General features: G+C 39.2%; 2 protein-coding genes across 5 annotated transcripts; one reads left to right on the forward strand and one right to left on the reverse strand.

The window, feature by feature from the left end:
• Positions 1-4863: 4863 nt before the first annotated feature.
• Positions 4864-28109, forward strand: BTBD10 (BTB (POZ) domain containing 10). Of its 2 annotated transcripts, none has more exons than XM_010073368.1 (8): positions 4864-5022; positions 17941-18134; positions 18819-19104; positions 21775-21877; positions 22605-22725; positions 23832-24029; positions 25388-25498; positions 26970-28109. In XM_010073368.1, exons 1-8 carry the CDS (start codon positions 4922-4924, stop codon positions 27278-27280), a joined length of 1425 nt encoding a protein of 474 aa, XP_010071670.1. In that variant the 5' UTR covers positions 4864-4921; the 3' UTR covers positions 27281-28109. The 2 variants fall into 2 exon arrangements, with proteins under 2 accessions (XP_010071670.1, XP_010071669.1); XM_010073367.1 differs by lacking the exon at positions 4864-5022 and adding an exon at positions 11788-12098.
• A 280-nt stretch (positions 28110-28389) lies between these two features.
• On the reverse strand, positions 28390-55079 carry ARNTL (aryl hydrocarbon receptor nuclear translocator-like). 3 transcript variants are annotated; one of them, XM_010073369.1, is made up of 18 exons: positions 54956-55079; positions 53972-54119; positions 50945-50965; positions 49883-49921; positions 49499-49540; positions 48382-48539; positions 46864-46943; positions 45756-45848; positions 44729-44846; positions 42448-42597; positions 40864-41110; positions 36511-36617; positions 36014-36164; positions 35313-35401; positions 33321-33429; positions 31480-31573; positions 29718-29820; positions 28390-29099 (listed from the first exon to the last, which is right to left on the reverse strand). In XM_010073369.1, exons 2-18 carry the CDS (start codon positions 54109-54111, stop codon positions 28939-28941), a joined length of 1902 nt encoding a protein of 633 aa, XP_010071671.1. In that variant the 5' UTR covers positions 54112-54119; positions 54956-55079; the 3' UTR covers positions 28390-28938. The 3 variants fall into 3 exon arrangements, with proteins under 3 accessions (XP_010071671.1, XP_010071674.1, XP_010071672.1); XM_010073372.1 differs by lacking the exons at positions 50945-50965; positions 54956-55079 and having other exon boundaries at positions 40864-41107; positions 53972-54111; XM_010073370.1 differs by lacking the exons at positions 50945-50965; positions 54956-55079 and having other exon boundaries at positions 53972-54111.
• Positions 55080-72089: the final 17010 nt, after the last annotated feature.

Consider the following 72089-nt stretch of genomic DNA (forward strand, 5'->3'; position numbering starts at 1 on the left):
CTGCTGTTGTGTGGGAGAGGTTGCTCAATCCACTGAGCTTTTTACAGGTAGACGTAGGCTGATTTTACACAATGAATCCTAATACAGAGGGGGAGTTCGGAATCATCTGCCTCTTGCTTTTTAGGCTTCCAGTATCAGACAGGTGTTTTATCATCATGTTCCTTTTAGGAAATATAAAGTTAAAGCTTGCAATGTAGTCACTGTATCTCTGTTGCTCGCGGTGCTGTAGAAATAGGAATGGGCTTCATGTGACCCGACTGCTTTTTTTGGTTTTTTTTGTTTTTTTGTTTTAATTCTTACTCATTAAAAGAAGCTTCAATCCTGGCCTACTATGTTAATGTTGAGACTGTATCACAATGGATGCTTCTTAGCTATGCTTTAATCAGTGTCAGTTTGATAACATTTCAATGATGATAATTTATAAAGCTACTTTATGTGGCTGAATTGTGCCTGATGTCTGCACTAGTGTGCAAGAAACTCACTTGGCAGGTATGGATTTCCATGATATATGGTGTTTGCATGATGAGCATGTGTACTTTGAACTGTATTTCTTAATTAGGATGTAATGTCACTGTGCTTGCATTCCCAGTAAATCTTATTTGTGAGTTAGGCTTTTTTGTTGCTGCTTTTCTGCTTTTATGATTAGAGGCAGTGAACAGCAAACTGTCACCCCTTACAGAAAGTCTGAATAATCTGAATCTTGCAATTTCTCTGTTACAACTAATGTAATGTTTTGTCTTATCTGGTTACTCATCTGTTGGATCTTTCTGATCATCCTGGTTCACCCTTACAGTGTAGTTCACTGATGGAGCAGGTTAGAGCGGATGAGCTTCTGAAACCTGTCCTACTTTAGGAAATGCTTCTGACCAAGACTTAAAGCTTAATAGCTGCCTGAAGTGTTATGTGTTAGTTATTGGAATGTTGTCTTCTGTACTGACAGCTGGAGCAATCAGTTCTTTGTTCCACCTGATGAACTGGTGTCCAGAAGATGACATCTTGGGCCTCTGCCTCAAAACTTCAGGCTATTTTAAAGATCTTTAGGAAGACTCCAGAGCTTTGCAGCCTTACAAGTGTTCTTAATAAATGTAGTGTGGCTGTCTGGCTTGAAATGTGTTGATATTGGTTGAGATTAGCTTTACTTCTTTCCTGAAAGATTTCCAAATAACTTTTTCTTTCCTCACCTGCAGTACCTTGAAGAGAGCAAGTCCTGCATCTCACAAAAGTATCTGTCCACTTCTGTCCAGCATCTGAAGTTGTCTAAATCTTGCTTAATCTGCTGTGCATCTTTTGTGCATTGTATTTTGACATGGCACAGAACTGGATCTGCGTTAAGTATTATTTCACATAATCTGTTCTGCAGCTATCACACGTTAGTGTATGATACATCCTTTCATGAGCTCTTTGAGTAGTGGTGTAAACACGTTAATGACTGCATTTTGCAATGCCTGAAGTGGCTCTACCACATGGACTAGTAGCTTCCCAAACCTACTGGGTGTCTGTCCTTACAATTCCCTTGTATTTCAGTAGCCTGCAACTTTCAGGAATGAGGGATGATTTTGGCTTCAAGTTGTTGATAGCAGTTCTGAAGTATGCGTGTTGAACACTTTGAAAACTAAGGTCTGCTTCCTGATTTTGTATTTTACATGATTATTCCCTGTGCTACTTCTCTGGGGCATTAGCTTTCTGCAGAGGGTAAGAAATCATTCTTTACACCTGGAGAGTTGCTTATTAGCTAATTAGAATGTCAGTCAGCGTGGCCAATGTGACAGTGTTTTGTGATTGACAAAGGATATTTGTTTTTCTTTATTTCAGGTACTCCCAAGGCCTTTTCACCTTTACCAACATTTCAGATCCAGTTCCTTGATTTCATTGGAGGCACTGGATAGTATTTGGGGCATGTACTCTTGTGCTTTTTTTGTTTTATGGACAAGGCCAGAATATTCTACAAAAATGCTTTCTTAATTTCCCGCAGTGTGAATCCATGCAAAAGAAAAAAAAAAAATCATTTGAACCACAGTTCTTTTCTATTGCAGAAAAAAGTGGATTTGCAGAAGCATTTAAAAATTAATCAGGAGGACTAGTTAGCTACTTTGCAGCATTTATACAGCATTTGCTAATTGAAAATTTCTATTTTCAATTGAGAAAAACGTCAAAAAATATTCCTTATGGTCTTATGGGGTTTTTAAAACCTGAAATAAAATTAATACATTTATTTATGATCAGTACAAAAGCGCTATGAACAATGATCAAGAAGAAAAAAAAATCAGCTGCATTACAGCAAATTGTTTCTTAGGGAAGTGTTATTTGTTCACATACTGCTGAGTGGAGGATGGGGGGAAGACTGTGTCTTGTTCACAAGTTCATAGTGTGACATGCTTGGAACTGCTTTAGAAGTTTCACAGGGTGTGGCTTTGGACACTTCCATAACTGCGCTCTAGTTCTGAGTTGTGTATACCTGTCTGGTGCTCCGTCAGTGACACGATGGGGTTCCTCATGTGCTTTGGGCTGGGAAAAGGGAAAACTGTTGTTCATGAGGAGCAGTCCCATTTGTTTTTCTGTGCCGTGTCGTCTGTTGTTTGTAATGGCTTAAGCATGTAGCTGCATAGCAAAGCAGATTGAGGAACTGATCGCAGTAGATTGAGGAACTGATCCTACTTAAAACAATCTTTTTCTTTGAAGTGTATTTGAACCTATACCCTACTGCTGAATCTGTCACTTTAGTTAAATGAAATATGGGGAGAAAGCAGGAAGTGTGAGACAATTTAAGAAAATGTCTTTAAATTGTCCTTTCAGTTGCAGTTCAAATCAGCTGGTTTTACATGTCTTTTCAGTGCAAAAGCTCAACTCAAATACTGATGTCTTAATTGAAATGAGTAAGAACTAGCTGCTGAATGACAACCTTTTCTGATAAGGCACCTGCATTGGTCCATACCTGAAAGGATGAGGTCTTTGTAAGTCTTTCAGATGATTTTAAAGGGAAGAGAGAGTTTGTGGAAAAAACCAAAAGCTTGACAAGAAATGTGTGGTGCGTCAGCAAATACAGGAGTTGAAGTAGGACCCTGCGTTAGTCAGTAGCTGGGGGGGATTGCTGAATGGGAGGTCCTTTGGGAGATTGCTGGTCTTTGCTTTTTGTTCTAAACCGTGTTGTTGCCATGTATCTTGCTCAAGTGACTCAGTCTAATGAGCACAATTTGTTCCAATTCAGGATAAAAGGTGTCTTTATTTTTGTATTGCTTGTGCATGAAAATGGTATGTTGTATGGCACCTAAGGTTGGAATGACTGCTGCTGAATTTATAAACCAGCCTTCCTTCCCCTTGCCTCCTTAATAATATTTTTTCTGTTTTGAAATAGGTTGTAGGTTTCTCCTTGTTAAGCATCTAAACACACCTAATAAATGCATGTAAGTCCTATAACCTTCTGTGTTTGTGTAGCATCATCACACATTGATCATGCTTTGATAACCTGAATTTCCAGATATTACACAATGAAATGCTACTCAGGGCTTTTTTTTTTTTTTTAATGAGAAAATTGTGTATTTCCTGTAATTTTAAATAAAATGTTTTTTCCTTTCCTGACTCTATATGGACACCTGACCATAATAGTCTTCCAATCAAAAGATGTTTAATTTTAGAAGCCGTAACAGGAAAAAACCCCAACCCTATGGTGGAGATTGTATGCTTGGTATAAAATCAGTTTTCATTGTTAGAACTGAACATGAAAGAAAAATTCATATGCAACTAATGTTTTTAAAAAGTTTGTTCTCTACCATTCCCGTGTAATAAAAATTTTTAATTCTAAATTTAGTTAAGAGAATAAAAATTTTTAAGAAGAACTTTTCTATTTGTTATGACTAGAGGTATTTTTTTATTTGTTAAGCTACCTTGTTTTAAAGAAGTCTCAATTTCTTTGGGACTTACCTCCAAAAAAGGATAAGTTTCATTGAATGTAATGGAAGTATAATAAAGGGGAGGGGAAGATACAATGTTTCTAAAATATTTAGCTTAATATTTTAGAGAACATAGTAGCTTTATCTTTCCATTACTTAGTAGACTTATCTATCTGTAACTGGATATTTTCCAGATGCTGTATAATCATCAGCTGTTCACTTGTGGTTACTTATTCGTTTTTGTAACCAGGTCATTCTGAACTGTACAACTGTAGTGACACAAGTGTCACTTACAGGTATGACTTGAACACCAGTCATTTAAGATTGGCTATCTTTATTGACATTCACCAGGTTGTTTTATCTATAAGTGAATTTTATGGGAGTTGAACATAATATTTGATCCCAGTGAAGGAAGGGTAGGCTTATAATGTCTACTTTTCTGTTAAATTTTTGGGACTTTTCTGCAAAAGTAAATGGAAGTGGAGTACACTGACTGTTTCTAAGGATTCCCGTTGATTCCATTTTGGAGTAAGGACTCTGATATAACTGTGTGTTAATCATAATTCTGTTTTCCTCTTGGGCAGCCATTCAAATTAGTAAAACTGTTGGTCTCTTGTACAGTTGGGATCTTTCTTTGGATTAACTTTATCCATTTAAGAGAAAATTATATTGTGTTTGCCTTGTGTTTTATAACCAGTGACTTTTCTGTTTGGACACAGTGAAATTGATTGTGGCAAAACTGAAGTTGTCTCCCAACATTTGTAGAACTGTATTTTCTATAACAAAATAATTTTTTTAGTGCAAGTGTCAGCAAAATGCATAGATTATTGTCATGCAATTTAGAAGTTGTGCTTCAGTATATCCTATTTTCTGTAATCTTTATTTAGAAAGCCAAAACCTAACAACACTAAATTCTACATGTCTAATTTTTTCTGTGTGGCATTATTTAAAGGTGAACACTGCTCTCTTAATGTAGGTTGTGAGTGCTGCATGTGTGCTTTTCAGAGCAGTAGTGTGAGGAAGCTGGCAGTGGAATGGCAGGACGGCCTCATCCTTATGACAGTAACTCCAGTGATCCAGAGAATTGGGATCGGAAATTGCATAATAGACCTCGTAAACTTTGTAGACATTCAAGGTAGGTGCTGTGTACCATCTATTGCATCTCAAAAACTATAATAAAAGTGCATTCTAAAGGCTACTGTATCTGGTTGTGGCAAGTCCTGTCATAAATTTTTGTAGTTCTTTTTAAGAGAAGTGCTGCATAATTATTTTAAAAGATATTTTATAATCTAACTGATTTGTCAGCTTCCCTAATATGTGTTTGGATTTGTTTTGCCATGGGTGGGATTTTAGTCTGTTTTTAAAAACTAAATGCCTTGTATTCATATCAAAGACACCAGCTGAGTGGCTAAATATATGAATTTTTTGGGGGTGCTTACTAGAAGTTACTTCCTGTTCATCACTTTTTAGTTATTGGTCTCTTTAATTGGCATACTTAAAATAGGTGCAACTTGTTCACAGCGATAACTAACAGTTGCTTGCATGCAAGTATCATGCTCTGCAGTACTTTCTTTGTAAAGCTGTGTGTCAGATCTTGCTTTCACCTGCATCCCTCACTTTAAGAATGTTTTTTAAATGCTTCTTGATTTGAAGACATTATGAGGTTAATTAGTGTTTTTCCAGCATATAGCATTCAAAAATGATCTAAGCAAAGCAGTTACCTAGCAAATGTATGTGAAGAAGCATGTTTCTGGAAATATAAGCGTCCAAATAAGTGTGTGTCTTCCAAGTACTTTGCCCTTTTAGAAGTGCTAAATATAACTAAAACATCTCTGTTAGCTAGCTAAAATTGCTAGTGATTTAAGCTTTCCCTCTTGCAAGATGATGGGAAAAGAGCTAAGGAGCACATTCAGTAACAGCAATTTAATTCACACTTTTATTGCATAGATTCAGATAAACTGGACATAAGTGTTGCCCAAAGTATTTCATGGGCAATTAATATTGCGGGTTATTCTCCTGTCATTAATTCTTGGATAATTGCGAGACATCCAAGAGGGCAGAAAAAAAGAATGCACCGATAATTAAAAGGCTCACAGGGAGACCCACGTAATTATAGGCCTGTCTGCAATGTGAATAATGGAACAGTTAACACAGAACCAAAGAGGGTGGCTGGTGCTACTGGTCAGTATAGGCTTATGGAATATAGCTTTGTACAGTTGATGTTTTTATTAAGATGATGGTGTGTGATAAGTGTTTGATCTGTGCTCCTTATTTAGGATCAAACTGTGGTGCAGTATCAGTAAATGAACAGTATAGATATAATAGGGCTTTGTGTGCGAGTTGGGGACTGTTCGCTGCCAGGTCTCGGAGTGTAATTGTAAATGGGTGATTCATTGCTGTGTCCAGTTCGTGTAGTTCGTCTCTGATCCCATGCTACCTCCCATGACTGATGATGTGGAATAAAACCTAAAACTGATTATGATGCAGATGACCCATGATGGGGAGTGTTAAATAATTAAAAGGACTTGTTAATAGCATGTGATCTGAGTGGTTTGATAAACTGGGTGCAAATAACCATGCATTCTTCATATGACTAAATACAAAGTGAAACATTTAGGATCAAAATAATGTATGCCGTTTTTTGTAGGCTACATCAACTGAATTGTTGGTGGTACTGGCACTGTAAAGAGCACTGTCCTGATGGGTGGGCAGTTGAACATCAAGCTTCCAGTAACATCATATGGTTAAAAGGGCTGATGCAGCTGTTGGATATATAGTGAAGTTGTTGGAAGTCTGGTATCAGCAGTTCAGCCCCTTGACTAAAAGGGATTCTGAAGTCATAAATATCTTTTGAGGCAGGGAAAACTCAAAGGTTAGATAATGACATGTTCATCAGTCTCTAAAGACCTTTGCAGAAACAGCACTATGATGAAGAGCTTTAGTCAGTAGGCAAATTTGTAATAAAATGTAGTGTCTGGAAGCTGAAGCTAGGTAAATCCAGTTAAGAGAAACAGTGCACATGTCTTACCATGTGTGGTCTGTTGTGGATTATCTGTTGGGGAAATGTTTAAATAAAAAGCTGTGCAGCTTTCTAAAAGATGTGGACAAGCCTTAACACATGGAAGTCTATTGCCTGTGCTTTTCAGAAAGGCTGCTGTTGATCACTTCCTAAGATCTGAATTCAAGGTTCACATATCAGAAGGTATGAAATCTATACCTCTAAAATGATTGCAGCTAAGGTGGACATATTTCTGGCAAAACACAATTTGTGTTTCCATTAAAATTCTGAACAACCAGTGTTTTCTGGAAGTTTTAAATGTGTATGGTAGGCATATCGTATTCAACCTAATGTCTGACTTTTTTTCACAAATAATCTAGGCTCATTTTGGAAGACTTTGTGAATGAAAACCTAATAATTTGAGGTTGTAATAGAATAAGGGATAAATTAAGGAGAAATATTTTGTTACCTTGTTCCTTTGAGATACTTGATTACGTCAGAGAATCTAATTATTGGGAAATAGCGTACTTTATTCAAAAGCCTAAACAAAATAATTTGGTTTTGGGTTGCTGAATATAGACATACTACTATAATTTCTGACTTAGTTGACACTTTTTCTCCAGACAAGTGAAAGTCTTGGGGGAAAAATGCAGTGTGAGGGGAAAAATGCTTTTGGAGACCAAGTTTTAATCATATAACTTGAACAGAACTGCTTTGTTAAAGGTTTTGAGTACTGTAGTCTTACCTCTCTTGCACTTTCAAAATATGCCTTGTTATCATAAGGAAAAAAATACTTCAGGTTTGAAAATTGTAATGGTGAAATAAGAACTTTTATTATAAATCTCAACAAGGGAGCAATATTGAAGAGAGATGCTTATTTGGCATTTCTTGGAGCTTTGCGGTGTTTAATCCTCCACCCTTACATTCTTAAAATAGCTTAGATAATTTTCTAGACTCATAGAAAACATAATCTAGGACTGAGCTGTCCTTCTGCGTGTAAGGCTTATGTGGCAGCAAGGATAGCCACGGGACTGGGTTCCCTTCACTGTGCCATCTGTTTGAGGCAAGGGATGTGTGGCAAAAACTGTCTAAGGGGGTGTATATATTAAACAGTTCCACAGGTTAGCATTATGTGTTCTTCTAGTTTGGTGAGTATCCAATTTTTCAAACCTATGGCAAGTTGTACTGTTGTTTTCTCTCCTTTTTCTTACTTGTTCTGAGATGGGCAATGTAATGGAAGACTCAGAAGGGAGAGATTGAGAAAATAAGGACTAAAAACAGAATGCAAATGATCCCTGGTATCAATTTGAAGAACCTGATGGGATGAAACGATATGGTGTTAAAGTTGACTCTAACTAATGATACAGTCTTGTTTGTCCAAGCTATTCCAAAAATCTTTGAGATGCTTTTTATTTAAGTACATGAATAAGATTGAAGAAAACTTTCAGGACCCAAATGTTGACTAAACAGTGGCTAAGGTTCAGGTAAATGGTCTCGGAATTCATATTTTCATTAGTAGGTATTGCTCTTCTGTATTTTTTTGTATTTAATTTTTCATTGGTTATTAGCTTCCCACATGTAATTGCTCCATAGTGCTGTAGTTTTTGTTATTTTTGTAAGACTCTATTTCTGTTGTACTAAGTGTTTTCTCTGGAGTTGCAGTGAAAAATCTGTGGCTTAAATTTGCCTCTTCCTTAAGATTTATCCTGGATTTAATTTTCTAAACCTGCTTTTGTTTTAGTCCCATTTGATAGTTCCTTGTTTTTTCATTCTACTTAGAGTCCTGTCTGCCCTACTGCATTAAAGAACAAAGTGTGGCTACGCTGTGATTCTGTTGTCATGGCTCTTGAACCTCCTGAATCTTTGAAAGTCTTCAGTTTCTTTGAAAAGTTTTCCATAGATGACAAGTTATTATGCAGGTGCTGAATGCTGAGGATTTTTTTCCCTAATATTATTTTTGCATGCTGAGAGGCTGCATTCAAGGGTTGTGAATGCAAGTGCCACTTGCCTCAGCATTTTGTAAGTACATGAAGCATCCTCAGAAAAGGTCCTTTTCTCATCTCTGGAGTGATACCAGAATGTATAATCTGTTTTCTGCTGCAGGATGGGGTTTATTTCTCTTTTTCTAAATTGGGTTTCTAGCGTTTTCTAGCGTGGGGCAAGCCTACAGCATATATGACATGAAAAGAATTAGGCCTGCTTTGCACCGTGGGCTTGGGACATAGTCTATGAATTACCATACATTGTCTGCTTTAAGTGAACTGCAAAAGTGCCTGCTCTTAATTGTAATATGGTATGGGCAGATCAAGATATCTTCATCTAGATTTTATTGGCACCAGGATGTAAAGCTCTCAGAAGAAACTGAGATGGACTGGGAAGAGATGTTCTTGGAATCTAGAAAAATGGGCTGCACTCAGTAAGGTCTTTACAAAAGAATGTTAGACTGATGCTTTTGAAGGTATCTAAGATATAGTGAGTGGTCTTAAACAGTTTTGTGGAGTTTTTTTTCCTTCCTTTTTAAAATCCTTAGTTTCTGAAACGGTAGCTTGTGAACACTGCCGAGAAGGAAAACTAAGTGACTTCCTGTACAAAAAGCACACTCTAAATCCTGTTGAACTTGTCCAGCACACAAATGACCTTTTCCAAATATCATTAGATATTATTTGTGGTGGACTTTGGCATCATGCAAAACTTGACTGACTGACTGACTTCTAATTAAGAAACAAAGCACTTCAGAGCTGAAGCTATTATGCTCGGAACTGTGATGCCCTAGAATTTTTGTGACGTACTCTCTTCTGCATTGATGTCTGTGTCTTTCTGCTCTGAGAGTAGAAACTATGATGGCTTGATACAGGTTCAGAAAGTGTTTGGACCCACTTCTTCTGAATTTTAGCTTCCAAAGTTGGGTTTTAATAGACGTAGGTACTTTCCAGTTCCAAGGAAGAGAATATGCTTCTCAGTTTCTTAAACTTTGATTTTTACCTGGCATCCCATTTTGAAAATGGAATAGGAATTGGTATGTAAATAAAGTCAATCAGTGGTTTTTTTTTTTTTATGGAGGTAGTGTATTTGGATGGCTTGACAGAAGTCATGAGGTGTGAATGTATACCTACCTAAAGGTTAATTCCTTGCTGCTTGAAAAATCTTTTTGGCAACTGAACGCTCATGGGACTTTTTGTTGTTTCCTTCCTGAAATGGAACAGAATTACTAAGAAATGTATTACTCATAGTTGATAGGGCCCACTTAAGACCAAAATTAGATTAATATTTAAGAACCTTGGAGGAGGAAAGTTTTCACAGAGTTGCTGTGTTGAGCTGAGGGAAGATCCTGTAGCACTCCCCAGTTCAAGCAGAGACAATTCTTTCTGAGGGCTTACTTACTGGAGGTTGAGCCCCGAGTTAAGCGTGAATGCTGGACTGTGCTTCTACGAGATTTTGATGGGTGCATGTCCTGGCCTGAGGGGTAGTTTTGTGGGAATCAGGAGCTAATTCATCTATGGCATGTTCTCTCTACCTGAAATAGGAGTAAAGGAGAACAAAACATTTTAATTCTGCTGTGGAAAAAAGACCTCACATAGGGAACCAGTGCTGAAAGAACCGGAGTGCGCTTGCACTTTTCCTGCTGCTAGGGAACTGTTCTATTGCGGGCAAAGAAGTGCCTGAGAAAGAAGGTTTTTCCAGTATGCTTTCCGTACAGCTTATTATAGCAATGTCTTCCATGGCTTATTTTGAAGGGGAAAAAAAAGCTTACAAGATTGATGGTTATTCTGCCCTTGGGGCATGGGGATTGTGGTTATGTGAACCATCGGAAGACCCTAAAACCAGAAGAAAAACCACTGGCTCAGGTAACTGAAATTGTGTGAGCAGAAACTTTCCTTCCATGTCTGAAGAGTTGACTCTTCAGTCTAGAATGTCAAAGCTCTCCTGCCTTTCTGATCACAAGTCTCTAGTTTTTCTTACTGACCTCACCTTTATAACAGGTCTTCTGCTGAGCAATCCCTCTTATTCCTTCAGCTTTCATCATATTTTAATTTCTACTCTACTGCTTATGATACCCTGATTTTTATTTATTATAAGACTCGCTTTTAAACTATTCTTGCAGTGTATTGTGGCTCCTTAAAGCAGCCTACAGACATTCTAAAAGGAGTAATTTAAAAAAAAAAACAAACTGTAGGATACTACTTATCCTCCCCCAAAGAAAAAACCTTTAGAAAATTTTATCCCGACACGTATATTAATTTGCTATATTGCTTTTTGTGCTTGGTGAGCTTGACTTTCGTGGAGCATTTCATGACGAACTGATCTGAAGATGCACTACATCAGGACTTGGTGAACTGATTTCTGATCAGTAACATAGTGATTAGTATAATTATATGCTGATATTTAGATAGTCATGAAGTGTAGTACATTTTTCCTGGATTAGACTTGCTGGAAAAGGGATATTTGTAGTTAAAAAATGGTGGCTGTGCTGCCTTGTTCTCAGAAGGCTATTGCTTTACCTGCTTATGAACTCAGTGAAAGGTGAATTAATTTTAAATATTAATCCAGGCAGACTTCACAGGGAGAAATTAACCGTCCCCTGAAATTTGCGTGGATTTGTCTATCTTGAATGATCAGGAACAGAAACGAGAGATGTGACAAAAGAAAGTTAGCAACAGCGTTTTCAGATGTGGTGTTTGTGTGCTGAAACCCGACAAGCTGGCAGGACTAGAAATAGCTTCGCAGATGGTACTTGACACGGTACCGCGCAGCTCTCCTCTGGTGTGCTCCCCACCCTGCCTGTCAGTCGCGGTACCCAATGGCTGCGTAGCGATGGGAAACGGCAAGTATGAATTCAGCTCACAGGAGGCGGCGAGGTCAGACGTCAGTATTGCGCTACGCATGGCTGAGTCAGTGACTGTGAGAAATTGAATTGAATTAATATCTGGAGGGGTTTGCGTCTTTGAACACTTAATGGACCGTATAGCTACAATTTCTTATCCTTGAGGGGAAGATGATGGAGGAAAAAGTAAGGCTCGCTGATGGTGGAATGAACTACTGAAGAAATTATGGAAATATTAAATATGCTGAACTTAACAAGTAATGCCAAAAGATGCTGATCTGGCTTTCAAAGCTGGCTTCTTGGAAGGAACAGAATTCCTTTGTGCTTTGATTTCAAAATTATTTCCATGCTTTTGTGTTTCCTCCCTGATAGAGGCAGAAACAAGAGGAAGGTGCGTATCCGTTAACAGGAATAATCTGTGGGCATTATTCAGGAGAAGAATGAGGAAAAGGAAAAGCACTGTCCTTTGTGTGCACTGGTCAATTGAAATGTCTGCTGACAAAGAACAGACTTCAGGGGGAGGAAGAGGGGCATAAGCATTGTCATTGTGTAAGTCCTAGCAATACCAGCAGAACAGATTTGTTTTCTTCTAAAGCCTTAGCATTTATATCTCTGACTTAGTGTAGAGATAAAGCTCTTATAGCCCTATTCTACAAGTGTTATGTGAATCATCCTAGGAAAGCATTGGATCTCAGTTTATATTTTAAGAAGAGTTAGTTACATTAAGTTTTAGAAGATAAAAGGAGGGGGGAAAAAAGGGTAAAAATCTTGGTTAATATTCCACTGCTGCATCCTTTTCATTTAGATAAGGTTTTAGGGTGGTTTGGGGGGGGTAATAAGTATATTGATTTAGCACTGTAATTCTATGTAGAGAAGAGCCTGTTTTATAAAACAAGTATGTTTATTGGCAGTATTCAGTAGGATGCACATGAAGTTTTTTGTGTTGGAATACATGCTAATTGTTTTGGCAGTAGAATTAATTCAGTTTAATGACTTTTTTTTTTAATAATTAGTAATATATTCAGAGCAATATGTTGTTATGTATAAAGACAAACTGAAGCTCTCCTTCCACAGATGACTCCAAAGCATCATTAAATTGAAGAACATTTACATTTTTTAAAAACAGCTCTTCCCTTACTGCGAAAATAGGAAGCATACCAGTATGACAACTGTGCCATTTTGGTGGTACTCTTTTTCCTCCTTTACATGATATTAAATAGGTTTGATTAAATAAAGCCTTGAGCTTATTTGGTTGTCTTTGTGAGGCAGCTGCTTTGAAAGAAAATGCCTCTTAACGAGGGCAGAGCTTCCTTGATCTCTGACTGAGGAGGGAAAATAAATTCTATCACTGACCTGAAGTTCTGGAAGGGGTGCTGTGCTAGTGTTCCTTTGGAGACAGGAAAAACTGTATTGATACTGAATTTGTGAAGATGGCCTGAATATACTCATAGGGTCGGGTGTTGTTTTTTCTTTTCCCCTCTGTAGGAAAGTAATTGATAAAGCAAGACTCTCTCACATTCACTTTATAAACTTTTGGGTACTAGATGGTCAACATACATGGGGCTTTTTCCAGTTTTAGTGCATGAGGAAATGAGGCTGTGGGTTTCAAATGTTGGCTTTTTTTTTTTTTCCTTTGTTACAGCTTTAAATTAAATGCAATATGTTATTAAGCATGCAGGAGAAAATTTTGCTTATAGCTGGTGTTGTACCTCAGTCATTGCCCGTGGTTTCTATGACGCAGTGCAGCTGGTGGTCATCACTGGGAAATTAATTGAAAGTTGACATTGCAAATACTTCTTTTCAGAGTGAAATAGAAATCTGAAACTATAATGACTTTCTTGGAGACTAGAAGTAATGCACTGTGCAGAGCACCATTGACTGTTGTAGGTTGAAATTACAGATTAATATAGTATGGCAGCCGGGTGCCACATGACACCAACAGCTTCCTGGCACTTTTAATTATCAGCGGTTCACTGCTGTTTGAGAAGTGTTGGTGTTTTAGCTAGTCTGCATAATGCTTCTCTGAACCATAATGCTTCCTAACAGTTTGTCTGTTCTTGCAAATGGGGCAGCTCTGGTTTTGTCTGTCACTTTTCCATCAGCTCAGGTAGGTATAGGTAGGTAGCTGTGTCGGCACAAATGTCGAACTCCCTAGTGAATGCCCCTTTGGCTTGCCTGCGTCACTAGGACAGGTTTGTGGTTAAAGTTCCCTTTTCTACAAATGTTAGGACTTATTGAACAAAATGCACTGCCAAATCTTAGTTAGCAACCTTAGAAATCAGCATTTTAAAACTATTGAGAGAGTGAATGCTTTGATCTAAGTAATGCATGAAATAGAGTAACTTGTAACAAGTTTTGTATTGCTGTTATGGAGAAAACGGTTTTTGCATTTCCCTGAAGAAACAACCTTCTGTTCCCAATGGCCTTGTTAGAGGGGGAAGATGATATTATTAAGAAGTCCTTCTATCAATAAAATAAAAATTATTTGGTAGTTCTGATGTCCTCATTTCTTTTAATGCTTGCAACTTCTTCTAAAGCCTCTTGACAGGAAAATAAAAGCCTCAGGTCATCTTTCATATGTACTGGCCACAGATGTAGCTCCTTTTTCAGACTAACTGATAGAATAGCTCAGTGACACAGTTCTCCTAGTCAAATATTGCGGAGTAAAGCCAGTGACTGACTGTTCTGACATGCTATATTCCACCTCTTTATTTTCTCTTTTTTTTCAGATTTAAGCTCATTTTAGTTGTGTTGTTTATTGTAGAGCAAGGTTGTATTTCAGTGGTAATATTTACCTGAGTGCACATGCTGTCCAACAAAAGGAACTTCAGATTTTGTCAGGTATATATCAAACAGATCAAATAAATTACTTTTTTTTTGTGTACTGTGACTCAACAGTGATCAGAGTTAGGATTCACATTTTAGATGGCTGTTATTAATATGAGTGAAGATTTGTGATTCAGATGGTGCTGTCTTAAGCCAAACTGCATGAATTCTCAGAAATCTTGCACTTTTGGCTTGCATTTTGCACCTTCTGGCTAATAGGTAATGTGCCAGTCTCACAGCGTTAATCTGTACAGTAAAAGGAGGAAAGTACAACATAGAAGCAGAGCAAATTAATGGTGTGGCCAGCTGCAGTTTGAACAGCTCTTTGAAATTATTTACTAATCCATCTGTTTCAGAAACAATTAATTTTTAAGGATCCTGGGCTCCTCCAGCTGGCTGCCTCTGCCTCTTTCGTAGTGCGGTGTGCTGAACTGATGGCTTGTGTCTGTGCTCCAAAGGGATGGGCACAGCTGGAAGCAGGAGACACATTAACCTGTGCGCACTGGCCTCTCCTCGCAGGCTTGCTGTACGTACCAAGGCAGAAGTAGCCCCAGTTCCGATACTGGGAAGGTACAGCTGAAACAGTCGTGCCTGGCGTGTTTAGTCCTTAATTCAGACGTGACTAAGGAGGAAGTATGATGCCAGCTGAGTCAGTGTTACTTCCTGTAGCACCTGTTTTTCTCAACTCCTGTAAAGAGATTATTAACTAGGGCTCGTCCTACTTCAGTGTGAATTCTGAATCACCGCTTAGAGGGCAGTGTGGCTTTAGATAGTTTTCTGGATTAAGAATCAGATTTTAATTGCCTTCTCTGATAAAGGGTAATTCACGTCTACTCTGCCAAAATGCGCAATAAGCCTGCGTATCCTTACAGTGGTTCAGTTTCATTTTCTAGTGTGTTTCTCTTATTTAAAGGAACTAGGGTGCTTTAGCTATTGAGAAATAGTGAGTCATACCTTTTGATACTATAAAATGTGCCACCTGCAAAACCCTAGTTTCTCACAGCATGTTTAGAAATATTATCAGGGCTAGGATCAAAGTGCTGCTTTAACAAAGGCCTGATCACATGGGGCCTTATTAGGATTTGCTGAGATATTTTGTCACAGGATTGCTGTGTATGCGTTTGATCACTACACACGCCTCCCCACCCCCCGTGGGATAGTAGGTTATACCATGATGTACAAGTATAAACATGCAGATGAGATACAGAGGTTCTTTTTTGTTTGTTTGTTTTTAAATAAAATGACCATTTCTTGGGAAGTTTAGCTGTAGAAGGAATGAATATCATAATGTATAAACAGGGGGCGGATTTTGTTTTCAAGTTAGACTTTAATTATAGGCTGTAATCCACATTTCTGATAATTTGTGGGCCTATTTTGTACCTATTCAAATGGTTATGTTTTGTATGCATATATATATGAATGAAAAGGTGTAAAGGTTTTCCTAAATTGTTGAAAAGGGGGGTTTGCAGATCTCACTCTTACAAACTTTTGCACATTTCACTTTCATAATAGAGAATTTATGTTTCTCTAATAGAGAATTAAAACCAGTAAGGAGACACGCTGGCCATGCTGAAATGCTATATATCTTAGTGCGTTCAAAATTGCATTGGAAGTCCTGAGGAAAATTCTGTTTCTTTGTAGTGAAAGTGGTTGGATCATCTTTATCCTTGGACTGTAAATCTGAGCATTTCCAGCCACAAGCAAGGCTTGCAGTTCTTTTGCTTTATTCAATAGACATTTGGCTGACTTCATGTCCTAAAGATGCATGTCTTATTGCAGCATATTTTAAGCTTGGCAGGAAACAGTATTGCAGCAGAATCTCTCTGCACCAGGCTTCTGCTTTATTGGATATGAGATCCTTCCCTCATTCAAATGGAGTGGGGAGAAGCTTGTTTTCCTTAGCTCAGAGGTATATTTCTTATCCTTTACATTGTGCTAGTACTCATTTTGTGCCAATGTAAACTGCATAAGATCTCCCATAGCCTTCTTGTTCTGATTTAAGCTCCTCTTTTTATCACACTGAAACCTGAAGCTGAAACATGTCCTGCTAGATGTTAGCTTTTTTGAATAGTCTTGATTTTTTTTTTTTTTTTACTTTAAGCAATTTAGAGGACATTCTGCTCAACTTGCTTGTACAGTTCATGCTTTCAAAATTTGTGATGCTTTTCTTAGCTAGGTCATTATTCTTACCTCTTTGTGTTCTTGAATCCTACAGCATTCCTAGCAGTCATATTTAAGGTCTCTTGGTAAAAGTTGTGGGATTTGCAGGCTGCGAGCAAGTGGGGCATTGAGGCTCCTGTGGGAAAATGTGATCCCTCTTTGTCTGTCAGACCTTGTAGCTGTGCAGACGTCTATCTCAGTTATCCAGTACCTGAGCCTTTTGGAAAGTTCTTCAGTTAAACCCATAAATAAGAATGTTGTCATGCCCATGCTTGAAAAGTAAATAACAAAGGAACTGATTTAGGAATTCCAGTTGGGTTCAAGGACACATATGTCTGTGCTGTACTGATGTAAAAATTTATTTTTTAAAAAGTACAAATAAAAGGCGTAAGTTTTTTGGCAAAAACAACAATAGCTGCTACAAGTTGTTATTTAATTTCTAGATAGTTTCTGAGAGTACTAGATCTTAAAACTGACAGGTTTGGTTGGTAGGTTTAATAATTAATTGCAAAATGTAATCAGTATCTTAATTTAAGGAATGTAACATAACTTAATCAGAGTCTAAAAAAAAATCTTAAACTGTTACATTAAAACTTGCTAGTTTAGAACAAACGTCCTACTTGTTACTGACAGTGCTGTAGGTCTTGGCTTTAATACTATAGTTCATATGTTTGCTCTCTGGGTTGTGATGGCTTACTATTGTTACCTCTAAGAGTAAATGAAAATTTAAAAAAGAATGTGCAGAAATAAATCCTTGCCCTGGTGTGTCTTGATGTATCAACTAGTTTAAGGTTGATCACCCCTGTAAAGGACAAAAAAGCAAAGTCAGTACTAAAAACCTGTGATCTGAGAAGGGTTTTCCAAAACAGGTTTCATTGCAAAAAATTACCCCTAACTTTTCATAATTTGATTAGAACACTTAGTTTAGCAGATAAAATTCTCAGTTGTATTTGACTTACCTATTCTGGAAGGCATTTCTGTGAACACAGGTTGACAGGCAGGCTCAAGTGACCAGGCAGTGTCTCTGTAGATCACACAGCAATAAACAGGTTACTCTTGCTGTCTGCTTAATGTTTCAAATCATTGTTCTTGTTTGTAAATATAAACATGAGTACAACAAAGAAAATGGAGGTGGATAGTATTAATCTTGAAAACATGAACCTGGAGTGTGAATGAATTTAAAATTTAAATGTATAATGTTTCTGAAATTTTGAAATGCTGAACATTTCTCTTTTTTCTGTTTTCAGCACCTCATCTCGTATTGCTAAAGGAATAGACTACACAAAAATGAGTCTCCATGGTGCAAGTGGTGGACATGAGAGATCAAGGGACAGACGCAGATCAAGTGATAGATCTCGCGACTCATCCCATGAAAGAGCAGAATCTCAGCTTACTCCATGCATCAGGAATGTTACTTCACCAACAAGACAGTATCATTCTGGTGTGTTGAGATCTATAGCACTTCAGGATTAAAATTCTTAAGCTTAATTACTATTTTGTTAAAAGAATATAATAAAAAACACTATTTGTTGGTGCCACAACATACAGATTTCTTACATGTGCCTTGCACTGCGATTACCCTTTTTTGATAGGTCATAACTTTTTCTTCAGTCTGCAGTGTGTATTCCTTTATGATGCTCTTATTTAGTTCAAATCACAAGAACAGTCTCATTTTTCTAAGATAATTGACTAAACATTCCCCCTTTTTTTTTTGGTAGGGTTTAGTTATTTAGAAATATAGGAAACATTTATTTCCTTTTTTTTTTTTTTTAAGTGACAAAACTTGGTTTGTTTCGTTGAACTACAGCACTAGACATGAACTGTGATGAATGGCTTTTATATTATGTTGAGTTGCTTTTATAGTACTAAAATGCTGATTTTTTTCTTGTAAAGGCTTTGGGGAGGTGAAGGGGCTTTGTCTAAGTGGTAGAAACTTCAGGATCTCATATATGGACAGTTATTTTTGAAGGTTTCTTTAACTAGAATAGATTTAATTGAAAGAATTTGTACTTAACTTATCAAGTTGTCATGTTTTGTGTCTGGAAACACATAAGCTGCATAAGGCTCATGTAAATCTATAATTTCATTTCCTGTTTTTCCTCCTTCTTCCTCGTCCCCACTTAAGATCGAGAAAAAGATCACAGTTCATCTCGACCAAGCAGCCCTCGTCCTCAGAAGACTTCCCCTAACGGCTCTGTTGTTAGCATGGGGAACAGCAGCAGAAACAGTAGCCAGTCAAGTTCAGATGGGAGCTGCAAGGCTGGTGGAGAAATGGTGTTTGTATATGAAAATGGAAAAGAAGGAGCTCGGAATGTAAGAACTTCTGAAAGAGTAACACTCATCGTGGACAACACCAGATTTGTTGTAGATCCTTCTATCTTTACTGCACAACCTAATACGATGTTGGGCAGGTTTGTATCTTTTTTTTTACTTAACCTCTACCTATAGAAGACAGCCATAAATGCTTTGTAGATATTAATAGTGATTAAATAGCTGTTGAACTCGTATTGCTAGAGCTGATCTGCTAATGTTTAATATTATCAGTTTGCAAAGGTCTTTAAGTGAAAATCAGATGTAAGTTCTCTCTGTTTGTCAGAGAAAAAAAGAAAAGAGGAGACTGAGGGGTGACCTAATTAATGTTTATAAATACGTGAAGGGTGAGTGTCAGGAGGATGGAGCCAGGCTCTTCTCTGTGACATCTAGTGATAGGACAAGGGGCAATGGGTTCAAGCCGGAACATAGGAGGTTCCACTTGAATATGAGGAAAAACTTCTTTACAGTGAGGGTGACAGAGCACTGGAACAGGCTGCCCAGAGAGGTTGTGGAGTCTCCTTCTCTGGAGACATTCAAAGCCCGCCTGGATGCGTTCCTGTGTGATCTGATCTAGGTGTCCTGCTCCGGCAGGGGGATTGGACTAGATGATCTTTCGAGGTCCCTTCCAATCTCTAACATTCTGTGATTCTGTGAGATGCCAATAGACATCTATTGCCTAAAGACAAGAGTTCATAAGTAAGTTAACATTTCATGATGTACTCATTTCCTTCTATCTTGCTGGGCATTGCTTTTGTATTCAGTCTGCCCCATTCTAGCTCTTCTTTTTAAAGCTAGCTGCTTCATAAAATGAAGTAGTGAGTATTGATAGTCTCTTTCAAAATAGCAAGGAGGAAAACCTTGAAGAAATATTTTTGCTTAATGGGCCTACCCTGACAACACTCAAACTCAGCATATTTATCTTCTGAAATACTTTTTGGGCAGGTGAATGTCAGTGTAACACATCAGAGCCTCTCTACAAAGAGACCTAACACTTAAAATCGTCAATCGTTAAATTAAAGTCCACAATATGTGTAATATTTTCTGTAGAAATTCTAATGAGCAACATATTTAAGATGTGTACTTGGTGAGAGAAGATTCTGTACTTTCCTTGCTTGAATACTGGCTGGTTTTGCATTACCCAAAGGTAGAGAGAACTGCTTCCAAACTTGTGGCAAGAAAGAAATGAAGGTTTATGTCTGTGTCACTTTGGATTTGGCTTTTTCTTTAAAATGTGGCTGCTTCTCAGCCCATAAGGATGTAATCATATTTTAAATACATATGTATAATGCTGTTTGCCAAGGTACAGGTAATACAGTACAGTAAACAATTTCTGCTTTGTTTAGATCACCACTGTGTAGGATAAATAGTACCTTGGTTCCCTATTTTGTGAAAAGTCAGGGGAAGAGTTACAGGGAAAGCAAAAAATGCTTCTCTGTATAAACAGTAAAGGGAAATACATAGAAGTAATCATTAGTAGAATTAAATAATTGATGTAAAGCATTTGTATTTGTGTAATACATGTGTACATGTAGAGATCCAGACTAGCAAACTGAGGGTGCATCAGTGTGTCACGTAGTGAAATAGTTTCCTTTTTCATCCCCAGCCTCAGAGTATGTGATTCTGGATAATGCACTAGATTTTTTTTTTTTTGGTATGTGTTGTTGAGTTACTCTCCCTTTGGTATTGGTTAAAGGCACAGGTTTATTTTATCTTCTGCTCATTCAAAAGTAGGTTAATAAAGATAGGTTAATAAAGATATGGAAATACTGCTCTAAAATGTAAGTTATTTATAAATGCACTTTCTCCCAATGTCAGTTCATGGGACACTGAACAGGAACAGCTTAGCTAGTATGCTCTATGAGGTAAAAGTAACTATAATAAGAATGTATTATTTGCCTTAAGCCTATATGGTGTTAGACTGCCTTTTTCCTAAATATTACTTCTTGTCTTGAGTGGTCAGAAAACACATGTCAAATCACTAAGAGAAAAAAGTTACTTCGTTCTCCATTGTAAATGTGCACAATACACCAACTCTGTTTCTTTGGGTTGCCATTGGGGTATATTTATAAATAAAACAAAGAGTAGATTGCAATACTTTTTGTAAGCATAGGGTGTAATACTTTGTCATAGGTGTGTTTTAAAAAGTCAGCTTTTTTTCCTGGAGATCTAATGGGATACTGTAGATACTGTTTGGGAGTTGCAGTTTTCTCCTTAGTCTAACTCTCCTTGCATCGTAGCGGGGAGAAATATGCTGTACATGCTACCCTTAAGTACAGGTATCTTCTATCAAAATATTTTTTTAACTTTTGAATTAACTAAATCTTTTAAATTAAATTGAGTTGCATGTACTTGAACACTAGGTTCTGTTTCTTAAACTACCTCACAGGTCTTTAAGTAATGAGAATTCCACGACAAAGCCTGTTCTGCTACATCACCCCACAAATGCCAAAGATGACATGTTTGGGGTTCGCCCCACCTTTGTGGTGCTGGCAGGAAGTGGCCTGGTCTAACTTTTGTTTGATCAAAGGATATTGGCAAGTTAAGACTGAAGAATAAAACTAGACTTTCCTGAGTTACACTACCCCGCTTTCTGTTTTCTTGTGGTCTGGCTAAACATAAACCAAACTGAACAGTGTTACATACATAGGAGAGAGAACAGACTATTTTTTTGCTGCCATTTCAGTACAATTTTTGACATTTTACTTTTCAGATTTACAGGAAAAAAAATAATATTAAATTCTAACCAAATTGCTTTTATTCTTGAGCAGGATGTTTGGATCAGGCAGAGAACATAACTTTACACGTCCTAATGAAAAAGGAGAGTATGAAGTTGCTGAAGGAATTGGCTCAACTGTGTTTCGTGCTATTCTGGTGGGTTTTCTTTGTGGCAGGGGCGGGGGAAAGGCAGGGCAAGTGCTGTCAGAGCAAGCACTATGAGTATTAAGAGGCATAGCTTCTTGACTTAGCCTTGCTTGCATATCTGGACTTTGGATGGAATAAATACTGCTCTTCTGCTTTGCTCTCTAAAGGGGAAAAAATGCTTGATATGAAGACACCCCTAGGTTTTCTAGACATGTGCATGTCACAGCCAGGGAGACAGAAAGCACGCATGAAATGAACCAAAAAACTACTGCCTGACAGAAATTTGTTCACTTTCTCCTATACATCTAGTTCACCTAGTTCAGATATATCCAGCCCTTCTTGTGCTGAAATTCGATGGAACAGAGTACTGGAATTTAATTTACTGCAGGTCAGAGAAGAAAAGCAAACTTCAGTGTGAGAAGAAAATGGCTTTTCATCAGAATCAGAACAGCAAAAGCTGAGTGAAGTGTAGATAAAGGACAGTATACACACACCAGAATGATCAGTGTTGCTAGCTGTCACTTAAATAACAATTTTAACCAGAGCTCACTGCTCTGGAAGGCGCTCAGAAAATTGATAAATTTGAGGACAATAAAATTCACAAAGTTCAACATACGTCACTCTTTTACATTTTAGGGGGTTTGCTTGTGGTGAAAGTATCATAAATGAAATGATGAAATGTTTCTGTCAGTGAATGTTGAAATGCATTGTGCTTTTGTTTCCTGCATTACTAAAGGATTACTACAAGACTGGAGTGATACGCTGTCCTGATGGGATATCTATTCCTGAACTGAGAGAGGCGTGTGACTATCTCTGTATCTCTTTTGAGTATAGTACTATTAAATGCAGAGACCTCAGTAAGTACAGAATTTATTAAAATAATTTGAATTACACAGACTAACTTAAGCAAATATGGGGGTGGGTGTTAATTCCAAATTGTATCCTTTGTTGAAGTAAGGAAAATGCCTGATACTACATGAGCAAAATCCATCATTTTTTTAATCTCTTATGTAATAAAGCTCTAAAGACAATGGATGTATACCTTTTGAAAAATAATGTTCCTTACATTTCAGTATCTGCTATTCAGATATTTTTCTGCTGTGGCCACCTCCGTGGAATACTTAAACTCTGTTGATGCATTTGTAGTACAGATACAGTAACATTAAAAGGTATCTTTTTTGCAGAGGAGAGGGAGGATAATTTATCAACTCCTTGCTTAAGAGACTTGGGCTGTGGTGGTAACAAAAGTAGCGTAGCTTTGGTGGTGTAAGGTGCATCATGGTTCCCAGCATGTAGCGTCTCTTCAGCTGGTTCCTTCCCTGACCACAGCCAAAGTTTTAGCCAATGTTTAAATGACCCAGCCTGTGTCTTTGGTTCCTATGATCTCATGTTTGTGCAGCGCAAGGCCGAGCTGTGGTGTTCCAGCTGAGATCTGCATGGGGCACGTGTGCCTTCACCAGCAGTGCTGTGACCTTCCAGTGTGTCGCCTGCTGAGTCACGCTCTCGGTGCACTTTGTCATTAGCAGAAGGATTTAGCAGCTCACACTGGGAGGGTTTTGAGAGGCTTTGTTTTTAAGCTACTGCTTATGAAAGTTGGGTTGCCTACTCTACTCTTTCAGCAGCTGGCTTAAATAATGTTTTTTTAGGAAGCCCAAGAGGAGTATTGCACACAATTACCAAATGTTTAGCAGTAGTAAAACATGAAGGAGGTCTCCTCAAAATTACTCCACTGTCTGCCCAATGTAATGTTAGTATCTGCAGGACAGTCCTATTAGTTTGAACTTCTGGGATGGCTTCTGGTAAACATTTGAAGAAGTTCTGATCTTATACAAGCTAACAGACAGTGTCTTTACAGCTGTGTGCAGTAAATACTACAAAATAAACAGAACTGCTTTGTTTTCTTATTCCTGCCTTTTTTCTTTACAAAGCTTTCAATGTAGCTGTGCTTAAAATTTTGTTTCAGGTGCTCTCATGCATGAATTGTCAAATGATGGTGCTCGCAAACAATTTGAGTTTTATCTAGAAGAAATGATTCTCCCATTAATGGTAGCCAGTGCCCAGAGTGGTGAGAGGGAGTGCCACATTGTTGTGCTGACAGATGATGATGTTGTTGACTGGGATGAAGAGTATCCTCCACAAATGGGAGAGGAGTATTCACAAAGTAAGTTTATTTTCATTGTTTCCACAAAGCCACACTATGGTAGAGGTAGCAGTAAATGTGCTGATTTAACTTGAGTGTACATAAGCACCCTTAGCAAAGTATTTGTTATCCCTAATGCCTCATGAAAAACTTAGTTTTGGTAGTTCTGCTTCAAATTTTGCTTCACACAAGCATATGTTGCATGTTACATTCAAGTCTAATTAAAAATAAACTTATTTTTATTGTTAAGGCATTGTCAGTCAATGAAGGGGAAGGAAATACTTTTTCAGAGTGATGAAAAAATATATAGGAGTCATGTTTATTGTGGGGGAACAACTAGAACTTTTTTGGGGAAAAAGTGTCTCTTAACATTTTGGAAGTATAACAGTTTGGTGTATAGATGAGTAAAAGCACCGGTGAATGGAGTGCCCTTCCCTGCATCAGTGCTGTCCTTGTAACTCCAAATGTTCCTTCAATGTGAAAACTTGAAATTCAGTGTTTTGTTGGAGGGATGCAGGAGCTGGAGATATTCTTTCTGTGCCAGTAGTATAAAATCTTAGAATTCTCTTCAAAATATTATAGGTTTTTTCTTCTTCTTCTTTTTTTTTTTTTTTTAAATAAAAAACTCCCTACCAACAAAAACCTCTTAACGTTTTTGGAGAATACAAACCTGCAGCTCTTCCTGAAGAAGGGAGAGTTGATTTAATATAGATCAAATGTGGCTCTTCTAATATAGTGACACAATTGGCTCAGGTTTTTGGGACCTTTATGTCTCAAAGATGTAATTAGTTAAGCACACGCTTGCCTTTTGCATTTATATTTTTCATGAACAGTTGACTTGGATCTCTGCAGCTGTACAGGATTGATGCCCTCAGTCCCTTCTTCCAAGGTGCTATAATTGAAAATTCAAAGGTGTCCCTCTTGTTCTGCTTCACAAGTCTGGGTTTTCTGAAGCTGATTTGCAGATCTCTCTTACATAATGGCAAGCAGAATGGAAAGATTTTTTTTAATGTCTACAGGAATTCCATAAAAAAAAAAAATGGAGGGTTGGGTTTTTTTTGCAGAGGTGGGGTTGGGAGTATATGATGTGGTTTGCTTTGCGAATTGTCCTGTTGCATTCCAAAACCCAACAAAAAAAGACCTTAAATGTATAAACCAGACTAAATTGGTAGGGAAAAAGACATGTGCAACCAACCCATTTCACAGTGCCTTCAGCCATTTTTCTTGGATTTCTGGTTTGGATATTTTGAGGAGTTCTTGAGTCTCTCCCCATATTCTGAAATACTAGAGCAAAACAGTGAAAAAGATAAATCTTGATGTTTTAAGAATAGAAGTTTAATTCTTGAATACAGTTTTTCCTCATTAAAATGTATTTTTAGTTATTTACAGCACAAAGTTGTATAGATTCTTCAAATACATTGAAAATCGAGATGTGGCCAAATCAGTTCTGAAGGAAAGGGGGCTTAAGAAGATCCGACTGGGCATTGAAGGTAAGGGAAGCATTCCTAACTCTTGGGGGGTTGGAAAAAGGTCTGCTGCTCTTACGGGCTTTATGATTGTCCTTGCAGTTGAAGAAATAAGGGTTTGTTTCATCTTTAATATTGCAATTACTTGATGAAATGGCCAGAGGGGGAGTGGTACCTGATAAACAACTGGTCCAGGCAGAAAACCCGATGACAGGCTCATGACTGGTTTACAAGACATACCTAGCTGCTAGACTGTTTGCAGAGTAACTTAGATGGTTTCCACTGACTTATGACTTGCATCTCATGCCGTTTGCCCTTTAGTTTTCATGCAAGATCTTCTCTGTTTTCTATTTGGAAGTAATGATGCATTTTTACAGCTTTGTTTATTCTGGTTTTGGTCTGGGTGCTTTACAGGGCTTGAAATGAAAAACTTCATGTTAAGTTGCAGGTATTTTCTTTCAGGAAATACAAAACTATCAAATGGATCATTGAAGTGCAAAGAAATATTAATCTGAAATAAACAGCCTGTCATTCAGGAGGCTGATCTGTAAAAAAATCTCAGCTCTGGCTTTGCAAAAGATAACTACATTAAGGAGTCTTAGATTTTTATCGTGAATGTAACAACTGGGTTTTTTTGCATTTCATTTTCCTTCTGATTGTTGACCCAAATATTTAAAAATCCAGCCTTTATAATTTGCAGGATTTCTGCCATTCACTCACGAAGTTGTCATAGTTACATTTGTAATCTGCCAACCAAATACAAATGCTTTTAACTGCGTGAGATCTCTGGAATAAATAAGTTAGCTGAACAAGGTGTGAGCCTTCAGACTGACAGGCCATTCAACTAAATGAGAACTGGTTTTGTGCGTAACGCTGGCTAATACCAGATTATTTCTGCTGCCATTTCTTGTTTTAGACAGAGGACAAGTGTTTGACGAAACTTTAATGCTAGTGCCCCATAATATGTAATTTCCTAGTAATGGAAATTATTGCTTAGACAGAGGGAAGAGATGACTCAAATGCATCCTAACCAGAACTGGTAATTGGTCTAAACCGATGTATTTTCATCGTCTGGGGGAGCTGGGAGGAATGCACGAGGACTCCACTGGAGAACTTAAATCCCAAATGAGAGCGACACTGTTCTCTACTTCTCATTTCCTGCTCTCCAGGTCATAGTGTTTTAGGAATAGCTGGCTGCTTTTGGCTCGGGAAGGAGCAACTAGCTTTGCCTGTAAGGTTTGGAAGAGTTGTTTTGTGGCAATTATTTTCATTATCAATATCACTCTAGCCTCTTTCCTTACCATTTGATTGGTAGTTAGACTGCTGTGTTCTTTTCATAGATTAAGAACATGATGGCATCTGTTTCCATTCAGGATGTTGATGGTGACAACTGCTAATCTTCACTATCCTTCACACATGCTGCCTTTTTGTAAAAGAAAACCCTGAACTAAACAGTGCAGGAAATGTTCACTTCTGCTGTACTCTTGTTTCTTAGGTTACCCTACATACAAAGAGAAAGTGAAAAAGCGACCAGGTGGAAGGCCAGAGGTGATTTACAACTATGTCCAAAGACCATTTATTCGAATGTCATGGGAGAAGGAGGAAGGAAAGAGTCGGCATGTTGACTTTCAGTGTGTGAAAAGCAAATCTATTACAAATTTAGCGGCAGCGGCCGCAGATATACCCCAGGACCAGCTTGTGGTAATGCATCCTACCCCCCAAGTAGATGAGCTGGATATTCTGCCTATTCATCCTCCACCTAGTAACAGTGAGATGGATACTGAGGGGCAGAACCCACCTCTCTGATCTAGACTCTTAATAAAACAAAAGCATGCTACTTTAAACTGACTCTGTACTCAACTCATACTACACTGCAATGCCAGTTTTTTCCATTGTGTAACAGTGTTTAGGATATTGCAGTACGGACCTTTGAAAAGACCAAAGGGAGTACCTGATTGTTTTTGAAAGAGTACAGATCAAACATCCTGGGGTTACAGTTACATACATGTATGTGTTTACCAGTAGGTTTGTGACATTGGTTGATTTGTATGCTGGACTGTCCTCATTCTGAAGCCCATCAAAAGCAATGGGATGCTGGTGGCTAGGGTACATCAGTATTGTTACACAGGGGTTAGAATGCAGAATTGGAATTGATAGTAGCACTTTATAAATGGTTGGTAAATGGAATTTGAAGCCATTTTTTATAAATGTATTGCACAATACTAACAAAGTGCTTCTATCAAAAGTATTAACTGTAAATAGTTTTGCTCTGAATAGATTGACCCTTTTAAAGTTATTGTATATGGTTGAGCACAAAACTACTTACTCTATTGGGTTTTTGGATTGAGGACATGATTCAATTACCCATGTAACATCTTGTTAAACTCGAAGTTCTTTAGTGAATTTTTTCACTTGTTTGCAGCGTGAGCCATGTTCAAAAATTGTGAACAATGGAGAGGGGCTTTATCTTAAATTTTGCCTTACCTTAATCTGTTCACAAATATTTATTTAATACATTTTTCATAAGTAAGTGTCATGAAATAGGAAAATGCAAATGGTTCATTCTTCATTTATTAATGATTGTAAACAAGTTTTCCATGCAAATAAAGTTTCCATTATTTTAATGGGTTTGAATTATCTGTGCATGAGATTAAGGATGCAGATGAATTTTGAAAGTAGTTGCTTTTCTTTCCTCAGGAAAGGATGGTTAAAAAGTGAAAAACAAGTATTTCTTAGAGAAATCTGGTCATGTCAGACTATCTTAACCTCCCTTACTGTTGGTTTTTTTTTTTGTAGTATAATCTAGGAGATTCTCTAGAAAGCTGTCGCAATGACAAACTCTTGTAAGTGTATGTAAGGCATTGGTTTTCCTCCCTTGTCCCCCAAGGCTAAAGAAATGATAAATAGGCAACCGCTTCTAGCATGCACCTTCAGCAGGGTTTTATCAAATTTATTTATCAAAGTAAATGCTCCATCTTAGAACAAGGGAAACATTTATTTTAAAAATATTAACTGTCTAATACATTACACTTTAACAATATTTATAGTAAAGGATTCTTACAAGAAAGAATAAACAGCTTTATGGTACAATTAGTATAAGAAATATCCACATGGGGACTGTTTTGCAGTGTAAAAACACACCATACATCTGAAATGGTCATTTGCATATAAAAGCTACCACTGATGCCAGTGAGTTGCACAGTGATTTTAAAAAAAATTTCAAACAACAGAATCCAAAATATACAAGTATTGCAAGCTATACACAGCTAACCAAGTCAACACAGAACACTGTAGCAGGTTATTCCACTTTGTCTGAAGTTACACATGGTAGGATGAGCTGCATTCTGATACAGCTTTTATGAAATTCATACATAAAAGCTTCTCAGTCCGACACGTTTCACAGACTGTAGAACTCCACCAATAAATGCACTTTGATATTTGGATGTTGAAGCCAGGTGCATCATTTACAAGGGCCATGGCAAATCACTGAAGTCTACGGGGCCACCAAGACCTGCATCTGCTTCAAGAAGGCTCATTATTACTGCCATTGCTGCTTCGTCATTGCTGGGGCTGCTTGATCCTTGATCATTGTCAATCATATCGATGCCTATATGAGAGTTCTCCCCTGTAAGCACAAATACAGTAAGTTGGCAGTAGTTCAGTTTTATTTTGTTCACTTTATTTGCTCTGGGCACTTGCTGTATGACTTGAAGTAGAGTATCTGAACAGGCTGAACTATTTTGGGACTATTCATCTGTTCGATATCCAGGTTGCCACAGTTTCAGGGATACAACCGATACCTGGGTGTCAGAGTACAAAGGTTAGGCATACTGGTCATTGCTAAGGAGTGACCTAATGAGGATGACCTTACTTTCTGTACTTCAAAAATAAGTTTAGATCAACATCTAGGGGTCTGCCTAGCCTTTCTTCTTGTCTTCAGTTGTTTAAAAGCATTCACAAAAAGCAGGGGAGGAGTTCAGCTAATTCACACTGATCAGCAAGAGAAGAGAGGCTTCCAAATACTATCAAAAAAAAAAAAAAAGACAATATAAAGTAGGCTAGCAAAATAGACTGCTAGGCTACTCTTGTAGTCACCCCTTTAGGCAAATCGGGTGGTAGGTTATGGGCTTTATGCCTTTGCAGGTGGCAAAAGCAAGTTATTGCTAAAAGCAATCATCTTGTTACAGTTGTCAGTATGTGTGTAGCTGGTGTTGAGGCACGTTAGTGTGCAACTTCCACTTACCAAGGATAGAGGAGTTGTCAGAATACGGGTAACCAGAGTTATCTTGGATTTGCCCTGACAGTAACCCAGCGGAAGAAATGTCTGGAGTGCCACCATTCAAGATCTTGAAAGAAAAGAATAGAAGCCATGGAACAGCACAGAAGGTTGCATTAAGTCTTAAATTGTCCTATATAGAGGTTTTTAACACAGGGAACATGGACTTCCTGAAGAAAGCCCACCACCCAAAGGCTAGCTCATCAGACTAGTTGTAAACTGGGAGCTACTTCATCTGTATTATGCCCGTCAAGCAGATGTCAGATGGATGGTACATTACCACCAAAAACGAAGGGATCAAGTCAGTGCTGCATGCTAAACTTCTGAAAGTAACTCCTGAAGTTACTGAAGAACTACTAGAGAAAGTCCTCAGGGGATGTCAGTGGGTCATCTTTGTAAGTATTCCATCTGCAAGTGATAGTGATTACAGCTATCTAGAGAATGCTTTTGAATTTACAAATACTGTATATGTTAAGGCCTGTCAACTAAGGTCCTGAATTTCACAAGTATAATCATCCCAGGTAGAGACAGACTGCACGCGTTGAGCATTGTTCCAGGATCACAAGTCTAACTATTTTTTTGGTATGGAGCAGCACAGCGGTACTGTGTACACCAGAAATGGAAGAACTTTCTCTGGGATTCATAAATCACAAGGGAATAGCTGAACTTGAACCAGAGTTTTGAACTGCTCGGATGTGTGTACACTAGAAGGTAAGCACTTGTGAGTTCCTGTCTGAAGGCAGCAGCAGCTGGAATTTGTGGCGTTTCTAGCAAACTCAGTCTTCTAACTAAGGAGAAATACAGAGGGGGTACCATATTAGATGTACCCAACTCTCCATATGTACTTTCCTTTATTCTGTTACAGCAGCCCCTACTATATGTAGGTGTTGAAATACTGTAGGGGTGAAAGAGCAAGAATATTCTTGGAATTACCACTCTGTTTGTTCCAACTTCAGGTTTTATTTCAAGAACAAAGCAAGCCCCAAATAGACATATTTACTGTCAGCTATGTGCTCCCGTACAAGCAATTCTTATGTATAGTCATCATAATTTCTGGGGAAAAAAGTTAAGTAAGTCTGAGGCAGTGTTTGAATGCACAGAAGAAGGATTTGGGTAAGTGCTCTTCCTGCCTTGAATGTAACTACTATAAGCAGCAATTTCCTAGATGACTTAAATGCAGCCAGTACAAGTGTTCAGGTGGTTAAGCGTTGGTAATGGTATGTGAGTGCTACTCAAGCAATCTTAGAACAAGGCACGGTACATGGTATTGATTTAAAAATAAACTGGCAGTGCACAGTAAGCATCTAATTGTCCTATTTTGTGCTAGAGCAGTACAGTAACGCTGCTGTGATTCATTCGAGCACAGTGAGTGCTGCAATGATAGCACTGCCATTGTTCACCGGTACGTGGTGTTAGAGAGCTTCTGGAGGATGGATGTATGAGGAGAGCTGTTTCTTGCAGATCTGTGTTGTGTTTTGTTTTGTTTTTTTAAAGTAAACATCTTAAGAGCAGGTGGATTTCAAAAACTGCCAGTGTTTAAGAACTACTGGTCTCTGCACTTTAGGGACTACTGTAAAGGGATTTTTGGCTACCAGACTACTTTGACTTGCTGTCAGACTTTTTCAGCCAAGCAGCCAGGAGGAGTTCAACACCATGCGTAATTCTATAAGCGTGATCTCATGTTGCTTGCCACTACTGCTACAAGACTGTTTGTAAAGCTTGTTCTTACCTTCTTGCCTCCTGGGGAGGATGTGTCGGGTGGTGGTGTGCTGGTAATGTTCAGTGGACTTGAACCACAGCTAGAAGGTGATGATCCTCTTATCCTAAAATACAGATAAAATAGGGAATGAATGTACCAGCAACTTGAGCTGCCAGAGACTTGGAGTTTCAATTGCTGACTTAAGTATCAGGTGGCATAAGGTGTTTAAAAGCATGAACTTCATGTCTGTAATTTCCTTACTTTTTCAGTGTGACTCAAATCAGCAGTAGCAACACTTTTATCTGCAGCTAGATAAACACTTGCGTGTAAGTCATCCAGCTTGTTCAGTCTGCAAGCTCTACGTCTTCCCCCTCTTTATTTGCTCCTGTACAGCCTTCACCGAGTCAGAAGGAAAAAGTCCTGGGTACTGAGGAAAGCCTCATTTTTTTTGTATTTTACTTCAATTTAGACCAGCTGCCTCAGTCACAATAACCTAGACTCCTTAAGTGAGCTACTGCTACAGAAGTACACTAGACATTTGAGATGGTTAACATCATTTTTTAAAACTGTCCGAAGCAGCATTTTTCACTTCAATTTTCCATAGTTTGATCAAATATCTTCTTTTAATGACTGAATAATGCATTAACTGCAGAACCAACACATATCTAGACTACAGGAGGAGGGGTAGTTACAGAAAAAGCAATGGAAATGGGAATTTTATCCTTGGCAGAGTTCCCCTGGGAAAGCTGAACAGATGGCAGCTTTGGAAAATAGTAACAGCTGCTGAAAAAGGACTGGAACTAACCCAGGGTCTTGAAATGAAATGAAAACATGGCTGGTGAGCGATACTACTACACTCACTCAGGCTAATTAAGTGTTTTACAGCTGCTAAAAGGGATGCTTAAGTTTCAAAGTAGTGGTTCAGCCTTGGTGTGGCTTTTTTTCTTTTTTTTATTCCCTTCTCCTTCCTATTCTTACAGACAGGGAAGAAGCCTTATGTGATAGGTCTGCTGTTCCCTTCGACAATGATAGCAGTAGTCTCTAGCCTGCAGCAGAAATAAAACTATGGGAAACTGACTGAATGTTTTCCTGAATTGCAGCTCAGTATGGTTAAATTACTGCCACTAAGCATCTGCTGGATGAGACCACATCTATGGGAGGGGGAATGATTCCCAAGAGGAAGTTAATGAAGAATGGGGATTCTTAGCCTGTCGAAATTGATACCCACTGAAAGCACCTGCTCACCCAGGTGTTCCTGAGAAGCAGCTCTGTATTATGACAGTGCCTTACTGAAAGGTGCTACAAGACTTCTTGTTTAAACCAGAGACCTATACTGTGACTTTTAGACAGCCTGCCCCTGGGAAGGCAGAGCCAGCTTAATCATTGTGTCCTTGTTCAAAAAGCTGGGGGACAACTGCACAAGCTGAACTTACGTATCTAAACTCTAAAAGCATCTGAGCAAAGCAGATCACGTGAAAAGAAACGTTGCTTTTTTGGCACACAGTCAATAGCTTTGGCATTTGGAGGTTGTGCCACTTATACCCTTGAGTCACTGCAAAAAGAATAGTCTGGAAAGGAATTTGTTTCTAGTTAGCTGGTCTTTTTAACTACTTCTGGTAAAGAGATTATTATCACCATTACAAAAGAAGTTCTGATATTAGTCTTTTACAGTAGAAAGCTGGAAGGCTGTCATTTTTTCATTCTTTCACTACAGGCTTTGACTGCCTCAGCTGTTCTGAATAGGTATCTGTAGCTGTCTACTTATAAAATCCAATGGTATCATTGGATATTAATTTTGAAGAAAGATCTCCTTAATTTCCTCTTAAAGAACAATACTGATTTTCCCCCAACTTCCTACTGTTTTCTCTCACCTGTGAATCTCCATGATTTCTTCGGCAATCATCCTCCCTATTTTACCTGCCCCAGCTCTTGTTCCACCTGGAATTCCAGGCACCGTAGGATGAGTCCTTTTTGGGCCGCCTGAAATAAGTAGATATAAGGTCAGATAAACACTTGCAAACCTTTTCCAAAAAGCGTTTGTATTTAGGCATGTTTTGACAAACTGCAGAACCTTCTGAATGGTATTTATTTACAATTCCACCAACTGGTGAGTACCTTCAACTGTACAGAAAGTTCTGACTCACACTGAGCTACGCTATGTCTCTGGGCCATCCCTCTGTGCCAGCAGGTACACAATAGATCCTGACTTTATTGAGTCTGGCTGTTTCAAGCACCTGGTAGTACCCCTTGTCCAGACTTGGTGAAGAACAGTGTGTCAGACCTGCTTTATTCTGTGCCTGAATAGGCTCATCTCCAAACATGTTTGTTCTTTACTTTGTGTGAAGAACTTGTTACTGTGTATTCCATCCAGTATGGGATAAGCCCAAGCTACATGATGAGCATAAATAAAGCCCCCATAGGTAACTGCAAGTATCTAAAAATGGAGGAAGAAGTGAGGTCTGAGCACTTGGAAGCTCACTGTTACTTTAATGTGATTTGACACTTGCAAAACACTTGAGAGGTAGTCAGGGAGGAGCTCGATACACTCCAAGGCGTTGTGGAAAAAGATCACGTACTGAAAGGGCAAGAAAGCCCTAGCGCTGGTTATGCATAATGCATAATTGCCTTCTTTTAGAAATTCATATTTAACAACAGCAACCCTCAGCATCTATGGCTCCAAACCAGCAGGAGGTTAGAAGGTTCCCCTAAAAGGTCATCAAATCCTTAGCAGAGGCAGAACAACTTAAAATTAAACTTCACTCAATTAACTTTCTTTTCTGGGGACAAGACCTGTCACTATGACGATATTACACATCTGATTTCTTTTCAAAGGCTGTGTTGTGGCAAGAATAAGCTTATGCTATTGCAGAACAGTTCTATATTTTTTCCCCATTCTCAGAAGGCCCAGACACCACATTACTGCTGTTACTGCACCTTCAATTACTGACCATCATGTTTACAGGGCAGCTTCTCTTCCTGCCACTGTCACTGGCCCCATGTTTGCCACCCTTCCTCCTCCATAGCTTCTCTTCTGAACCTCATTTTTCAGAACAGAGAGAACTGAAAAGTCCACCTTTGCTGAAGTCTTGCACTGTTCTGCTAAGTGTATTGCATACAACTTAGGAAGTGATTCCAGATGTGCAGTATCCTCGCTCTACAGCCATAAAGGCAGAGCCGATAAAAGTAGTATCTAGTAAACAGGTCTCTAAAAACAATGGTTCCCAACTCTTTGGAGAGAACCTCAGTACTGTCACCATCTCCTTGCCCATCTTTCACCCATGGGCTGTCACTGTCCTTCTATTCTACCTCACTTCTACCCTGCTCCAGTAACGCTTCATTATTAAACCAAGCTCTGCTCTGCATCATGCTGCATGCCACCTGTTATAAAAGGGGGTCAGTGATCCGCAGCATTCACAAGCCCATGATGATTACCAGGGTCAGGCTTCATGTCTTGACAAAAAGTCAGTCCAGCCAAGGGCAAGTGAGGGGCAATGGCTGAATGGCCAGACTGTGTTTCTGATCCATTCACCCGGAGTAGTCATCTGCACTGACCACAGAGCCTGAATTCACTCTGGGACGATGTACAAACAGCACCATGCACGAAGGCAAACATTTCTCCTCTGTCACTGTTTATACTTGTTTCTTTTACCTGGCTCATTTGCTTCTCTTTGACCAGCTTATAGCCCAAGATTTAAGTTCAACAGGGCGAGAACTGCATTAGCACTTTTTTTTTTGCCCTAAACCTTACTTTTTTCTAGGATATTAGCAAATTCTCAGTGCAAAAGTGCAGCACATTTGTGCATGCAGGACTAGCTGCTAACAAGGCACAGCTGCCAATGATTTCCTCCCAGCACAGCAGTTACCTTCTCCAGCCTGAAGCACGCTGTCCATGCTGTGTGGAGAAGCTGCCAGCTGTGGAAAGGCTGCGTCGCCACTGTCAAGTACGTTGGTGCTGTGGATTTCAAGAATTAGAAGAATCAGCGACAGAAAACCCTGCGAAAAAGCCACTTGGCCAGTGGGTCTGAATGCAATGCTTCAGGATTCAAGTGGTTTGTGAGTCACTGTCACCTCTGTGAAAGAAGCCCTGTGACTGACACCACCGTAAGACACACGAGATAAACAACAAAAACAAAACACTGTGTTACAGTTCAAAATGGGCAAGGCAAAAGCCAAACAGCTTCTCTCATAAGAGAATTACTCTACAGCAGTTATTCTACTGCAGAGTCACTGCACCCTTACAAAACCCTCAAGGAAAAAAAAAGGGAGGGGAAGTTCCTACAGAAGCAAAGAAATGCACCTCCCTTAAGTCCATACAAGGACTGGAACCCCGGGTTTTCCCAAAGAAATAAAACATTTGTATTTCTGCAGGCTTTAATACACACTTACTAAGCTACTGCAATTATTACACTGATTCCCCTCTCCCCAGCTATGCAGTTCCGGGTGTTAGCTGGAGAAGACACCTGCTGTCATGTACAAGATGTGCAGAGATTTAGGTCAAATCTCATCTGAAAACAGGGCAAAGCAATCAGCATTTACATGCATCTCCTAAGGAAAAAATACTTACGAAACGACTGTATTTGTTGAGACAATGTATTCTACTTCTTTGGTCCAAGGGTTCATGAAACTGAACCAGCGACTCCGCAATGTAATAAAAGATCCATCTTTTATTTTAAACTTGTAGCAGTTCGTTGTGATTTTTTCTCTTGTCTGCAAAACTGAAGACAGACAGAAAGCGAGTAACCTTGTGTCAAACAGGCACCATGACGACACAAGCAGAGCCCTTATCAGGGAAAACTCAGGTAATTCCTCCCTTCACCCCTGAAGAAAAATGTCATTTTTGCAGTCTTCCCCCCTTACCCAACCTGAACCTCAAATATTCACTAAAAATCCATGGAAGTCTAAGACAATCATATTGTTTGGCACATGCAGCACAGTGTTCTTAACGAAAGCATTTGCAAACAGAGGGGTACCTAAATCTTTTCAAGTTTGTTTGTTTTCTTAATAGACAATGGTTCACAATATTTTTACAAAATTTCGCTACTGAATTATCAATAATCATACCTTGTCTATGACATTCTGCAAGATGTCCTATATCATCTTGATGAAAATATTCATAACACGAAGTACCTAGAAGTTCCTGGGGTAAGTATGCCAGAATGGCTGTTGCCCTTGGTGAAGGGAGATAAAAGAAAAAAAAAATAAAAGAAAAAAGTTTGTTTCAAGTTGGAGTATTAGTGACAGACTACTAAAACTCACACTGAAGCTGGGTAAGGCTCAAGTAATGCGGAAAGGAATTTTCAGCTTAAAAGGTAAAAAAAAAAATCATTGAGAATACTCTCTTTAATTCTCAAGTAATTAAAAAAGTACATAACACCAACAGCCCTCGGGTATTATATCTGACCCATCACCACTGGAGGGGATGTAAGACTTTCTAAATAGTCTTGCTGGTATATTATAGTTTGGAGAATTTAAACCTGAATAAAGCTGACTTGTAGCATCCAGAAGATAATACAAAGCTTTCTGCATAAGATGCCACTGAAAAGTAAACACCAAAGGTTTGAAGAACTGCCGTGCTCCTCTGTGTACCCACGGTGCTGCTGCTGCACAGAGGCCAAATCGTGGTGTAACAAGTGTTTCAGGAGAATTTGCTCCCCTTAAGTCACAAGCCTTAGGAGCGGACAAACCCCACCCTGCACCCACACCCATGAAAAAGCAAAGTTAACAAATAGTAGTTTCCTGAATAAGCACTAAGAGACCTGCTGCGTATGTCTGGCTTAAACGGGACAGGAGCATGGAGCAAATAAACAACTTTTGGTTTCATGTTCAGTCAAAGGCATTTTCTTCCTCATCAGAAAACTTTAGAACAAAATACCCCTGTGATCTGCAACAGGGGAAAGACATGGATTCCAGATCTGACTCTCAGGTGGTATTCAAGAAGCTGTTGGCAAAGATGGAGCACTTCTCAAGACACTAGGAAAAGACAAATTCGTGCATCAGCTTGGTAACTGAAGCCTTAAACTAAGTTCAAGAGGAAAAGGCAAAGCGACATAGCAGGTAAGGTAAGTGACAACAAGTTATACAGCAGCCTAGCACAAGGTACAAGGGTCAGTCCTGACACAGAAGAAGCTACAGTGAGCCAGAATGCTAACACCCTAGAGATCTGTGCATTAAAACATGAAGACAAGCATTATTTCTCAAGTTGTTCATGATTTAGAAACTGTAACAACTTTGTTAGGATAACTCATCTAACCCAGAATACCAACACGAAAAATAACAGGTGGGGCAAGGGAGAATTGCTGTCACCTTGTACATTAGGGATGTGCGTGCACCCTTCCCCCAGCCCCTAGAAGACAGCGTAAGCCAGGCTTTTGAGGGTATCTGGGGAGGGAGAGAACATCACTGCTACCGTGGTGGACACAGCCACTACCCAGGGAGTTGTTCCAGGACCTCCTGGTGAAAGAAGGAACAGCTGAGAAAGGAACAAAGTGGGACAGGCCATCCAGGAGGACCCTGCAATGCACACCATTGAATTTAGAGGATAGAGAACACAGAACAGAAAGTACCATGGCTGAATGGCGCCAGAGGAGGAGTTTGAGATCCTCACTAGAAGAACAGAGAGCAAACAAAACTAGTGACCTACAGTGAACTTTGATTTTGTAAGTTTCTTAGAAGAAAATTTACTGGAGGAAAAATGATCATTCCTGGAAGAAATCAGTATGAGAGTCACAATTCCAAACTATTCCAAAGAAAATTACACAGGAGAGGTAATAAGGAAGAAACCTAGGTAGGTCCTCGCTCTTCTGCAATCTCAAAAAAGCCCAAATGAAGTATTATCAAATGTAGAAATGAGTACATATTAATAACTATGAGTAAGAACAGCAGGAAAAGCACAGAATCCCAAAAAGCATAGCATTTAAATACAGGGCATTTTAGTATTTTCCCCATACATGCTAAAAGCATTCAGCACCAACCAGGTGGCTTACACCTCAAGTCCTCATGGACAGGGAGCTCTAAGACCTCAGCCTTGCAGAAGGAAACATTACAAGTATTCACAGAAGAGAAATTTTCAAACTGGCTTTTGTCTGGTGAACCTCTTCCCAGGACACTTAAAATGCTGACAGCTCCAAGACTGCTTTAATGAATTACCTCTGAGAGCCTGTGGAGAACCACAAAGCAGCAAAGTCTATCCTTAAAAAAGAAGAGCTACGAACCAAGTCAACCTTATTCCAGTATTTTTCCAAGAACTTTAGTAACCAGACCTTTTAACAGCACTGCAGTGGTGGGTAACGACCAATATGGGCATCGGTAAGCAATTTGTCAAACCTTTCAGATGTACTTTCATAGCAGGATAAAGAGGCTGTTTGGAAAGAAGATGTGCCAAATTACAGCAGATGTCCAAAGGCTCAGTGAATTCAATATCTGACCACATTCTATTAAGCAAGGAAGGAAGTGGTTCTCGTCCTTCTTGAATTTCATCCTTTATTTACTTTTTTCCTTAGCTTGCTTCCCCAACTTAACAAGGCAGCTTTGAATTCTGAAGCTGTATATGATGACGTATGTCTATATACCAAACTTATTTTCACTCTCAAATTCACCATCCAGAGCCATTAGAAGTACTGCAGAAGTAAGAGGTGGGATGGTTCCCTTTACAACCCCGTTCACTGCAGCTTGCCATTTTGACAGTGAGCTGTTAGTAGTTCCCTGACTGCAAAGCCCAGCTCCTTAGTACCTACTCCACAGCAGCACTCCTCCAGGACTGTGCAATCCCTAAGGACAAAAAGTTAGGGTCACAGAGAGCTTAAAGTGTTTCTTTCCTGGATTTCCTTGGGCAAATGACAAAGGAGCAGTGCAAATCTCTATGAACAAAAACTCCCAACACAGAAATAAATTAATAGTTTTCAGCTTTCACAGGTTCCTAAATATTCTCCAGTGGAAGCAGGCATCATAGGATACCAAGCTGAAGCCTACAGAGGAGGATTACTTCTAAAAAATTCCCTTTCAAAGAGCCCTTTGAAGTTGTATACACATTCCAAGGACTGTAAACAACAGCTGGAAATCAATTAAATAAACACACGTGTTTAAATCCAGTGGTTTAACATTTTCTGAGTCTTTCTATTTTAGGAATAATTCAAGATTATCCATAGGGAATACATCTGATCTTTTGAAAATAAAACTCGTTCATAAACTGCCACCCTTTGCCATGACAGTGGCACTTTCTGAGCAACAGAAAGGCTCCGAGTGCTCTCAGAGCTCCCAGCATGATCACCAGCTCTAGGCACTGCTGCTGCAGAGCTGCTGTTTCAAAAAGCTTTCTGTCAAATTAAAAACCCTCAAACAACTCAACCAAAAAAAAAAAAAAAAAAAAAAAAGAAAAAACAAATGCAAAACTCAAAAACCTCAATCAGCCCAACCAGACAGATAACACACACACACACTAAGATTCTCGTTACTGCACGTCCACTCAAGACTATCAGCTCTCTGTCCTCTCAAAGTCCACTGAAATCAGCTGACACACCAGACACACCCCTGAAATAAATTCCAGTGGGCAGAGTTTGGAGCGTAGGCTTTTTCCACATTGTAAGCAACTGAGCCTAAGCCACAAGTAACCTGAAACAGCCCCATCTGAGCAGTCTCTATGCATCTTGACAAGGAAGGGAGCCAAACAAGCCCGCTCAACCACCCCAGCGTAACCCCTCCATTAACATCCTCCAGCCTCCTTCTTTCCCTTGACAATGCCAGGTTTTTTTGAAGGAAGACCCAGGTCACGTCTCTCTGCTACTTAAGAAAATTCAAGCAATTTCTTTTGAAAAATATAAGAGTTAGCCTTTTAGATAATAAATAAAATTGATGTTTGAAAGAAGATACCACACTGGTACAAACCTTTTCCAAGAAGCAAAGCTTATGAAAAGCTTTTTTTCTTAGAATTCAAAAGATTACATACAGAAGTATTAATTCAGCAGAATGTGTCCAAATACACATGTTAAGAAATGTATATGCTACCAAAGCCTAATGCAGCCTGTGCAATGACTTTACTATATAGTGTTTGCAAAGTTTTCAAACAACAAAGAGGCGTAAGTACAAAGTCCAGTTTAAAAATAGGACAGTGTATTCTTCTGAGGATTACATGTATACATTCCCTTAGCAAATGGGCAGAAACGATCCTTGGGTTATTCTGTCTAGTAAACCGTATTTTTGGAGGTTTTCTTTTTAAATTTAATCAGTAATACTGAATAAATACACAGTAATAGCTTTGAGCTGGGTCTCAAAAACCAAAATAACTTGCAGACAGGATTTAGTAAAAAGCTGAAAAGAACAATCATTTCGTTTTCAGTAGTATTTACAATGCTTCAAGTAAAGTCAGTAAAGCAGTGTTGGACAGTGACTTATTGTGGAAGTTATTACAAGTATTCTTACCTCTGATCTACAAAAACAAATTTCCCATCTATTGCATGTCGAGAAACATATTCTGTAGGTTTCACCCTGATCTCACCGTTGACTGGCTGTGGCACTACATGAGGATGCAGCCGCCCGATTGCAACAAGACAGCTTAAATTACAACCCTCGTTATCTGGTTCATTATCTTCATCTAGTCCCATTTTTGTTGGCGGCCAGCTTTTTAAATATCCTGTACTATGAATAGTGCAAAAGCTTTTGCGGTCTGCTGTAAAAAGAAGAAAAAAAAACAACAACAAAAAACCAAAAAAGCAGTTAGGTCATGGATATTGCTTTGGAGAACTTCACCTTAGTTCTGTTAATAATGCATCTCCTCTCTTTATCCAGGAAATTTGGGATACTGTTCACTAAGGGATTTTTCAGCACTCCTGCTTCAATGCGGCTAATCTGAGATAATTCAATAAACAATTTATCTCTGCAAAGCCATTGCTTATACTGAAACACCACATAGTCCAGACCAAGGTTGGTTTTGATAATCTTTAAGTAGAAATTGCATCATGTTTTATTATTTCAGCAAAGGATGCAGATAATCTAAAGAACCGTTTGAAGAAATTAGTGTATCAATAAATAAGATGCCTTGTTTGAATTAACCTGAGGCTCCTACAAAAACAGCAACTTATTGTTTGGCAGAACAGACACTGTTTGGGGTATACAGGGGATAGCTGTACAGAGAGGTGAGGCTGAAGATTCACAATGACCAGTAACACAGTCAGGATCTGAAAGGAGAACTCGTATTCCTCAGCACCGAGCAGGCCTTAAAACTGCAAGGGAAGACTTTCATAGAGAACTAGAGTAAAAGGCTTATGCCTAACAGCACACTGGTGTCCTCAGGGATGAGCACTAAAACACCATCCAGGGTTGAAGCTGTGTCTGAACCTAGCAGAAAGTGCTCAGGGCAGCCGTCACATCCAGAGACAAAACACTGACCCTGCCTTGCGTTCTCTAGTTACTGTCCACTAACTCATACCAAAGGCATTATCCAAAGTCCTCAAAGAAGAAACTTTCAAATTTGGACTAAATACATATTCCAACACATCTAGAGTAATACCTTACAGAGGAAAAAAAATATTATCAACGTTGGTCAAATAGTACTGGTGTAGAAATGCTGTGTTTCCAGTACTCAGAAAGTACCAAAACCACAGATGAACTCAGAAAAAACTCATTTTTTACATTTGATATCCATCCAAATATCACTTGTCAAATATGGAGCAGAGAAATAGAACAGGTAACAGCTCTCCTCTGTTGGAGACATTGGCTAGAAGATCAAGACTGAACCTGATATGATCAGTGTCTGAAGCAAACATTTCAAGAAAGCAGAGAGGAGAATTTGACTTTATATGCCGATACAGTGTCTAAGAGCTGCTGGAGTGGGGGGGAAGGAAAGCATGAAGAAGTAACAGAACTAGACATAGTTCAGTATCTGGATAAGAAATCCAGAGAGTGCTCAAAAATGTACAAACATTAAGCACTGCAAATGAGCAATTGTATATATGTATCTAAAGCCCGACAGCCGTTACATCTGGTAATAAAATGCATAATCATTACCTTTCTTCTTTGAACAGGTTGAAGGAAAATCCTTGTCTTCTACTTTCACTGAAGGTCTATTGCACTTCATCCTACAAAAGAAGGACCGTCTTGCTCCAGAACATAGTCGTGATGGCCCAGGTGTGATATCAGTTTTAACCGGGAGTCCAGCTGTAGCAAACAGAGGAAGTGGGGAAGCCTTTTGGTCAGGTAAAAAGTTAGCCAAACAAATGGTTACACCATACAGCCCAACTGGACAATGTTCCAACTTTCCTGGGACTTGCACAGAACTCCTTTTATATCCCTGTTCAGAAGCATGAGTCCCGTTTTGGAGTTTTTCATGTAAGTGAATACGCGCAGGACTGAGTTAACCCACCATTTCTGATTCCGCTTTCCAGGGTGAAAACACTGACGCAAGCTTAAGACCACAGGGTTCTAAATGCAAAGATTAGCAGAAGATTGCGAAACTCCACGGAAGTTTTGCAATAACTGTTGTGATTTCTTTGAACACTAATCAACTGATTAAAAATGGAGAGAGAATATCCACCCACAACCAGAGCCGTACCGCATACACAGAGTCATTCCACAGGCCCGCGACCCCTCAGACTGGAAGACTTTCTACCACCCAGAGAGCACATACACACGCACAGAGCAGAAGAGGCCCAGTGACATTCCAGGTCCACCTCAACTGGTGTGTGCCTAAACATCAGATTTCCTCATTGTTTTGATGGAAGGGGGGGAAAAAATAACAGTGACCCACGCAGGGACTGCAAATCCCCAGGATCTCCAGTGATGTGTAAGAAGCCTCAAGGAAATAAGCGTGTATGAACATGCCCTAACGATAAGTCCTGACCTTTACCAGATTCTTGCAGGAGATTCTTGGATTCTTTTCTGTGGAAAGTAACTGGAGAAACACAGCACCAAAACACCCATCAACTCTGGGAGCCAGCAGCAGAGAGCGGGTACAAGCAGAGCTCCAGGAGGATGCCTGGCACACAGCAGGAGCACGTGTATCGGCCACGCCAGGGATGCAGCTGGAGCTCCACAGGACAGTACTCCAAGAGCTGATGGAGGAGTTAAATCATCACACAGCAACTTTCCCACAGCTTGCTACCCACTTCAGCCCTTTCTGCATGGGAATATGTATGAACAAACAGCTATAAACACGGACAAAAACTTCTGGGGCCCTGTAGGCTTTTAAGATAAGGAGGAAAACAAAGATGCCAATGTTGTAAAGTGTGCCACAACATTAGCGTTGAGTGAGGTCATGTCAAGGAGGTCAGGTTGTCCTGCACCACAAACACTCTAAGCTGCTGTTTGGTGGTAAGAGTACGAGCTCTGCATGAGTCACTCAAGCCAGCATAAAAATAAATAAATACATACATACCACTACTCAGGAATGAGTTCTTGAAATTCTACCAGTCTATCATAGCAGATGGGAAGACTGTAATTCATAGCATTTATTTTTGCCCTAACTTTGTCAGAGGCTTACAAAAAAGGAGCTAGCATTGGATATATATGCTTGACAACCAAACAAAATCAGGAGCCAGAAAAACTTCAGCTGATCCAGCTGGAGCCTTGAGGCTCACTGCCCTGAAATGATCTGTCTCAGCTTCAGTTTCTGAAGTTGAGCTGGTGGCTTCTTTGAGATGAGATCCTAGAGATTTCTGCTCCTGACAGCCACAAGACTTAACAGCCTGGAAATCTGCAGTTGTAAGATACCATCTTCTACTTAAGCAATGCAGACTCCTGTAAGGAGAGTGAATTAAACACCTACTCACCTCGGAAGCAACACAGATACAGAACTACTTTGAAACACCAGAGTGGGATGGAGCTAAGGGACATAGCAGGAAATTATTCCAAGAATCAGGTTCAAAACCTTATGAGAAAGGCTAAGTCATCGATGGAAGTGGCAGTAATAAATAAATAGAATCCTCTATCTTGACTGACAGCTAAGGATAATCAAAATAACACTGAGTATATTCTGACCATTGAGAATGACACATTAGAATAAATGCTTCAATGGGAAAAATTAAACTGATGTCTGGAAAAAAAGAGGATACCTCACAGGTGAAGCCAGTTAAACTAATGCATCTATACTGCAGGGCACACCAAACCTACTAGCTTCTACATTCAGGTATCTGTTCCTTCTCTCCCCCCTGCTGCCTTTTTTTCTGTCTTTAAGCTAAAGCTTCCTTTGCATGACACACAGCAACCCACAGACACACTTTCAATATTAGGCAAATATTCAGACTACACGACACTTTTTCAAAAAGCTTACAAAGCTTTCAAAAATACTTACTTTTTGCATCTATAAGTCTTTCTCGTGGCGCAGTGTCAGAAGAAGAGAGTTGCTCCTTCACTTTGGCAATGTCTTTAGGATGAAGGTAATCAAATAAACTTTGACCAATCAAATCATTCTGTAGAGATTGAATATTCAGTCAAAAATTAAAATCATTGTTCAGTATATTTTCCCAATTTTAGCATCCATTATAAACAAGCCTTTTACATATAGGGCTAACCAAGGAACATCAAACATCGGAGATCCAGGATTTCATGGAAGGTATGTTTTCTCTGTATCTTTGGAAGTTATGACCACATTACATACTAATTTATTTTATTATTTTCAGTAAGAGTTTTTGCAGAAATAGCATGTTCAATCCACCACCAACAAATATTCTCGTTTCTCTTCAGTCTCACTTCATATGCTACACGTGCGAAGGAAAAAAATCATAATTGCAAATATTCTCTTTCAATATTTACATGATGAGTAGCTCTTTAGTATATACCAAACTAAAGGCTGGCCAATGAAAACTTTTGAAGATAATATAGTTTTTTAATTTGCTAAGGAGGACAGATGAGAGAAAAAATGAAGAATTTAAGTTAAGCCTCATGTTAAGCATATACTAAAAACCTGGCTTTGGTATAATTGCTTCCCAGGTTCCACTAGTAAGTATGCAAGCAAAACGAGAACAGATGGAAAGAAAACTAAATCAAAAAATTCACATGAAGCTATTGAAAGAACCTTAGATTGATTTTTCAATATTTGCTTACACTCCCAATTAGATAACGCTTTTAGAAGCCCGAGGGTAAATCCCTGACCAGAAAGCATCAGTCAGTGAAGTAAAGTTAGTTCCTTTTCACCTCCTTAGTTTGAATGGAAATCAGAAACAGTCTTCTCTAAAGATATGGCAGAGAAAAGCTCTTTGCAACAAATCTCAGCTTCCAAGACATACTATTCACATAAACAACCCTCCTTATAAACACATAATCATAAAAAGCTTTCAAATCTTTTAAGGCCTAACATTATTTAAAATGGAAAAGAATACCTGACTGTAGTTGAGGATCTTGAAGACAGATTCTGAAACAAACAGTATCTTCCCTCTGTCACAGCCCACAACAAAAAGAAATCCATCTGCTGCCTAATTAGGAAAAAAAAAAGTAAATTACTAAGTTATACATCCTTATTGTATCATTATAACCTTTAAAAACACTTTGTATACAGTAGAATTTCGACACTAAGAGAGCTGTCTTAACATTGAGAGATAACTGAGTCAACAGGCAAGATATGAAATTAGAAGAAAGTTTTTTTTGCATCTGCAAACAATTCTGGCAGCATTCTGGGCATCATGCCGAGAATTTAAAATCACTTCTATGGGAAGAAAGAATCCATGCCCTGTCCCATAATATTATGATTCTATTTAATAATGCCTTCAAATGAAAATATTCTTTTAATTGTATTTATTCCACAGTTCCCCTTTTAGAAACCAAACGTAACCTGGATATTTATTTATGTGCCTGCAGGCAAGTAATTCCCCTTTCAATAGTTCTCTTTTGCAGTCACACAGATGCATACAGGATTAGGCCCTAATTTTATAGCTTTAGAGCCACAATGCTGCAGAAATTAAATTTCTGCATATGCTGCATCTGGACACTGCAGCGCTTCACAAATTCCACAAGCTACTAGAAGAGCTTCACTATTGACAATTGATATATACTCTCCATGCTACAAAAGAAATATACAGCAAGCAGCCCAACATACGAAGTCATGTTACATCAGTGATTTCAAAAAAGGGTGTTTGTTATATCATTGTACGCTGAAAATCATGTCAAGGTAGCCCATGGCAGAAAGTCTGCAAGAAAACAATGTATGTAATTTTGGTTCATTCCATGAAATGACCGAAGATTCTGATGGCTGCCATCAAAATATCAGAGTTTCCTCAGATGCCCCTTTTAAATATTTCTGCTACAACTAAGAGACGCTACTCATCATTAAAACCTGTTGACTTTATGCAGCAGTCTTGCATACTTCTACATTATCCTCCATCATCAGAACATTCTTAAGCTGCGATACAAGGCAGAAAAATGCTGGTGTTTTGCTTTGGGAGAGTTATATTCACAGACATTTCTATCTCTTAATTAAAAGCTGAAACATACCCTGAGAATAAGATGTTTTAATTCATCATCTGATAGAAAAGCAGGCTTATAGTTTGCTTCTGTATATGGGTTTGTAGCACCTAAAGAAAATAAACAAACAATCCCCATGTCAAAAACTTAACAATACACACTTAAATTAGCCATTTTCTTTTGGCTCCTTCTTACCCAGTTATTTATTGCAGGTGTTCTTTAAAATGCAAGTTGCTTTTTGGTTTTGTTTTACCATCAGCATGAGCTCCGTTGGTATTAACTCAAAAAAGGATGAAGCTTTTTTGCTAAAACACAAATACTGCATCACATAGGAATGCAAATTATATGCCTTCTGGTGTTCCTCAGCATATTTTTTAACCCCAATGCTGTGCTTGATTTATAGTCTGTTCTCAGACTTAGAAATGAAAGCCAAGAGATTAAAGCATAAAAACCTTCAAACTATTTCTTCTCTTTATAACTTACTAAAACACAACAAGGTCATGTAAACAGATTGTCAGTTAGGAACTTACAAATCAGTTCTCTCATTCCATGCCAATGACAAAAACCAACATTACAATGACATCTCACAATGCCAAAAGCCCAAAATTAGCAACAAATGAGGCAGCTATTTATTAAAGAGTAATTCTTCTCATTCTATTCCCTTCATAAAGACAAAAAGACTCAAATTAGTACCCACTGAAGTGCCATGAAGTACTAACCTATCAAATTAAAGTGGCAGAAAAAGTTAAACCTTTCAAAAACACAAGGATAAGTAAGATTGGAAGACACCAGGTCTCCTAGAAACTAGAACAGTGACTCTCTTTAAATTAGCTGCATCACTATCTTTTCTCAGGGGCATATTGCTTGAAGGCTTAAGCTTTCACCACCATCACCGACTGTACCCAAGCACTGCTTCACTCTTACATGAAGCTTCAGGACACCACCACCAATTCTTCCAAACCCACGTGGTTCCTCTCAGGGGCTTATAACAGAAACTGGTTAAAAAAAAAAAACTAAAATTGAATTTTCAAAGTACTTTCCATTCTTTCACACAGAGCTAAAGGTATGAACACAAAACCTCACAAGTCCTGGAGGAATATTACTCACATCTAAGAGCTAACCTTTCTATTCAAGAAGGTTTGCGTGTTGCCTGCTGAAGAGCACTGCTCAGCGCTACACGAGGCTCAACTGTGCACTGCCACAGAAGCCCTTTGCTCCCTCTCCCCGCCTGCCCCAGCTGCCTTGCTTTTGTTGGATCTAGCGACAGTGATCAATCAGGCCAGATGATGGAAAAGTATTCTCTTCTCACTCACAAATTTCCCAGCCAGATCAGGATGCTGGACCATGACCCAGTAAGCTATAAATGAACACACGGCATCAAATGCTAAGAAAAGGGGAGAAGTCCTCCCAAAATTTAATTAACTTACTCCTTTTTGGCAAAAGGGCAAGAAATAGAGAGAAAAAGACATGGTTTTGGGGAAACCCCATTTTGCCATCCTCCTCCAGTCTTGTCCTGTCCCGTCCCCCCTCCACCCTCAATCAACTTACCACGTAACGTTTTCATATGCTGGACAGCCATTCTCAGAACAGTGAGTTTATCTAGCTTTCGAGACATCGCGTTGCATGTTGGTACCAAAGATGCCAGTTCATCTATAAAACTGTTCATTTTATCTCTACGCCTTTTTTCAATTTGACTATGAGCCTCCCTAAACAAGTAAGGTGGTGGGGAAAAACAGAAAAGCATAAAAAAATAAGTCATATTAAAAAAAAATAATCCCCAAATCCAGTATAATAAAAACACAAAAATAACCTCCTCATAATAATGAAGTCACACTCTTATCCTCAGGAGAAGGACATCCCCATACAGAATTCTTCAGACATTTGATGGTCATTATTTGGGTGAGTAACACCTCTAAGCAATAGGCAAGGCTGCAGCACGTGGCTCTTATTTACCAGAAAACACACACAGTGCTGGCCATGCAGTACACTGAATCCTCAGTTCTGAAACAATCCACTCAACAGTACAAAATTATCTACAGATTTCTGCTGCTGTACAATGCTTTTGTTCTTAGCACGTACACTGGAACATAACTGGAATCATAAAGGTCACAGATAAGCAAATTCCAGTGTATATAAATACTGAATAAAGCATTCAATTAAGAATTTGTAATCAGTATACTATATACTAAGTATTTAAAACTACCTTTTGCTCTGGCAATAAGTCTTCTACTCAACTCACAGCTTTCCACTTTAAGTATTTGAGGTACCCCTGAACTAAACTCTTCCAAATCAGGAAAAACAATGATAAACACTAAATAATTTAATTTTTGTTTTATGTTTTCCCATACTAAAGAGTCGCTGTTAACACTTTTACAACCCACTACTGCACTTCAAAGAAACAAGACTGTAACGTTATGACAAACATACAGGCTTCAATTTCAGTGATAATGAAGAGACTAAACCCAAGTTACCTACCAAATCAGTATTTTCACATAACAACATGCAGTTTATACATGAAAAATGTTAACAGTGAAAGGATATGGAAAAATTAGAGAAGGTTAAAGCTAGAAAAAATTATTTTCAGGATAAGAAACACATGCAAATATTTCATAGATGGCAAAAGGCAAGAGATAATTCTTTTTAATATACTTGTTTAGAGTCTTACCTTGCATTTTTTATTCTGCCTTGTTGGTCTGTATACTCCAATCTGTTGGCAAATGATATCACAAAGTTACAGTGTTGAAGATGCTAAAACCAATTATTTTAATGCATCTTACGTACCTCCCGATCCTCATTAAAATCAGTTTTTTAAAAATTGAATATTTATTTAACCTTTCTTCAGAAAAGATCATTATTTATATTATTGTGGCTCAAAGCGTTGGGTTTTTTTGTTTCTCTGTTTTAATTTGTTCAACAGCCTTCAGCCTTTGTCCCAGCAAAGAAACAATCTGCGACACTTGACCACAGTGACACTGAAAACCAATATCTATACACAGGATCCTATGTCAGTACTGCGGAACTAACATTTTAGTGACTGTATCAATAGTACCTTCCGTGTTGGTCATCTTTATCTGTGTCCATACCTTCCCTGCGGAAACAGAATAAAGCAATATATCACAACTTAAGCAGGAATAGCAAAACTGTTATCAAACTATCATGAAGTTAGAATAAAGTATTCCTGTCATCTTTAAATCCTAAATACAAAAATAAGAATATAAAAGTGAGAACCTGTAAGGACTAAAGAAGTTGTGTGGTTTTTGTAATATTAAAACATTTTCTTAAATTAGTTGTGTCTCCTTCAGAGCTAACAAAACGGCACAGTTTGATGTGTTTGACAGTAAAACATGCTGCAGTTCAACGATATCATCTGTTATAAAAATGTTTTCCAGTTAACTAGAGGGGGGAAAAAAAGGACATAACGAAGCCAATATTTTTCATGCCTTCATCAGAAATAGAGCTACTAACTGGCATTTACTAAAGTTAAAAGTTCGATCAGAGCGTGCAGTTGTCAAAACACCTACCATAGGATTCACAAATTGCCCTGAACTGCTTTGGGCAGATGCCTGTGTGTTCTAGGCTTTAGTTTGCCTCGTGGTAGTTGATTTTGGGGTAGGAGATGGTAATAATCTAGACCAGTGAACCACTGGAAATGGCCAGATGCATGGGCAAGATGAGACTGTGTGAAACTAACCAGGCACACTCCAAACTAGTACAACTTTCCCTGTAGATACATGGTTTAGTTTTGTCTCCACATGAAAAAAATATGTAAAGAAGGAGGCGCGAAGAATAAAAAGGATCCCCCTTACTACATTTTAATATTTTAACCATACGTACAGAAATAAGGACGAGAGGAAAGTGTAAGTTTTCATAGTTGTATCTGGTAAAAAAAGCTGAATGGCTAAGACTACAGCACTATTAGACAAAAGACTTAGGAAGAGAATGTTTTGATATGTATAACTCAGTACAACTGTGCTTAAATGGACACTCTTAAGCCTGGCTTATTCTGGTTTAATTTTTACCTGCAAATTTTAAGTATGGGGGAGGGAAAGGCAAGGAAAAACACCAAGCATCTTTTTCAAGTGAAACTAATTATTAAAATATTTATACTTACTCAAAAGGAAAGCCATCAAGTCTGAAAAGAAAGAAAAATAAAGTACACCATATATAGGAAATAAGAATAATGTCCTACATTTTCTGTTGAAATTCTCAAGCTAATTTATATTCTATTTGAAATGAAAAGCACAATGAAAACAAGACAATAGCAGTGAATATATTCTAAGCGGACAAGCTTGTTCAAATTAATCTACCTTCTGACAGAGTAATGCTGAAGGAAAGATAGCATAGTTCACTACACTTAATGTGAAAAACTTGTAAACCAACTAACCTAAATAATGCTATGCAAATCATTGAGATATCGTTTCATCTTCAGAACTGAAAGATCTGTGCTTTATGCATGTTGCCCTTGTGGTTAGATAAATGGGATTTCAGAGGACTCTAAGGCCAGAATTAATAAGAAAAAATAAATGTAGTCCAAGTTTCTCAATTTTTGATTCTGCCCAACCAGACAGATGAACATTTTTTTTTCAGTCAGTACTAACATCCTAATTCTGAACTTTATACAGACTTTACCATATCATAAGGAAACTAAACAGAATTTCCACATGCAAGCTAACTGCTGGCATCACTTCAAGACTGTAAAGCGATCTGATATACCACCGAGCTTTAACATGTTTAGAGGCTATGGTTTATAAAAGCCTGATGAAAATCCTTCTCATATTAGCTAGTTATTCCTGTACAACACACCAGCCTTCTTAAAAAGAAACATGGTAGTCTCTCACACATTATTCATGGCACTTTTAGATCAATTATCTTTGTGATTAGTTTTTAAAAGAAGTTTGAATAATGCTAAAGGTTTTCTGCATCCCTCAGTTTGCACTTTTGAGTTACTGTCTTAGTCAATGGCTCAAAGCCCTTCTGATGCTCCCGAAGAAAGAGCGTGCAGGTCTACAATGGGACTTAGAAACAGGAATGAGGCATCAGTTCTACACCTGTGATGCCACCTTTAGTTACAGGATGCTTGTGACAAAATCCATTTTAGCCTTAGAAAAACCCAGAAAGCAAAATGTAGAAGAGGTACGAGGTAAGTTAAAAATGCTTCACAATAGTTTGTTTTCTTATCATATATTATTTCAACTGAAAACAAACTCCCAAGGAAAGAAATTGTTTATACACCTGTGCATGAAGTCTTGGATTCCAGCATTTGACTAAAACAGACTGTAGTGGAAAACAAACGACTTTTGCAATAGGTTGGACAGGACTTTTCCTGGGGGAGTGGCAGGAGAAAGAATTGTAAAGAAGCTGGTGTGGAGAGCTGAAAGCACAGCTGATGGACATGTTTGCTTGTACTTGAGAGGTGAACGAAGAATTGCACTGAAACAGTCAGATTCTTCCTTCCTTACTCCCTGACTTCATTGGTAAACAAAGCATAAAGCTGGACACTTGGACAATTCATGTAAAAAATAACTTGTAACAGGCAACAAAAGCCAAACAGTAGCATTTCTGAACAAAATTTACTGAGACATACATATAGGAGGAGGGATCAAGGAAGTCCACCTTAAGTTCTATTTTAAAATAGGAATATTTACTAGCCACCATTTCCTTTGCAATACAACATGAACTGTGGTATGACGACAGCTGTTGTAAACTTACTCTACGTAGGATTTAAGGAAACAGTGTTTTCACATATTTAATAAAATGCACACACAACCTAAAGGGCAGAATTATAACTTACAAGAGAAAGCTGTCTTTTGGAAAAGAGGACTTGAGCAATGCTTCCTACCCAGAAGAATAAAGATGGAGAAATCCTTTCTAGAGAAGAGGAAGTTGGTAAGATTGAGGCTATTCACTGAATTTTGTAGTCGTCAATTCAACTAGAGGGAGTCGCGTACTTTTCAGGAAGACTCAATGCATATTAGAGAAGGTACGTATGCCATATGGTTGTGGTCTTTAAACACAACGTAACATTTTGTGCGTAAGTTCTCCTAAGAAGAAGTCCTATGCGCAGGGAACCTAATTCTTAATTTTCGTGCTCAGCACGGATTGAAAATACGACTCCTCCCTGTGAGAAGAACTGCCAACAATCCAAAGGCCCACCATGATAAAGTTTCTGCTAAGTTACACAAAAATGGACTATGGAGCTGTGTTAATAACAAGACAGGACCCATCCACAAGTTGTCCATCCACTTTGTAAAGTTACAATACATATGAAGTTTGCACAGTAACTTACAGTAAGTAGGTTGGTCTTGGTGTACCTAGTGCAGGAGACATTACACATTTGGAAATTTGACAAACTTTACTATGACGTTCGCTATTCTAAAGCAGAATTGCTGTGATTTCTTTCTATTTCAAACACCTGCCCCAAGACAGAAGCGATGGCTTGGACAGTGCTTCTGAGCTCTGTGATCAGCAAGCTTCCCTTAAAGAGAAGCAGCTTTTTTGAAAAACCACATTCTACCACTGATTCAGAAGAAACCAGGTTTTTATTTTGTCAGGAATAACAGCAGCCTACAGTCGAGGACCAACACAAGATCAAATCAGCTGATCAAATGAAGGGCAGATCTACTGCTGCAAACCAGAGACTACTCAGATGCATACTGAACTAGGAGACCAAAATAGCTTCATCAGGAAAAGGCTGGCAGCACACTGATAGGAAGTGGCTAAAAAGGCAAAAAATAGGTGAAGGAAATAAACTATTCCCAGTTTTGCTTCTGCTTTTTAATGAATTTATTATCTTCCCTGTTGCTAGCGAGACATTATATTGACCATTTACATAGGAAACAGAATCATCCTTCACACTGTACATTTCATCAGTATTATTTTTTTTCCCCTCTGACAAAAGTTTCTTTCCTCAGCCTTACCCCCTTTGATAGCCCTCAGTTCTAGCTGCACCAAGATTAATACTTTATTATTAAACAATGAGTTTTTCTCTTAGTGTATAGTGACTTTTCTCTTTATTAAGGCCTTTACAACAGGTTGTAAAAAAAAAGTTATTTTAAAAAATTGCTATAAATATTTCTATCATCTCCCCCTGTATTGTTGTGTTACAACATAGTGTTATATCAAGAGAAATCCAACTTACTGATAATCAGTAGAGCTTCCCTTTCTTTTCCTATTACAATCCATTCCTGAAGTGCTAAGGGAACTGGATATCAAGTCAGCAGGGTCTGGTGACATAAAGTCACTAATTGTAGAAGATATGTCCATCCTTTGGTCTGCCATTGGGTTGTCTAACATTGAAAAAAAAACCACCACCAAAAAAACACTGGATTAATAGAAGTAGAAACTTACATATTTTTAACTAACAAACAAAAAAAAAATATTCAAACTTAGGATTCTTAAAAACTGCAAAAATCATAATTCTATTATTTCTTTTTGCCATAAAACAGATAATAGGCAATTTCTCTTTTCCCAGCCACTGGTGTACTGAATATTGCATACAAACCATGACCACTCTGAGAACACGTTACTTAACACAGTTGTTTTTAAAGAATCATCAGCGTGATCCTTAACTAAACCAGGCTTACTCTTACATTAACTGGCCAGCCAATTGCTTCTACCTAACATAAACAAAGGATGAGGCTTCGAGCAACCTGGTCTAGTGGAGCGTGTCCCTTCCCATGGCAGGGGGGTTGGAACTCGATGATCTTTAAGGTCCCTTCCAACCCAAACCACTCCATGATTCTGTGATAATTTCTGTCTGTCTTTCACTGACTGCAAAGACTAGTTTTGGTGTGGCTCTCCATTTGAAGATCATATTATCAAAGTTCATAAGCTTTGAGAATTCTAATTCCACTGAATTTCATGGAACAGAATTCAGATTTCCACAGAAAATCAGATTAAACAAGCACCTCCACCACAGCAGACCCCACAGATAAAAAACTAATAACTACATTATGGTGTAAGAAGACTAGTGAAAGGTACACATGAATCTAATTTGCTTTTTCATCCAAAACACACACTTTTTAATCCTCTAGACTGCAAATAATTATGTTGTTGGAATAAACCCTGTGAAAAGCTTATTTATTACTAAATGGCATCAACCGTGAAAAAGAAGAGTTTTTACCTGAAAGCCTGCCTTGGATGCCTGGATCCACCTGGGGAAAGATGATGATGCTCAGCTTCAAGAAGCTGATCACCTTAAAACTCTTCCATGCCTCATATTCTGTCAGTCAAGTACTTCCAAACACCTGAACAAGAAGAAAACCAGCAAGCTTAAAAAACATTTGCAAAACAAGTTTGTTTAAAACAATGCTTTTAGACACAGTTAACAACACAAACAGATGTTTTCTACTCAAGGATCGAATTTTATCTTCCTTATAAAGTGCAGAAGCTTTACCTATCATCAAAACTTAGATGTTGGGATGCGCACTGCAATGGACCAGGCTTTGGAACAGAAGGAATCTTCAGCATCACATCCTTTTGGGCCCTGCTTCGCATTCTTTAGTCTTTGCATAAAACCCCCTCACTCACAAACAAGGACCAGGTCTGAACACATTTGTTGTCAGATGCTATGCGGAGTCAAACTGCTGGTGCAGTGCAGAAGACAGGCTTATCCCTTCCCTCCTGCCCGCCTCACTTCTAAGGTGGCCACAGCAGCAAGACAGTTTGGGCTTTGCTTACTATTTTATTTTCCCTTGTAATGGTAATTGGAACGGAAAGAGGGTTAAACATTTTTCTATCATATAGGCTTCAAATTTTAAATAAAATCCATACCCCATACTATAACTCAAGTCCCCAACAGTGTCTCCCAACTACACTGTAAACTTAGTGGCTGGTCTGCAGGTGGATTCAGATTTCTGTCACAAAAAGAAGTTTTTCAGCAAAACTTACCATGCAAGACATAAAAACTGTTCTAAGTCTGCCTCTTACAAAAACAAAACAAAACAAAAAAAACCCCAAAAAAACCCAACTTTGAAAGTCTTTTGGATACGCTGTTCTCTGGTTAGTTACACTGTGACTGCCTTTCCAACCTGTGACAACAGCAGAACTTCCCCATTACACAGGTCAGGAAGCTCCCAGGACGCTCTCAGAAGTTTACAAGTCAAACAACCAGTATTCTGTCAACATGACCACACTGTAACTGTTTCCACTGAATCACATACATAGGCATGTTAAAGAGTTACAAGCCAATAGAAACCTCACAACATCCAAAATCAATGGTATAATTTTCTTCAGCTCTGCCAGAATAGCAAATTCAGAATTTATTTCAGAAGTTCAAATTATGTTAATAACAGTCAGGATCACAGCTCTAAGGCCAGGCAACTCATTGCCTTAATACCACCCACTTGAGAACAGAGGATCATTGTTGTTCTAGAAGCAGAGCTTCCAAACTGCCGCTGAGGACATGGTCCATCTCACCTGACACCTTCCCTGTGGTCCTCTCTCACTAATGAAAAGGAGGCAGGTATTTGTGAAAGTGTGGGTGTACTAGTACAGGCAAGATACCCGCTGAGACCAGGAGGTCACTGACAAAAGCTAAATCAGTACAAATTAAAGTCAAATTATAAACTGCCATTGAATCCATAACCACAGTTTAGTTTACAAGGCTTTCATTCACACTAATAGTTACCTGCAGCTCAGGCCCTACTTGCCACTACACCAGCCTTTTCCCAGGCATCTGCTTTGTCTCTCTTACTCACAGTAGTCCAACAACTACGAAATCCATTACGTTACTGTGGTCTATGAGATCACTGCAGCTTAATGTACAAGCCACCAGTTACACCACAGTCACTGACCATTTCTCTGTGCTTGGTTCAGATCCAGAAACACTATCTCCAGCCTCAGCTGATGTGCAGAAGTTACTAATGGCTAAACCGAGTGTGGCCTGTGGCTCAGCCCTATGAATCCAGCCATAAAAGTACTGTCACATCAAACTACCTAGGATACCACCTTTTTCACACTGTCCAACTACTGTGCATCCATGATTCAGTCTTGGAACCTAATATAAAGCCCGAGCACCGTATGATGCATGTACTAGAAACAAGTAGTTTCTAAAATTTCTGGCCCAACCACCCACAATTAACTGTTCACAAACACCTCTAAATGTGAGTGTACTTGTCAAACTCAGGCTCTACTGCTTAATATAATTTCATGGACCACTTATGATGATCTCTGAGAGAAGGTTGGGATGAGCTGGAATCACAAAAATAAAGGGATTTGGGGGGAAAGGATGTTTTAAGTTGAATACAGTCCTTTCCTTTTAAGAATGCCTGCGACAGTCAGCATTCCAGCTTAATAATCAGAACAGCACACAAGCCACTGATGTGCTTTAAAGCAAAAAAAATAAGCAAAAATTGCTTTGCTGTTCATTGCAAAACAAAAATTTCAAAGCAGTTTTATAGAAAAATTATTAAAATCAAGTATTTGTTCAAATTTGTCACTATTTTAAATTGTAACCAAGTGTCTGTATTTGATAGTTTGGAAGCAGCTATTTTAAGTGTCTTGACCATTTAAGCAGAACAAAAATTACATAAAAACCAGAATTCTCTATTGCTTTTCAAGTCAGCCTTTTCTCTACCACGTCCCAAATGCTCATCCCAGTCCTAACAACCTACATTTTAGCTTTACAGGAGTTAAGAATCATGCATGTCTCTTGAAATGAGGTTTAAAGTTAAGCAAATGTCAACCCAATGATCAGAACAAAAATCAGCATGCCCCACTATAATAAATAGTGAAGAGTTCAGAGAAATGTTTTGTTGCAAGGCTTTCTTAAAATCCTGAAATACGGGATTTTTTTACTATCTTTTCAGCCTCCAGCTGCTATTTGTTTAATGGCTCAAAAAAATCCTTTATGAGAAGGAAGACAAAAGTTACCCATATATATATATATATAAGCAAAGTTTAAATCTTCCATTTGTGGCGCTCAGCATGTTGCCAAAGTACTTCAAGGACCTACTTGAAAAAATGCCATGTAGTCCACTTCCTGATTAAATTCTCCTGTAGATGTAAATAAAATGCTATTTTGTCATTGTATTGCATGACAGTGTCTCTCCACAGCTTGTTTGGGACTACTTCCTTCAGGATTCCCCTCCCCTGCATTCCACCTTTCTCCAACCCCCTGTAAGAAGGCTAATGAGACAGTAAAAACAAATCTTACTGTTCATCCCTTAAAAAAAAAAGTTAGATGACACGTGACTAGCCTAATCATGCAGCAAAGCTGATCATGAGTACATAAACACCTCTGAGCAAATCAAGGTCAGAGCTAAAGTAGGTCAACTACGTCTGCCAAGCACCCATCTGGGAGTCAAGACCTCTTTACACAAGCACCACCAGTTTCAGTTACCCCTAGGCAAGAGTCAACTCTCTCCAACATACATAAGTATTTATTCTAAAAGAAACACAATTCATAACTTTATGAATCAGAAGTGTCTCATATCTTAAAAGCACTATTTCGCAATGACAGAGGAAAACCGTGGTGTGGTTTCCTTGAGAAGTAATTGGAAAGATACTCGTTGTCCCTACACACCAAAACCAGCTAGAGAAATGAAATCATCTGCTTCCCTTCACAGCAATATTCCATCTCAGAAGGTAACTGTCACAGTACAAACTAGTAAGAAACAGAAGAATAGGATTATTTATCTTCACTCTCTGTATTTCTTCAAGAGGCGCTGTAGATGAATGTCCAGATGCACACGCGCTCGGTGATGGTGCGAGACTTCTGCTCAGCAGCACCAGCACTGCAGGAGTCCCTATGATGATTTCAAGACACATACCGGCACACACGGGCACGGCTGCTGCAAGTAACAAGCAGTTCCTACATCAGAATTTTTATTAAGAAACTCTCTGTAGGAGTCAAAGGAAGATCTCTGAACTAAAGCAGTGGTATTTTCCTTCAGTACTTCAGGAGCAGCTGTCAGAATACTTCACATTTGCCTGATATCTCGATACTGTTTTGTTTCAATGGCACATTTGTGTTCCTTAAACTCCCTAACATTATGTGTGAGAACACTCTGTGCTCCCAGAAGATAAAATGCCCTGTGGCTTCCTCTCGCATCCAGATGCATCTCACCGCACCCTCTGGAGCGAAGCCGCGATTTCACCCTGCTTTGCTCGCTGAGGTCATCCTTCTACCACTCACTCAGCAGCACGTTTGCCAACCCCAGCAGCCCACAATCCACATCTGAGATTTGGAACTCTTCCCGACCCAAGCTCTTGGTGACATCAGTAGCTCATGTTTCGATCCCATCCTTAACCACGCAGGCGGAGCGGCAGGGATCCAGCAGCCGTGCTACCCAGCCTCTGGCCGCACGGGCCACGCAGGTGTCCCCAGCTCTGCGCAAGGCAGAGGCACAGCCTTCAGCTGCTCAAGCGACTTACTGTTCCAACAGCTGCTCCCCACCTTTCTTAAGGAAAAAAGTAGCAGACTGGAGGGAAGCATCCCATGATTTTTTTTAAACCAGCCACAAAGCTACAAGATGAATCATTTTGACTTAGGGAAGAAAGTCTCCAACAAACCAGAAGGAATGCTCCACAAGCACAAAGAAATCTTTCAGCTCTAGGACGGTAATGTAAAGGCCGTTTCTCAATAGATCAATATACTGTCCACATGTACTCCCCGACCAAGAGTAGGTCTGTTCATCACTAGTGCCTCTGAGAAAAGATAGAATGAGTCACATCACGGCACCACACTGCAGAAGTTTTCTAGACTGTCACAGTGGTAATGGAGCTACAGGACAAAATTCTGAATTTTATCTTGTTCACAGAGCACTCAGACTGACAGTTCAAGAGGGGCATCAGATCCCACCTCTCCTTGCTCAAAAGGGGAAGTACTTAAAACTTTTACTTCCAGCTATTTTAACAGAGGACTTCTCTGTTGCTCCAAAACCGAGACTAAGTGGTAACTAAAATAATCTTCTCTTGCACTGGGGAGCTTGGAACTAGACCCAGGACCCCAGAAGTATCTCATCAGTGTTCAGTAAAGGGGAGGCATCACTTCCCCCAGCCTGTGTGTGAAAGAGACGGAAATCCATCCTACCATGTGGATAAATCAATTACCCAGAATTAATATGCTTTAAGTAAAACCCTAATAAAAGTTATTGTTGACTTCTTTAGTAGCTTATATACTTCCAGTTTGCTTTGATCAGAAGCCTTAAAAAAACAGAAAACAACAAAAAACAAAACCAACACAAACCCACAAAAAACCAAAACCCATGAATTGAGGCGGCAGTGGTTCTGTGAAGCCTCCCAAGTTGTACACATTGCTTCTGATCTGTCAAAAAAAAAAAAAAAAAAAAAGTTTTATCTTGTGCTGCACTGTAGAATCGACTTCAAAGCAAAAATTTCTAGAAAATTAGAAATTTTTCCTTAAGAGGACTGTAGACAACCTGGACTGACATTTCCAGAGCAGGAGAAGCATACAAGATAACAAGTAGGTAAACTACTTAACTCACTCCTGATGTTCACACCAACAGGGATCAGTGCATTTTTAACTCACAGCCGAGGAAGCCTACCTGTTGCACTGGCACTCCAAAAGATACAGCTTTCTGTTCCAAGATTTCATCTGACTTCTAAATATGAACACTAGTTTATAGCAGACAGATGCTTTAAATGCAAGTTCTAAAGATATCTTTACCTCTCAATTACCCAAACTGAACAAGCTAAGTTTCATCCAGTGAAACATACATCTTCTAATTGAAAGCTTAGGAACGAGTGTCCCAAAGCCTCGCTGTTCATTGTGAGCATTATTATGACCATGATATGCTCTGTGCAAGTTTAATTTCCTTACTGTAGCAAAGCTCCTGCACCCTCAACAATTTGGCAAATATTCTTCCTGCAGTTCATAATCTCCACTGTTGTCTTTCAATGGCAAAATCCTCCCACAGAAGTTTTAAGAAATATGTCTTCTAAAAGGTATCCATACGAAATACCAGTCTAGCAAAACACTTTCTCATTTACTTCAAAGGCAGGATCTGTTTGTCACACCCCACTCAAATAGTCACCCAGTCTCATCAGTGATTTGGGACACCATGGAACCCATTCTAGGATTTCTTCCTCAAGCGTGTAACTACTGCTTGTGCTTTAATATAATTTGCAATAGGATGTCTTGATTTAAAGATTTCAAGTGAGAAGAAGCTTTAACTCAATCCACTCTCCTCACTGGCAAAGCACTATGTTGGTACTCCATCAGCTACTCCAGCTTCCAGTCACCAAATCCTTCTGTTGTTTTTTCAGGTTTTCATTTTCTTCTCCCCTCCACATACTCCACAGTATTGTAGGCATCAAAACTAGACAATACATACAAGCTCTGGCATGACTAATACTACCCAAGTAATATTTTCTCACTTAACTTTTAAAGTTCATGCATTCAGAGACGTTAGCCACTTTTCAGTGTAATAGGCTGCATGACTACACACTTCTTTTAGTCTCTGAAGCGCATTTATTAACATGACAAACCTAGTTCCCTGCATTTTCCTTTGTGTTGAATCACCTGGTGCAAATACTCTTCGACATACTGCATACAGTTGATTCTGTTTTCCAGGCACATTATTACTACAACAAACCCAAATGCATTTGGCATGTGTGAGACCTTCCATTCACAGATTATTGCCAAACTACAACTAAAGAGTTTATATCTTCAGGGAATAAAGCAAAGAAACAAAAGGGCAAAAATACCGCAAAAAGGAATGTAGCAACAGGTGGTTATATTTATACCTTATATTTTATTTTCCAGTTTTTTGCACACTCCGTCTGGTCCTGCTAAACTCCATCTCTGTCTGGAAGAAGCCATCCCTGCTCTCAGCACTCTGCCAGCCTGACAAAGAAAAGCTGACAGGCTGTCAGCTCCCCTTCGACCCTAAAGCAAGCCTTGGGAAAAGGAAGATATTCTCAGCCTGCCTGGAACCAAGCCGGGGCATTCCCCACTCAGCTGCCTCTCTGCTGTACCCTCTAACACACAGATCCCTGACACGTTCATTATTCCCCACTGGTTTCTTAAAAGCTCTTCCCGACTTAACTTTACACACAATCAGCTGTCAAACACATATGCATCACATCCACACGAACATCAATATTTCTTCCTTCAGACTATCTCACTGTTATAGTGGAGGCTCAACTTCATTTTTGTTCTCCCACCGTATCACTCATTTTTGGACAGGAAAGCATCACAGCTTTTTGTTAAGTCTATGAGTAGGTAGCCTGCTAAAAAAAAAAAAAAAGCTGCAGAACACACAATGATGGCATAGCTACTGTATGTGTTAACAAAGTCTATGTGTGGAAATGGAGAAATTTACAGCTTAGAAGTATTTACAAACTTCCAGTTTTAAGAAAACAAACCCTCTCTGCATACACTCACGCAAACAGCCTCAGCTACTTGTCTCTACACCTGGAGTCCCTTTGCGTTACATGGAGCAACAATAAACCCCAACAAAAACGAGCTCAGCAGTTGGTTTCCTGAAGTCACACTATTCGCTAATTCAATCCAAACTAGTGGAAACTGAGACACTGCCACAATTTAGCACTTGTGTGTTTTCTGTACAACATGCAAAGACACAAACATCAAAAAAAGACATACATGCCATTTTCAGTCTTCTTCAATGCTTCAGAAATCATATCCCCCCCCTTCCATTCCTGAAATCCTGTTTTTTCCATGAGCAATCTGCTGCTCACGCTGCGAAAGGCAGCACTGGAGTCGTGACAGCTCACACTGTGACATTATCCAATACTCTGCTCTTTAGAGAGATTCACACAAAGCAGTTCGGAACTGCAGCAACAGTGAACACGGAGAAGTAGGGCAAGTTCCCCACGCTCCCCCAGGGCCAGCACTAACACTGATACAGGGCTTCGTGAGCAGAACTGCCGGAGGTGAAAGCCACCCATCCACCTGCCCAGCCCGCAGTCGTGCTCAGGGCTGCCACAGGACAAGGCGAGCACGGCTGCAGGACAGCTCCTTCCAGACTCCATCATACTTTCACCAGTTTCAAGTGACTGTGAAGCCAAAATGAGAATTAAAAGTCCTTTAACAGGACATCAAAAGTAAAGCTAGATATGTCATGATACCATATACGGAATGCAGCAGTGACATACTCTCGGCTGCTTCTGCCACAGCACTAGCTACTTCTTAGGCTCCCTTCTCTCTCACTTAGAAAAATCGGGATTTCTGTGCAGTGTGACACACCTCCAAGGTGAGCCCCACATATCCTACAACGTGCACTTCATTAAAGCCAGCATCTAGGAGATTTTTGCTTCTGAGGCTTTGTAAATCACAGCATTCAAAGACTTGGTGGAGCAAATTTCCTTTTCCATTCACGTCCAGAGGGACAGGTACCTCAATGACAGCTATATGGCTTGGGAAAAGTCATGTTTGTCTAGCTCAGGATAATCAGGAGACACTGCTGAAAACCTCACAGCAAAGTTCCACTGAACAGCTGGTAGAACATCTTGGTGCCATCAAAGGGGTGGCTTCACTCCCTTTTTTCTTCTCTTCCTTGTCCCCTTACCCCCAGCTTTCCCTCCCAGTACTCCAGCACAGCCTCTACCTGGTCCCCAGAGCCCGTCTGTACAGTGTGTCCAACCGACCTGCTCATCAGCCTGAATAGTAATCTGACAGAAAGCACAGTCTCTGAGCAAGGCAAGGTGCACTGAAACCTTTCTACTCATCCACACCTGCACTGTGGCATTTTCTCTGCTCAGGAGTTTGTTCTTTTGTCAATGACAAGTTATGAATATACAGGAGCATTGCCATCCACTCTGTATTCATGGCTTCAGTGGGAGTGTAAGCTTTATTTTCTTGAGAAAGGCCTACAGCAATAGGAAAGCCCTTTATAGAAATGGCTGATGAAACATATTTCTTTTTTGTGTGTCTATACATTAACGCTGACACTGAGCCACCAAATTTCCAAACCTGTGACATTCAGCTGCCAGAGGCACATCTGGATGCAAGCCTCAGACTTGCATTTTTCCAGGCAGCTTTTAAACCTGTGATTTCAAGTTTAAATCAACTGTCAAGCTTGAACGCATACTTTTACATTACAACAGAAACTGAAAAAGTGTTTTAAAATTGCTGTGGTATTTAGAACAAAGAAACATTTAGAGCATTACCAAATCAAGACAGGCCTTAATAAAGGCAGAGTAATGATCAGGGAACACCAGCAACACTTAATAGGGTCCTTGTGCTATGCAGACATCTTCACTGTCACCAAAAGAAAAAAAAAAAAAAAAAGGAAAAAAAGAAAATACAAGTGGAGAAGAACAGTGTGTCATCCACAGGGAAAAAAAAAAGGCAAACAAAACAGATAAAAAATCCTGCCAAAACTAAACATAGCCAAAAGAGAAAGAAAACTTGTTCAGAAAAGAAACAGAACTAAACAAAACACAGCCACACCACCACAAAAGGAATCTTGCTAAAACTGAAGGCTGCATTTTTTATTCCTTTTAATGATTGCTTTTGCTTGGATCAAAGACCCACCCATGCAACAACCCCCTCCAGATGAAGAGGGGATACAACATAGAGCAAAGGGACATCTGACTAACGGTTGCAAGCAGAAGTTCTTCCAGCCCATTGTTTTATTCCAAAAGAGAACATTCCATGACCTACGCAGTCCGATCCCAAAGGACCGAGGAAGGATCACTAGACAGTTCACATTCCTCCACAAAAAGTTTAAGTAGGTTTAGATGATCTTATTTCCGCAAGTAGCAGGCTTGTGCCAAATATTAATAATGCAGTCCCTTAGTTACCACTTACAAATGCTCATAATTCTTTCCAGCTCCTGAACAGTACGGAGGATGACTTGGGTATCATCCAACAAATCCACAGCAATTAAATTTATTAGAAAATGGAAAACTTTCCAGTTTCACTCAGTGGAACAAGACAGGCAATGAGTTCTGTGTAAGGAACAATGAAGTAAGCTAGGACTCTTCAGCTTAGAAAATTGCCAGGACCAAGGTCTACAAAATCATCAAATGTCACAGGGACACTACACCAAGCTTGGTTGAAAGGCTGAAAACAACAGAGCTCTTCACACATGAGGTGGTAGGCTGTGGAAACTCTGCCAAGTAACAGGAAGGGTAGAAGCTCATGTGGTTTCCAAAGAGGGGTAGGACCTGTTCAGGGAAAGGAATTCTGCTGAGGGTTCCCAACCCATCTGGCGCATGAAGTCCCCGAGCTGAAAATCACTGTGGGTCAGTATCAGAGGACACGTGCTTGCCCTAATCTTACTCTTCACCATTCACAGCTACTGCTCAAGATGGGACTTCATTATGGCATGCAATGGTCACTCTCATCTTCCTTCAGTATTAGAAAATAACATCATCCCAATTGCTAAGTATTCAAACTTCTGCTTCCAAGAACAACATACAAGGAATACTTACAGCAAAAGAGTAAAGTATACAATATCCTCACAAAAAAAAAAAAAAAAAAAAAAAAAAAAAACAAAAAACAAACAGCCAAACCACCCCACCTTTCTAGGTTACCTCTCATTTAAGTCAGCTAACCTGCAGTTATCCACTGAGTTTAGCAAGGCAAATGTAAAAGCTTCGCTTATCAGATACAACAGTCTAATACAGAAAACAAGATTCATATGCTAGGTATCTGCTTTCATAAGTGGAATTTCAAACCCAGTTTAAACAACTAAATTCCTACACAGCACCTGGAAACACTAGCACCGAGTAGGAATCACGTAAAAGTCAGTAGGCACAAACTACCCAAAGCAACACTCCGGATGGCCCTCCCGCACTTCACCCGCTAAGCTGTACGGACAGGCTCTGGGGACTGTGTAAAGGCTGTGCTGGAGTACGGGAAGGGAAATCTGGGGGAAAGGGGACAAGGAAGAGAAGAAAAAAAAGGAATGAAGCCACCCCTCTGATGGCACTAAGATGTTCTACCAGCTGTTCAGGGGAACTCTGCTGTGAGGTTTTCAACAGTGTCTCCTGCTTATCCTGAGCTAGACAAATAGGACTTTTTTCCCATAAATACACACAGTTCTCCACTCACCTGAAGTCTTGCCTACAGTATGAAATTAAATTTCAAATCATCAAGCAGAGCTCAGAATTCTCTTTTAAAGAGGCCAAAGGAGCCAGCAAAGTAGGGATACTGTTACTGATAACACGGGGAAAATCCCAACCAATCATGCTTAGAACAGAATAGAAAAGAACCCCTCATTTCAGCAGATCATACACTAATCACTAGATAGAAATATTTCCGGCTTTTTTCAGAGTCCTGTTTTTCCGGCCATGTTCACTTCAGAACATGATCTAGAGTCTCACGCACTATTTTGCCCTGACTTTACTAGAGAAATGCATAACCCTTTTTGTATGTGTTTTTGCCTCAGTCGCTCATCTGGTGCTCAACTGAAATGTTTTTAAGGATATCTGCTAGAGCCCCTTCAGCTGCCTTCAAGGGATCTGTCTCCTCTTCTGCATGCGTTGAGTTTATTCTTTGTCCATAGAGGTACAAGCTTAAGTTCGTATTCAATAAATCCTGAAGTAACTGTCTAAACAGAAAATATTTACCTTAAGTAACCTAACCAACAAATCTGAATGTCCTTTCATTATCGTCATGTTAAATCACTACATCTTTTTCCTGAATATGGACAACAACCTGAAGTTTTTCTCCCCCTTTTGCCACCATCAAGTATCCGTGCTTGAAATGCTGTTCTTATACAGATCATTGGTATTAACACTTGATATTCTTATTTCAAAATAAATAAGTTGTATTCTGCTCCCCTTAATTAGTAAGATCACGGATCGAAGGCAAGGTTTGCTCTGCTTTTTTGTATTGCTGAACAAAACTCTTAGATACTGCACTTTATCTATGCCTTACAGAATAACAATATGAGAATCCCCGGTAGTATTTTTAACCTTGTAAGTTGTTTCGAAGAAAAGTTGCAACAGTCTTTATAGCTAGTTCCCTCTTCTTTGCTACAAGTTTTTCTGGCTCTCCCTCTCCTTCACGGTGTCATTAAAGCTCTGTGCGCATCAGCTTCCTTCTACTCAAGCACACTGTAGCATAGAGAAAAGGACGTAAGTTTCATCTAAATACTGATACCAAATTTCATTCAGATTTGTTCTCTTGTATTGCCTCTCTGCAATAGGAGGCAACCTCATCTACTATTTTATACGACAAACTGATATGCTGTAATTCAGGCCAAAGTTTATTTGAGAAAGATATCCTGGATGAACTGATATGTTGGAAGAATCTATTGCCCTCTTCCTATGTTTCTGTTCCAAAGCTTAGTTCCTCTTGTTCAAAACTTCCAGCTTTTCTAGTCTGAATTTGAGTAGGTCACCTATCAGCTACTAAACCTCAGTTCATTTTTTCCTACCAAGTAACCTCATCGGGTCATTAACAGAAAGATGAATTCAGTGAATTACATTTTCCTCCTGTAACTAAGTTTAGCTGCATTTGTTTCATCTCCCACTGTAAGGCTGGTTTTGCAAAACACTGTTCACCCCTTGAACTCTTTTCAGTTTTCTACAAACACTTTATGAAGTACAGGAAAGTATTAAAATTATGCCATAATTAACATCATACATAGATAAAACTACTTTTGTATCCAGCTTAACATCCTTGCTTACCAAGCAAAAAACCATTTGTCCACTTCTCTGCAACACTGCACTGGGAATTGCCAATGAGCAACGTCCTCCCATCCTCGGCTCCTTCAGACCTTCATCTCAGATGCGCGATACACAGATATATCGGTCTGGTAGCTAGTTAGAAACGGCATGTATGTTTCTTAAGCAAGATCTTACCAAGCACAGGCTGTTGGAGAGAGAACTAAACAGACCAACCTGCACCACTCAGCTCTCTCTCTTTTCTGCCATCATACAACCGACACAGACCCCAACTAGCGTCACGCCAAGGCCAACGCCAAGTGGAAATTGCCGCAAACAATGCTCCTGACTAATCCTTGCTTAGATCACCAACAGGAACTATGAATCAGTTAGATAGTTTATTTAATATGGGGCTACATGGATTCTTACAGTGCAGCACAGACCTCTCTTTGGGAGATTCACGTGACAGAACTCTTACTGGTTTTTATTAGATGAGAAGTCCCAAATCTAAGCGTTTAACCCTCTGTAACTGGAGTGTGACTGCAGGAGTTGTTAACCTCCTAGTTTCATCTTTCAGCTGTGTACTCCCTCACAGCACTAGCACTTATCTAAATCTGCAGCAAACTGTTCAGAGATCCAAAATCGATTAAAACTAATCCTGCCAAAAAGTAATTTTTAGAAAACCTATGAGTCTGCTAATATCACAGTAAGGTGATGCAGTGAGTCAGCGAAGTACCAGCACTGTACCAAGGTGGGGGAGAGATGGTGAGCTCAATGGTAAGTGCACACAGAACTTACCCAGCACACACACACGTGAACATGAGAACACACAGGTTAACTTCTATTGAGATATTATAGCAAGTGTAAGCCTACAAAGACTCCAGTGTAATAGAAGTATTCAAAAAACAGTCTGAAAAGTGCTGGGGTTTTTTGTGAGCTGCTGCTTTGAACAAACTTACTGCTTTTATAGGAGGCTCTTCTATCGACACCTGAGTTAAACCAAACCAATCCCCATAGGAGATTGTGGATCTCCGTAATCCATCTACATAGGAGCACAGTCAAGAAGGAACCTGTACGAACGCTATTCAACATCCAGGTAAGCTAGGTTTAAGAAACACTGTTCTGCACTAGAATGGTACATACAACATCAGTATAACCGTACCGAGGTGACTGGCGTTTACAGACTGGGAAGTAGGAATGTGAAAACTATGAAGATAAGCAGAACCCAACAACACAGGGAGCCAGCAGGAACGAAGCGACCGCCCCTTTTAAGGGTGGAAGACAATGATTAGCTCCCATGTGGAAATGATTTTGATGAGTACACTTTTGGAAGGATGTGTGGAAAATACAAAAATACACCATAAAGAATGACTGAAGAGAAACTTACTTGCTGTTGCCAAACAAGGACTCAGCCAAATTACATCACAGGGAGGAGTTAAAAGGGAAATGTTGTGTTGTATTTGAAGGTGGAAAACTGCGGTACTTCACTACAACATGCAATTCGGTTTGCTAGAAAGGGAAATTGAAGTAAACTGTGTTTATCCCTAATGTTTCTTCTCAAAGTGGAAACCTGCTAGTCCATCAAAGTTCTTCCAGGCGGTGGAAGGCCAGGAAAGTTCCTTTTTCTGCTTCCTGAAATTCTCTGAAATCCACTCGCCAGCCCCTTCTACAGACAAACCTCAGAACTTGTACTAATATTATTCTCTGACCTGGTTGCCAACACAGTATCCTTCCAAAACATGACCATTGCCCCAAAACACACAGGCACAAAAGCAAACAAAGCGCTCACAGAAGAACTGAGACAAAAGGATAACAAAAAGCCACACAGAGGCAACTTTCAGGGGGAACAATAATTTTCTTCTTGTTTTGCAAATGAAGTCATACACCAATTAAGAGATCAGTTACCAGGTTTTCCAAAGTCACCAAACAAAATTCATCAGAAAAATGGAGAAATAGGTTTCACTGGCAAATAACAGAAACCAGTACTTTCCCAGGTTTGTCAGAGGACACCATCGTTGCGGTACGTTTAGGGCTACAGGGAACTAGCAACCCCCAGAAAAATCCAAAAACTAGAAGACCAGTCAGATGACTAAATATTTGTTTTAAAAAATAAGAAGTATGCCGTGCCAAAGGAAGAAGATTACGCAAGTTTTACAGAACACCATGAATGAAATCAAATCCATGGAATCTTAACTACTCACCTGAGCAAATCCTGTTCTAAAAGGCACATGAATTCTGCCTAAAATCCGCTCGGAACGCTGCTGGACTAACGTAAGCATTTAAAGGAACCTCAAAAGTCTCATAAGGCTGGGTGACGATCGATCAGTTCACCTAGAGCCAGAAGATCGTCTATATGCTACAATGCTAACTAGGTCTCAGTAGGCACTTTTTCCTTGCTTTTTTGTTGCATGGAGGATTTTTTTTCTCTTGCTTCTGAGATCTGCAGCTATTTGTTCCCTACTAGTGTCCATATGCTCTAAGAAAAAAAACACCTCATTAATTCATTTTAAGTAGAAAGCATGGATTCTCCTGTTATCTGCTGACTTAAACTTTCCTTACTTTCTATTTATATTCCAAATTAAGTTCAAAAGTTTCAGTAAATCTTTTTAAAAAGTGTGCGTCACAGCCATAGAGAAAACAGATTTTCATGTCACTGAATGCAAGGACAATTCTCCTGAATGGCTACTTGATAAGAACATCAAGAACAAACTAAGGTGCCAATATTTCTCTGAAGGGAAGCCTGAGCAGGTTTTAGGGAGTTTTCCTTCCAGAAAACAGAATATGTAGACAAACTGACAGCAAGATGAGATCTACGCCAAGTTAGAGAATCATTCTTAAACAGCAATTTCAAGTTTTTTTGTTTTTTTGTTTTTTTTAAAACAGACAGCTCCCCTCCCCAAAAGGGAGCAGAGGTGTGCACATATAGTGGACTGAAGCCCAAACCATGTATTGTCTTGGTGGAAAAGAAAATTTTCTTCCTTTTAGTCTCCTTCCTATATTCCATTTCCTCCAGATTTCCTGGCAAGCCTAACTGGAGACATTGCTGGGTCTCTGCCATTTTCAGATAAATTATCAGTTTGACAACAACTTGGACGCGTGCGTGTTCAGCTCCGGTAAAGTCAAGTGATGGTGGTGAATGAGCTCCTGAGAGATCTGCGTATCTGAAACACTTCTATATTTGTTCATCTGGAAACCCAGAACCACATGGGCCAGTAAGGGGAAAGGGAAACGAGTCAGAGGTCTTGCTGAGTTACTCTTTCATTTTTTAAATGGCACAAAAAACAGTGAAAAGCTCCATTATGTAGCTCCAGAAATGAAACAAAAAAGTTGTTTATTCTTCTAGCTTCTGGTTATCAGTACCAAAATCAGATTTTTTTTTTCAAATTTTTATGTCGATTTATGAAAGAAATGACCCAACACAGCTTAATCCAAAAATCTTCCACCATAAATCCTCTTCTTCCACATCAAGGTTTCGATGTAACATATTTATAACTGCACTCTTCACCTTATTGCTTCTCCCACCTCTCCTTCAGGACTACTCATTTCATGAACTGCACTATTTCCTAACCTACAAAAGTGCACATGTTTACGAAGCCACAAGGTGCATGGTATCAGTGAACTGGATAATCTCAAATCAGTCTCTGGGTGGGGGAAGGAGGTATCCTTCAGCCACAGCAGATTCCCCAGCCAGTACCTTTGCCCAAACACATATGCCACCACCGAGCAGAGGGAGATGGTTCATGGATGGAAATGATGAGTCAGGAAGGAGCTGGAGTGGTGATGGGGGCTGCTTTGTCCATAGCACTCCAGTTCAAATGATCATCCAAACTACTGTCTAAGTACAGCCAACTGTCAATTGATGTTGCAAAGGATTCACAGGTCACTACAGGACAAACTGCCGGGCACCAAAACCAGAGAATGCTTTTTGGCCGTGGTTTTGGCTTTTTGTCCTGTCCAAGTACCTCAGCATAGCCCTGGTGATACTGCCCTGAGCAGTGGCATCTCCCATAGGCATCCTTGAAAGTCCCCAAAACTTGGTCAGTCAGATCAGAATTCTTGGGAGGAACATAAAGGACACAGAAAACTCACATGGTGGCATCAGCCGTATACAGTTGTTAACATTTGCTCTGAGGTAGCAAGATGATAACCTCTACCAGGAACAGGCATGTAGAACTTGATGATGACAACAGTATTTGACTAAAATGAATGAAGAGCTACTCCAGATAAGAAAATAAAGCAAACACTTGCTATGGAAGAGTCTTGTAGTCAAGTCAGATAAATTAGGGCAGGAATTATTTCATTTAACAAATAATGCCAAGCACAGTAATTGAGAACTCTTTACTGCCAGCTGGGATATTTTAAACAGACTAAACTCGATTTTTTAAATGCCATAACAGGGAAATGCTAACCTTTCTTCACTGTCCCCAGGTCGGAGAAGCTGACCAAGTTTGGTATGTCTCAGATGTGGAAAACAATGAAAACAACAAAATTATATAAAAGCCCTAGAATTCCTAACAGAGGTAAAACAGAAAATTCCAGCGTAAACCCAAACTAGCAAAAACTCACTGCTCTTATTTCTCTCTTCCTATTAAACAAATGAATATGCAATTGCTGGCCTTATATTTCTAAAATACAAATCACTTCTAGAACTTGTAGAATTTGGACCCAGACTGCACGGGAAGCATTTGACAACACTTTGAACAGATTATTCT

The sequence above is a fragment of the Pterocles gutturalis genome, unplaced genomic scaffold, assembly GCF_000699245.1.
Source record: "Pterocles gutturalis isolate BGI_N339 unplaced genomic scaffold, ASM69924v1 scaffold14192, whole genome shotgun sequence".
NCBI lineage: Eukaryota > Metazoa > Chordata > Aves > Pterocliformes > Pteroclidae > Pterocles > Pterocles gutturalis.

Coding starts and splice junctions, on each gene's coding strand:
- BTBD10 (XM_010073367.1), top strand. CDS start 11,968: ATGCCAAAAGATGCTGATCTGGCTTTCAAAGCTGGCTTCTTGGAAGGA. Junction 12,099..17,940: donor GAGGCAGAAACAAGAGGAAG/GTGCGTATCCGT, acceptor TTCTGTTTTCAG/CACCTCATCTCGTATTGCTA. Junction 18,135..18,818: donor AACAAGACAGTATCATTCTG/GTGTGTTGAGAT, acceptor TCCCCACTTAAG/ATCGAGAAAAAGATCACAGT.
- ARNTL (XM_010073369.1), bottom strand. CDS start 54,111: ATGGCAGACCAAAGGATGGACATATCTTCTACAATTAGTGACTTTATG. Junction 49,541..49,882: donor AAAGATGACCAACACGGAAG/GTACTATTGATA, acceptor ATTTGCCAACAG/ATTGGAGTATACAGACCAAC. Junction 33,430..35,312: donor CGTGCTTCAGGCTGGAGAAG/GTAACTGCTGTG, acceptor TACTTATTTCAG/GCGGCCCAAAAAGGACTCAT.